This window comes from Lactuca saligna, chromosome 7 (assembly GCF_052625555.1).
Source record: "Lactuca saligna cultivar CGN05327 chromosome 7, ASM5262555v1, whole genome shotgun sequence".
NCBI classification, from domain to species: Eukaryota; Viridiplantae; Streptophyta; class Magnoliopsida; order Asterales; family Asteraceae; genus Lactuca; species Lactuca saligna.
In genome coordinates, this window is record NC_136423.1 from 16,497,662 (window position 1) to 16,569,750 (window position 72,089).

General features: G+C 33.6%; 1 protein-coding gene across 1 annotated transcript; it reads left to right on the forward strand.

Moving 5' to 3' along the window:
- The first annotated feature begins 19,601 nt into the window (after nucleotides 1–19,601).
- On the forward strand, nucleotides 19,602–56,763 carry LOC145005767 (gibberellin 2-beta-dioxygenase 8-like). The gene is made up of 4 exons (XM_078964875.1): nucleotides 19,602–19,732; nucleotides 48,794–49,275; nucleotides 50,692–51,013; nucleotides 56,433–56,763. The coding sequence occupies exons 2-4, from the start codon at nucleotides 48,797–48,799 to the stop codon at nucleotides 56,661–56,663; spliced, it is 1,032 nt and encodes a 343-aa protein (XP_078821001.1). The 5' UTR covers nucleotides 19,602–19,732; nucleotides 48,794–48,796; the 3' UTR covers nucleotides 56,664–56,763.
- Nucleotides 56,764–72,089: the final 15,326 nt, after the last annotated feature.

The following is a 72,089-nucleotide window of genomic DNA, read 5'->3' on the forward strand; positions in this document are numbered from 1 at the left end:
GTCGATTTTCGAGAAGTAGCTCGCTCCTTGTAGTTGGTCAAAAAGATCATCTATACGTGGAAGGGGATATCGGTTCTTGATAGTCAGTTTGTTCAGTTCTCGATAATCGATGCACATGCGAAAAGATCCGTCCTTCTTTTTCACGAATAGGACTGGTGCACCCCATGGTGAGAAACTTGGCCTGATGAATCCCTTGCTTAACAGCTCGTTCAATTGACTGGACAGTTCCTGCATCTCGGCTGGAGCTAAACGGTAAGGTGACTTTGCTACTGGGGTGGCTCCGGGAATCAAGTCGATTCTGAATTCGACTTGACGTTCCGGTGGGATTCCTGGGAGATCTTCGGGGGAAATGTCTGGGAAGTTGCAGACTTCTGGAATATCTTTAATGTTCTTTGGTTCTTTCTTCTGGTCTACTACGTGGGCTAGAAAGGCATGGTATTCCTTGCGAAGATATTTTCGTGCTTTAATACAGGAGATGATTTGTAATTTTGCACTAGGTTTGTCTCCATATATGATGAGATTTTCACCGTTGGGAAGATTGAGACGAACGGCCTTTTCATGGCAAAGAATGTCGGCATGGTGAAGACTCAGCCAGTCCATACCGATGATTATATCAAAACTTCTTATCGAAATGGGCATAAGGTCGATTTGAAATCAGTGTTCGTTTAAATTTAATGTGCACCCGACGTACATATCACTTGTGCTTTCTGTTTTTCCATTAGCCATTTCTACAGTGAATATTTTATTAAGTGGTTGGGGTCTCTGGTTAAGTAGACGTTTGAATTTATGGCTCACAAAACTTCTCTCCGCACCACAATCAAAGAGTATGCATGCATAAATGTTGTCGAAGAGAAACGTACCCGTAACTACTGTTGGATCAGTTATTGCTTCATTTTGACCTATCGCCAGCACTCTCCCAATACCACCAACATTCCTTGTCTTGGGGAAGTCCCTCTTGAAATGCCCAGTTTCTCCACATCCATAACATGCTTGGCTTACTCCAGTACCAGGAACTTGAGTGAATGGCCGCGCTGGTGCCTTACAGAAACGGGCTGTGTGCCCTTTCCTGTCGCAGTTCTTACAGTACATCTCGCGGCAATTACCGTGGTGATGGTAGTTGCATTTGCTGCACTTTGGCAAGTTCCCTGCATATTGTTTTGTTGGCATCGAAGTTGTAGGAGTTGTGCCGGGAGTAGTAGCAGCATGAACCGCCACCATTTGTCTCTTTGAAGGTTCTTGCGAGGTTAGTCCCTTCCTCTTGTTCTAGAATTTCTTCTTGCTGTTGTTATTGTTGTCGTTGTTCCCTTTGGTTGGTTCAGTTACGATAGTCGTGACTCCTTGGCAGACGCCATGATCCACAAGAGATTGCGCCAGTTCTTTGGCACTGTCGAAGGTCATGGGCTTGGAAGCTAGCACACTTCCTCGCAGTTGGGGTGATAATCCCCAGATGTACCTCTCCACTTTTTGGCTATCTAGAATCAACATCCCAGGACAAAGTGTTACCAAATCGCTGAACCTATTGGTGTAGCCTGCGATGTCCGATCCTTTCATCGAAAGGTTCCACAATTCTTGTTCCAGCTTCTGAATCTCGCCCCTTGGGCAGTATTCCCGTAGGAGCATTCGCTTCAAATTCTCCCAACCCATGGAGTTTGCCACCACCAGGGTTAGTGTCTTGACGTGGCCGTTCCACCATGTCAAGGCGCGTTCAGAGAATGTACAGGCAGCAAATTTTACTTTGCTTTCTTCCGGGCATGCGTAAATTTCAAATATGGTTTCCGTTTTCTCTATCCATTGGGACAGAGCCAATACTCCTCCAATTCCATAAAAGGGAATAGGTTTTCCATTAGTGAAGTCTTTGTAAGTGCAGACTCCAGTACGGCCTTGGCTTGGGCCGTTGGTAAAGCTATTTATTCCACCTCCCGACCCATTGTTGCTCATTTGAGCCATCGCCGCGGTTACAGCGGCCGTTACAGCAGTTTGGAACATAGCTGCATCCATAGTTGGAGGAGGTGGTGGAGGTGGTGCTGGAGTTGAGTTTCTGCGTGTTGTTCTACGAGGAGGCATGTTCTGGTAGAGAAAATAAGAATGAATACTATAAGTTTCTAATGTTTTGACAATCGTGTAGTTGAGGGTTAGTCATATCTTGTAATTTGTTTTGGCTTTAGTTTTTGGTTTCAAATTAGATATAACAATTTAATTAATTTCAAGAGGTATATAAAGAGGTACTGCATATATATATATATATATATATATATATATATATATATATATATATATATATATATATATATGTCACACCTAAGGTGTGTTTCATTATGCTTCTAGGAAAATTTGACCTATCTAAGAGGTCTCCGTTTAGAGATACAAAAGAAAATAAGAGAAAAACTTTATCCGCGGTCCTAGTCTATATCAAGATTTGTTGGAGCTTGAACAAACTCTACTTGTGGCGTTTGGAGCTGGATTCGGCATCTGACCGTTTGACTCCCATCAGTCGCCTCTCGAATTCCGCTTGTTGTTCTTTCATCTCTCTTATATCATCTAGAGTTGTTATCATTTGGTTCTGAAGTGTCCCTGTGTAGATTTGGATATTCTCATGTAGTCCTTCCAAACGGCTTATGTCGGAGGCGTTACCTTGGGTAGCAGCATTGATCTCTCGAATTCTGGTTGCTTGTTGGTCTGCCTGGTAGTTCTGGTTAGCTATAGCGTTCACGACAACGGGAAGTGCTCGATCAGCTGAGCCTCCTCCACTAACATTGTAAAAATCCCGACACATGCCAAATGGAGGGCGTACACCTTGCTGACGGCTCCAGTAGTAGAGGTGTCTTCCCCAGATGGGAATGGGTCCCGGTTGATGTGGCCTGATCACTGGAGGATGGGGGATGGGAGGGTCGATTACTTCTGGTTCGGAATCTGTTCCGCTAGAAATTTCCACGATCTATTCGTCGACTTCGTATTCCTCTCCGACTTCGATTTCGAATTCTTCTTCGACTTCTTCTTCGATTTCCTCTGGGTCTTCCTCCGGGTCTTCTTCTATCCAGCCGCCGTTACCTTGATTTAGGTAGTAGGGGTCTCCCGGTAAAGGAAATCCGGCCATTTGTCTGTACTGGGATAGAGGTATGAGATTTTTATAAGAAAAGAAATTTCTAATTAACGACTTCCTAAGCCTATTTATATCTTTACTGAGCGCAATGTTTTATCGTTTAATAATAGACTTATATTATTTCAGTTTAGCGAATTTAGATTTTATAAGTTTTTTTTTTTGGCTTGTTGACTACTATGACCATTCCTCGACGTATATTGGTCAAATCCAGGATAAATATAGTTGATCAGGCTATATTTATTCTTGATTTGATTACATACCCCAAGGCTCGATCGTGGTATTGCAACTTGCCATACTACTTTTTAGAAAAACTTGTCATGACGCGAGACTGATACGTGCGGTAAAAACGTATATATTTAAAAGAAAATATATTTGTATGAAAATGTTGTTATCAGAGGGTTTTTGGTTCCCGTTGTATTTATAGTTTGTATATCTTATGTGGTTTGATATACTTAGTTCACTATAAACAATTCTCTGATACCAATCTGTCAGACCCCCAAACCAGATTGGCGGAAACATTCGGGGGTGGATGACTTCACGTAGTATCACAACGATTGAATATTGTAAAGAAAGTAACACAGCCATCATATATATAAATTGAAAACGTATATTGTTGCGTTATACATGTTATCAAAAGAATATTACAATATGATGATAAATGTTTAATGATAAAAACATCCTTTGTGTTCCTTCTCCCAAAAGCTGGTAGTTTACCTGTATCACTGATTCCCTGAGAAATACAAGTGGTTTTGAAAAGTATCAACAATTAAGTTGGTGAGTTCATGAGTGTTCCGAGTTGAAAAGTATATCCCTTTTGGTAGTAAATTGGTAAACGAGGTTTTTAGAAAATCCAATATTTTCTTGTAAAATGAAAAAGGTTCCAAAGTTGGAATGTGTTAGTAACTTTTATAAACAAATGATGACAATAATTTAGTATGGAAATATAATGTAGGAAAACTGCGATGCACATATGAATCTCGTAAATCAATCTTGTTTTATACTTTTTATGTGAGTTTTATAACCATACTATTGACACTCACGGCCTGTAACAACATTCTTCAAGTGTTGCAGTGTTATGACATTTGTCACCCCAGACCTGCCGGTCTAACTATAGCTAGTAGTTTAGGTGCGGGATTGTCAATCCCGTATAGATCTATACACAAGTATCACGCTCTCCCTCCAAGAGATTATGGTATATAATACAGGACTTGAAATTCATACAAAAATGTACGTTGAAGTTTAAATATCTCACATTGACTAGTATAAATAGATTTACAATGAAATAACCTTACTTCTTTTGGAAGTGTTTCGTTTTTCAAATTGTATAAAATGTAGGATTGACTTGCTAACTATACCCATTATAGTTTTTCAGATAGTATGTTCCATTTCGTAGAAATAACTTAGTGATATAATCGCCCTTGTATACATAAGATGTTTGTATCGATATTCGAAGTTAGAAATTACATTTATGTTTATAAAACGATACTTTTAACGTGTAATGTACTTGTATTTCCCCCCCTTAAAACATGAAAAAGGATTGAAAAGTAGGGGTATGAACTCACTCGTTAAGTTTGAAGAGAGGGGCTAGAGTTGAGCAGAGTTTCGATCGCGGATAGTTGCGTCGTCGGGCTCTTCGGGGATCTCTGCAACGTAAATCTTTCGTCGGGGGCTCGAGTGCGGAAACCGAGGTGAGGGGAGGGTCTCTGGAGCTTAGAAGTATGAGAGAATGGCTGGGGAATTGTGATTTGTGTGCAAAAACTCGAGCTTAAGCCTTCTATTTATAGGCTGGAATTGCCTCGTACGCGGGGCGTAATTTTGGAGTACGCGGGGCGTACTCACGTACGCAGCGCGTACGTCGTTACGCTGGGCGTAGAGATACGTCATGGCTTACGGCTCCTGGCTAGCTAGGCGTAGCTTGGGCGGGCCGATGGGACTCGACTCTGGGTCTAGTACGCGGGGCGTACTCCTAGAGTACGCGGGGCGTAATCCCTGCTTCCAACTTCTAAATTCCGTAACTTTCGCGTACGAGCTCCGTTTTTCGCGTTCTTTATATCCACGCGTAGGTGAGATTATGCTCTACAACTTTCGTTTAGACTCCGTCGGCTAGTTTTGACTTTATTTTTAATGATATAATTTTAATAGGCCGGGCCTCCTAAAGTTCGTTAAAATTTCATAGGTTCTTTATTCGACGTCGGTTTTCGTTTGTCTCTTGATTGTTTTATTACCACCGAGGAGATCTTCATCTTCCGTTTAGGTGGCGATAGCTAAATAACACTCGATCTTTAATCCGAGTTTTTAGCCCTCTACTACTGTTACGAAACTTTGAAAATTCGTAACTTCTTCATACGAGGTCCAATTTGGGCGATCTTTTTATGCACGCTCATTTTTCAACGAGATCTACGACTTTTGTTTAGATACTTTAAGGCTAAAATGTATTTTATTGAGATTCCACTTTTTACGTCAAATTATGTTTTAACGTCGTGTCGTAATTATACGAGTGGTTATAATTTCTTCAATATAACTCGGTTTTGAGTGTTCTTTATGTTTTTGGAAACCTGGGCATGATATCTAATATTCGATGCATCCCAACTTAGATACCTGAACACTTTATTTTCGAGGTTAATTTCGTTGTTTTTAGCTTTCGAATGTTTATAATGCTTTTGGGAAAAATAGGGTTGTCACACTTTGGCTGATTGATTGAGCACCTACCGACTTTGGTTCACAGGCCTCCACATCTTGCTTACATGTAAGTCCACACAAGGCGTTCTCTTGATCATGTTTGTTCGTTGTTACAGTACTTTAGGGAATTAGGGTATTGAGTTTTATCCTTTATTGCCATACTTTTACAAAAAGGGTACAATACACAGTGGAGTTTTGCACGTATATGATTAGACTTTTCTAAAGATACAGACTATGAAAATTAACTTATTACCTAATGCATGTTTTCATGGCCTTTCATTATTCTATATATTTTTGTATTTATAGTTGCTTGTTGCTTTATTGTTTAGTATCTAATTATAGATTTCAAGAGACATGAATAAATAATTAATAATAACATATTTTTGGGAGGGTGAAATCACAAAATAAAGATGATTTCAAAAAATAAAATGTGTTAAAGGCATTTTTATCAAACCAAAATTTTCATAAACCTACTTAATAATAGTTAGGAAAACGATTTATAGCTATATAAATATGGTTATATAATTTTGTTTTGAACTTTAGGTTTCACCCCCTAATACTAGTAGTCGTGTTCTGCCCCTATTCATATCCAAGGTAAACATGTCTCCTTTTCTCTTCAACTTTAACAACAATAATTTTAAATTTTTGTTGGAAATGACACTTCTACTTCATCAAACATCATTTGATTTCTTGTACCTACAACTAATTGTGAGACACCGATTAAATTGTGTTTTAATCCTTCAACATAAACAACATGTTTAATTGTAAAATTTCCATTTTTTATTTTTCCATATCCTTTTATCATGAACTTATTATTATTTCCAAACTTTACAACTCCAGCATTAGCAAGCTTTCTGAAATCTCGTAGACGCTCCTTCTTCCCAGTCAAGTGACGTGAGCAACCATTATCAATATACCGATTCTCATCACATAATACCTAGAATCATTTAGAGATATTTAGGTAATGAAGTCTTTTTGGGTTCATTGACATTAGTGTGAACAGTAGTGTGAAATGTGGAATTATATGTCCAATTTCAAAAGTTGTTTTTAATTCGCTAAACCAAATCAGATTCATTACTTCGAGATGGACAAATATAATCACTTGACATCGATGAATCAATTGTTAACTTTTCATTCTCAACATTACTTTTAGGAATCATGGGATGGACAATTGGTTTCGACAGACTCCATTTTTGTGGTTTCAATAATGTTTCCTGTGATGAAGTACTTCCTTGTGATGATTCACACGAATAAGTTTCATATGCATCTTTAATTTGTTTCTCATAAAATAATCTTGATTGATATACATTTCCCTTATTGTCTAACCAATTATTGAAATTTTTAGTATTATTTATTCTTTTACCTTTAGAAAAGAAAACCTTCGACTTTCGATGTGGAACAGGAACAATCACTTATTGTGTAAAATTAGATTTCTTTGGTTGAAAATTCACTTTTGATTTAGCAACATTTTAACAACATTTTCTTGCTAAAAATGATTATTTTGTGAGGATTATGCCTATTCTTCCAATAAGAATTATATTGAAAATCTCCATTGGATTGAACCTTTTTTCGAAAATGGTTTTTGATATTTTGGTTTCACGTTTCAAATTTTTGGAACCACTGTTATAGATACATCAAGTGACTTCGATATGTCTGTAACAGGTTCTTCAGTTCCTTTCACAATCCAAACACTCATCTTCTTTTTTTTTGTTGAGTTTGTAACTGGAATTAGGAAGTTTCTTCCTATTATTTATAAGAGTGTCAGGTTTTTAATGTAAGGAATTTTCTTTGAGATTTTCATGTGAATAAAGTCCTTCATTAGTCACTTTCTAATTATCCTTCTTCAACAAAGTCATTAACCTTTGATCAATCTCTTCACCATTTCCTTTTGTTACGAAAACTTGATTTGGGTGATCCTTAAATTTGGGGTACAAAACAACATTTTGTTCAAGATGTTGATTTCCTTTGTCTTTCAAAACCTTTGTGTGTTCATGTGAATATTCATAAACACGAGTTTCAACAACATGAGGAATTTCACATTCTTCATCAGAATCATTATCAAAATCATTTTCATTTCCAGTTATATCTTGAAGTTTAATTGAGTTACTTGTGAAAACTTTACGAGTTGTAGAAAAAGAATTATCATCAACCTTCAATGTCAAATATACATTTTCATCATTTCATGTTAATGAATTATTTTTATGAACGACAAATCAGAACAATCAGCACTCAATTCTTCTTCTATTTCACTAAGAATATCATAATTAAGTTCTATTTTAGCAAAATCTACTTGATTATTTTGTGTCAAAGATTCAGCCTTATTCAAGAGATGTATTTGTTGCTTTGAACTAAATGTGTCATTCACAATTTAAAACATATCATTAGAATCAAGATATTCATCGACATTGACAATTCCATATGCATAATAATCATTTGGCACCTGATCATACGAAGACACATTGCTTTCATATTTATATGACAACACATCGACAAGTTCTTTTTTTTAAATTATGAAGGGAAAAAGTTTTATATTTTCTCTTTAAAAATATCAGACAGATGATATAATGTTGTCAATTTTCCATAGAGCCTCTTTGTTGTATTACAGTATATGTTTCTTTGTTTATCAAGCAAAATATTATCTATTCGAACAACATCTCTATCAATACTGACATTTGATAGCTTAGTAGACAAGTTTTCTATTCTATTGTTCTTTTCTTCCACTTTATTTTTAAAATCATATAATTATTTATGACCCTTTTCTGCATCACTACTTAAGGAAATCAAAAGATTATTCAAGTAACCATAGCCATCATCAATACATGTAACGTACGAAATCTGGAAGATCAATTGTGGTATAAATATGTTTTTAAAAGACCAACCCGTGGAGTTGATCGTGGGCAACTCGATGTGTTGGAGGCTTTTAGACAAGCATTTTAAGGACCAACTCATCGAGTTGGTGAAGGGAACTCGACAAGTTGGACGTTGTTTGAGAAAACCTAAATTTTAGGGTTCAAGCCATAAAAATATGTCATTATGTCCCATACCCCAGCCTCCTTATCAGCCTCCTTAGCTCATAAACCCTAAAACCTAACCCTTATCATCTTTGTGTGTTCTTGACCTTGTGAAGATCATTTTTGGAGGATTGGAGCATTGGATAGAAAAAGAGGAAGTTGGTAAAGGAGAGTTAGTGAAGCTTAAGCTTGAAGATCCAAAACATCATTATCAATTAGCAATCATTTGAGGTATAAAGTCTTGAACTTGGTGATTATTAGTTTAGTTCTCTCTTTGTTTATATTCTTGGACCTTTTTGGTCCCATTGACAAAGTATGATGAATTCTCATGGTTGTCAAGCTTAGAATTGTCATTCTCAGTGTTATTAGGTCCCTTGAGTCAGAAAGCGGTCATATTTTTGGATTGAAATTCTTCCATGTTTGAGAAAAGGCCCTTTCCATGGAAGTCGGTTGCTATATCTCGAGTTTAGATCCATTTGGGACTTGCAAAGCCATCAAGATGTTGACTTTATGAATTTTTATGTTGGAAACAATTTAGATCTATGTTATGGAGCCTCAAATATGATAAAAAAGGGATTAATGTAATAAGATGGTGATTTTCTGGCAAACTCGACGAGTTTCTAGATAAACTCGACTAGTTGGCTCGGCTTTTCTAGACGTCGTGGATTGTTAGATGAACTCGGTGAGTTGAAGGATAAAACTTGACGAGTTGGGTTAACTCAGGCTGTTGACATTGACTTTTTGACCTTATCATTTGAACAAGATATTCAAAGGGGTAATTAAGGTATTTAGTTTTGTAATCAAGAAATTACGGGCTTAAGATTAGGCCCGTAAGGGATTAAGCCCAATTTGGAAATTTGGGCCATTAGTGGGCTTTTATGGATTTTATGGTTTTTGATCTTGTTGGATTTGGGATTCGGTCTTAGTTATGAATCTTGTTGGGCCAGGGGTAAAATGGTCATTTTACTCCAAGTATGAATTATGGATCATACTTTGGAACCCAATTGCTAATTGGGTGATATTGTGTTATAGTTAGCTCGAGAAGTTGTCAGGGTAGCAGCTAAGGATTTCTTGCACTGATCTTCAGCATTCGAGGTGAGTCTCCTCATTGTTGTATGGGTCGAAGGCACCAATATCGGTCCACTTGGTTTATGTAAGAAGACCCAGGGGTTAGCCCTTGGAGTTATGTATGAAAGACCAGGAGTTGGCTCTTGGCACACTGTATGCAAAAACCAGAGTCTCTGGCAAGTAATTAGTTAAGTAGTATAATTTGTATGCTAGTTGTATTTGTGATGCTTGCATGGAAGACCAATAGGTGGATCTTGGCACTTGTTGTAAGACCCAATGTTGTCGCCCCTGGCTTGGCAAGAAAGTCCACGAGGTGGCTCGTGGCACAATGGAAAGAATATGGTTTACACATAGCACTCTTATTCATTATGGTATATGAATGATATGTATAGCTCATGGTTATGTATGATATGTATGGTTGGTTCGATATGTATGGTATGTGGTATTTGGGGAACTCACTAAGCTTTGTGCTTACAATTTTCAAATGAAAGAGCTCAGGATGATCGCAGCACATACACCCATGTTTTCCGCAACATTTGATTTTTGGGATTTGACTCTGGTAATTGTGTTAATTGAAATGTTTTTTCAATGTTTAGAACAAAGTTGTAATAGTGTTTTGATTATAATAAAAATGAAATTTTTACCTTGGAATTTTGGGTTGTTACAAGTTGGTGTTGGACCCTTGGTTTGAGGGATTTAGGTATATCCTTGGGTGTGCCTAAACTCAAACTGAGGAATTGATGGAAATTTTTATAAAATAAATAGTTAACTAAAAAGGAATTTCTAATTATAAAAGGGTGTGTAATGTGTGAAATCGGTCGGGCTCAAGTAAGTGGTTCCCAGAATACCAATACATGATTATTATGCTATGATTATGAGTATTGCATCCTAGATTAAGGCTAAGGATCTGCTTAGTATTATATGATAAGAGAGATGCCTTTATGTATTTGATTGTATGAGCTTTAGATTTGCATGCTAGTATTGATTTGAGATAAGTAAATAGAATGGCTTGTATAGAGTATGCTGGTTAGATTTTCCGTTGCTTGAATCTTGCTTGCTTTGTGCTTTGTGGGGGCTCATAGAAATGTGAGTTAGATACAAAGTCAATATGCTAAGTCACATGTGGAACAGGCTGGATAATCTCAGAGTGATGGGCTTGACCCTATTAAACAGCTCTTGTCTGAGTCCAACCATTCTAGGTTGGAGTATTTTACTCAAAGGATTATTTATCTCTATGACATGTGGCTATATTCATGAGGACGCTAATTGACATTGGTGGGAGTCCTTTAGTAGCTGAGGGTTGCTTGGGGTCGGTAACCTAGGAGAGCCTGGGATATGCTTCGGTGGGGTAGTGATGTAGTTTTAAGGAAGTAACTTAGAGGATTCATGAGGATTGTTGAGGAAGGTATAGATAGGAGTGGAAGGTAGTATTTAGCCCATACTATTGAAAACATAAGATCCATACTCGAATCGGTGAGAGTCTTGGAGAGTCTAAGAAGTTGATAGGAGTAGGATTCTTGGGTATGTTTTGATTGGTGTCGTCTCATATTTCAGTTTGGAGAAGAGCTCTTAGGGAGGTGGTTTAGTGTAGGTTCTGGTTCGGGTTCTGACTCAGCTGCGGGTGCTGAGCCAATTAGCAAGCAATTGTGGGAGTTCATTTCATTAAAGATTTCTCATTGTGTTTCAGAGATATTGGATAAGTGCTTAGGTGCGTTTTGAGTGGAGGTTATGGCTATCATTGGAGCTTGCACTATGTATTTCCGGAAGTTTCATCCTTGCGGAGCTCCTGCATTCCATGGGGAGAGAGACCCCATTGTCAGTAGGAGGTGGTTAGCATATATGGCTAATGCGTTCAAGACACGTTTCTACCCCGAATAGGTGAAGGTAATATTTGATTCCTGCCTATTGAAGGACAGGGCACAAGATTGGTGGTAAGAGGTTGGTAATGAATTGGGTGATGATGCAGTTGACGATATGTCATGGGATGACTTCTCAACTAGGTTCCAAGATAAGTTTGCACCAACGATTGAGGTAAAGAAGTTGGCATGAGAGTTTCTAGATCTCTGCCAAACTATTGAGATTGTGGCAGAGATCAATGCCAAGTTCCTAAAGAGGGATTTATTGGTACTGCAGTATGTAGCTGATGAGGAAATGAAGAAAATGAGGTATCATGATATGCTGCGGGATGATATCAAAGAGTTCGTGAGTATTTCGGGGTGCGAGACTCTAAATAACATGATCTTTAGGGCCCGAGAGCGAGAGATTACTTTGGAGCACATTCAGAAGAGGGGTTCGGATAAGGTGCAGACTTTGGAAGGTCCCGGGAAGAGACCCAAGACTTCTGACCAACATTTGAGAGGCCAACAGGGGCGAAGTCAATGCAGCTTGTGCAGGAAACTGCACGATGGAGTTTGTCATTCCAGGGGTTTGGGCTGCTACAAGTGTGGCAAGGTTGGTCACGTCAACAGGGTTTATCCTCAGGAGGCAAGCCCGTTATGTTTTCATTGAGATCAGGTGGGCCATAAAAAGGCCGACTGTTAGATATTTATTTGGGGGGGGGGGGTAGTGAGTGTGCTCGCTCCGGCTACTTTGAGGATCATTGATGGATAAGAGGGTAGGACAGGAGCTCCAGTGGAGAGGATTCGGGCTTTACAGTGTCGGTTAGGAGAGGTCAGGACTCAAGCATGCAATGTCGCGGGTATGTATCTTTTGCTTTCTTTCAGTTTATTACGCATTTGTTGATTAGAATTTGGCATCGGTTTGAGTAAGCGTATCCCTGGTTTATTTCTCTGCTTATGTTTGAGTTATATCTTAAAGTAATTTTATATTCCATTTGCACATCGTGAATTATTAGTGGTTAGTGAAGGGTTTTCTCTTTTATAGTGAGTATGGAGTGTTATGTGTTATCTTGGTTGTAGTCAGGATCAGTTCGGGGGCATTGTGTGGAAGGTTTATGGTCAGGATTTAGTGGGTTAGTTGTCCAGTGTCTCCAGGATCTAGTGGTTTAGCCATTGTGCTTGGACTGGTTTTTGGAGGTGCCGAGGGAAGTGGTTTGTTGTTAAGGCTTTGGTTGGAGAATCCTTCTTTTGAGTTTCAAGATTTTAGTGTGATATCATTTTAAGTGTTTGGAATTATCAGCAATCTGGAGATTCGGGAAGTGATTAGTTGGTCTTCAGGGGTTGTACAGTCTTTTGAGTTGGATAGTAGGGATCATTAGCAAGGATAAGTGTTGGATGTCAGAAAATTGATCGTTGGAAAGTAAGAATGATTGGGAGTTCTTCAATTCTTATGTGTTGTGATAATTTAGTCAAATCAAAGTGGGGGAGAATCATCCAGGGATTCAGGAGAAGAAGAGGTTTCAAAACTAGGATGAGTTTTGCATCCTTGTCGGGGAGGAAAGCGATCCAAGTGGCTGTTTGGATTGAGGATTGTTTTAGTTGGAAGTTTGGGAAACTTACCAACATTGAGATCGCATTCTTTTGTTCCTTGATAGCAGACTTTGGGGAACCAAGTTGGGGTTCTAGGCATGGCTCGAGTTCAGCTTGGGCGTTCGTTCGAGTATGTGCTCGACTATGGGTGTGTTCGATTTGATAGATTAGGAGTAAGGTGGTGGGTCGCGATTATGGTTTGTGTGGAAGTGTTGTAAGATTGCGGGGTGGCCCGTAGTATTTACTAGTTAGCAGTTAGTGTTGGATTGTTGTAAGACTACGGGGTGACCCGCATCATTCACTAGTGGTTAGTTGGTGTGGGAGTGTTGTAAGACTACGGGGTGGCTTGTAGCATTCACCAGTCCTTGTTCAGTGGTAAGATTATGGAAAACATGTGTTTTGCTCGTGGTTTTTTTTTTGGATGGTTTAGGCCAGGGTGGGTCAGTTGGCAAGACTGTATGAGGGCCATAATATGTTTGGAATCAGGTTATGGTAGGTCGTGGGAGATCGGGTATGAGGAAAGACTACAGTTGGTCCTATAGCGATCAGTTTAGCTATGGATTAGTGTCGAGATGGTTTGGGTAGTTATTGACTGTGAGGCTTTCTGTCGAAAGTCCCGAGGGGAGACTGTATGGGAGTCCTTTAGCTTAGCAACCGGGCTGGAACCCGATATTTCAGTTGATTGGCTAACGAATTGGGACCAGGGAGGTCTTAGTGGATTTTGGAAAGTAGATAGGAGGCAGCATGCTAATTCGGGCAGTTTTAGTGTTTCAGGAAGTTTCAACGTTTCAGGTAGTCTTAGTGTTTCCGGAAGCATTAGTGATTGGGTCTCCTGTGTGTATGTGTAGTAACTGATTGGTTGGGAAATGCTAAGTCACTCACATTTGGATTAAATAATCTCACAGTAATGGATGTGAACCTGTTGCGTAGCTCTTGTCTGAGTCTAACGGTTGCAGGAAGGAATCTTCTACTCGAAGGATTATCTAAGCCTTCTGTCGAGTATAAGTGTTTTGTAGCTGTTTATGGTCAGTGACTTTGTTTCCCTTTGAAACAGCAATGTGATCGTGAGTGGGAATCATTTTGTTTGGTTTGAAACCTATGAGGTTGACACGGTGGCGGTTCGGCATGGGAGGTCTGACAGGGAGTCAGACCATTGAGACTTAGGTCTCAGATTTCAGGTGAGATAGGATTGGTTTTATTTTAGAGATTGAGGATTCATTCTTCATTGGGCTTGAAGAACTATTCTAGGGATGGTTTCAGTAGTTTCAGATAGACCGTTGTTAATCAGGGCTGTGTTATGTTTGGTTTGTTTTTCGTCGAAAGTATGGCATAGAGTTGTTTCAGCGTGGACGGTCTGTTGGAGAGTCAGAACATAATAGATTTCAGGTATTATAAAGGTAGAAGTGGTTTGCAAGGAATGAAGGACTGATTGTGATTTTTGGATGGAAGTTTTAGTTGGGTTTCGGGTGTCTTGTGAATATTGTCTTATGTGCAGAATTTTCGATGGTATTCCTTAGGTTGTTATTTTGATAAGAGTGTTAATAAGGAGCGATTTCGAGGATGAAATATAATTTAAGTGGGGGACAGTTGTAACGCCCAGAACCTAGAAGATCAATTGTGGAATAAATCTGTTTTTAAAAAAGCAACTCGTCGAGTTGATGGTGGGCAACTTAACGTGTTGGAGGCTTTTGGACACACATTTTTAAGGATAAAATAGTCGAGTTGGTGAAGGGAACTCAACGAGTTGGACGCCGTTTGAGAAAACCCTAATTTTTAGAGTTCAAGCCATATAAATATATCATTATGTCCCATACCTCAGCCTCCTTATCAGCCTCCTTAGCTCGATAACCCTAAAATCTAACCCCTATCATCTTTGTGTGTTCTTGACCTTGTGAAGATTATTTTTGGAGGATCGGAGCATTGGAAAGAAAAAAAGGAAGTTGGTGAAGGAGAGTTAGTGAAGCTTAAGCTTGAAGATCTGAAACATCACCATCAATTAGCAATCATTTGAGGTATAAAGTCTTGAACTTGGTGATTATTAGTTTAGATCTCTCTTGGTTTAGATTCTTGGACCTTTTTGGTCCCATTGACAAAGTATGATGAATTCTCATGGCCGTGAAGCTTGGAATTGCCATTCTCAGCTTTATTTGGTCCCTTGAGTCATAAAGTGATCAAGTTTTGGATTGAAATTCTTCCATGTTTGAGAAAATGCCATTTCCATGGAAGTAGGTTGTTATATCTCAAGTTTAGATCCATTTAGGGATTGAAAAGCTATCAAGTTGTCAGCTTTATGAATTTGTATGTTGGAAACAGTTCAAATCTATGTTTTGGAGCCTTAGATATGACAAAAAAAAAAGGGCTTAATGTATTAAGATGGTGATTTTCTAGCGAACTCAGTGAGTTTCTGGATAAACTCGGTGAGTTGGCTCTACTTTTCCCGACTTTGTGGATTGTTAAGTGAACTCAGCGAGTTAAGGATAAAACTCAATGAGTTTGGTCAACTCATGCTGTTGACATTGACTTTTTGACCTTACCCTTTGACCAAGATATTCTAAGGGGTAATTAAGGTAATCAGTTTTGTAATCAAGAAATTATGGGCTTAAGATAAGGCTCGTATGGGATTAGGCCCAATTTGGAAAACTAGGCCATTAGTAGGCTTTTATGGATTTTATGGTTTTAGATCTTGTTCGATTTGGGTTTAGGCCTTAGTTATGAATCTTGTTGGGCCAGGGGTAAAACGGTCACTTTACCCCAAGTATGGATTATGGATCATGCTTTGGAACCCAATTGCTAATTAGGTGATATTTTGGTATTGTTAGCTCGAGAAGCTGTCAGGACAGTAGCTAAGGATTTCTTATAGTGAACTTCAGCATTCGAGGTGAGTCTCCTCATTGTTGTATGGGTCGAAGGCACCAATGTCGGCCTATTTGGTTTATGTAGGAAGACCCAGGGGTTAGCCCTTGGCATTATGTATGAAAGACCAGGAGGTAACTCCTAGCACACTGTATGCAAAAACCAGAGTCTAAACTCTGGCAAGTAATTAGTTAAGTAGTATAGTTGGTATGCTAGTTGTCTTTGTGATGCTTGCATGGAGGACTAGGAGGTGGCTCTTGGCACTTGTCTGTAAGACCCAGGGTTGTGGTCCCCGACCTAGCAAGAAAGACCACGACGTGGCTCGTCGCTTAATGGCAAGACTATGGTTGGCACATAACACTCTTATTGGTTATGGTATATCAATGATATGTATGGCTCATGGTTATGTATGATATGTATGGGTCACTGGATATGTATGGTATGTGGCATTTGGGAAACGCACTTAGCTTTGTGCTTACGATTTTCAGTTTATGTTTCAGGTACTCCAGTTTCAAATGAAAGCACTCGGGACGATCGCAGTGCATACACCCGTGTTTTCCGCAATATTTGATCTTTGGGATTTGACACTGATAATTGTGTTAATTGAAATGCTTTTCAATGTTTAGAAAAAAAGGTGCAATAGTATTATGATTATAATAAAAATGAAATTTTTACCTTGGATTTTTGGGTTGTTACAATACAGACAAAACATAATCATAAGAATTCTAAGGAATATCAAAAGAGATTAGAAGAGTAGGTATATTATCTGTTATTGAAGATTTTGATGTTGTTTCCATGAAACACTTCCCTTCGTACTCAACATCACCTTCGACAATCTCCTTGCCTCCAACATTGTCTTTTATATCACTAACACTTTCATGTTTTGCAAACATGGAAACATGAGTGGGATAGTGAATCTCTTCATCATCAGAACCAAAAGATCGTATCTGGTAAGTTCCTATATTAACAACTTCACAACAATATAACCATTCTAACATTGACCACCAAAATTCATTGTTGAAGCATTTTTCTAATACGTGTTACTCTTGAAATTTCTTTTCATTGGCTTTTTATAAAACTTCTTTGCATTGTTGTTCGAGTAATAAGCCACATCTTCTCCATCATAGTTTACTAACACACATTCACTATTACCTTCCTCTTTATTAGAAGCACCATCTTTGATTTCGACTTCGATAAAAGAGCCAAATGACCTCCAAATGCATATTTATCCTTCTCTTTTTCATCAACAGTCTCTTTGACATCATCTTCACAAGCTTTTAGAATGTTATACAACTCAAGTAAATTAATTTCAAATCGTTATCTATAATTCCTAGTGTTTTGGCGTATTTGTCTTTTCAGATTAATTATCCAATTTAAACAATTTAAAATAATAACTAAAACTAAAGATAAACCTAAATTCGAAATTATAGCAAAAAAATCCCAAAAGCTGCAAATCGCCAGAGAGTGTGATGCATCCATGTTTGGGCGCATCGCGCCCTACGACTAGCATGTTTCTTCACGTATACTCAGTTTTTAACAATAGTGTCTATAATCAAAACCCTAAGTGTACATGAACTCTAAGATCCAGGTTTTACTATTTTGACAACATACTTTGCAAACAAGTATTATAAGCCTTTTGTAAAACTCTAAGATTAAATTCCTTGATGAATTCAATCTCCTTGTTGATCTTGGATGGTCTAGCGCCCAAAGTAGAATGTCTCTAATGACTCACATCCAAAAGATTAAAAATCCTAGATCTTTAAGAGATGGAGGAGAGAGATTAGAAAATCAGTTTTCTCAACCTTATGGAGAGTATGGATGTTTCTCTAAGGCTTAGATGTTTTTTTTATATAGTTATGGTATTTATTAGATAACCATAATTTGAATCAATTAAATAATCAGACTTAATTATGATTCTAATCTTTTCCTTATCTATTACGTGGATAGCTTATGGAAGGTTTCTAGAACTTCCATAAAACCTCCCACTCTATGGACCATGCAAAATATTCTTGTTACGAACAATTACCATTCAACCAATTTACCTTTAGATTAAATCTAATTAATTTTAATTAATTTTAACTAGTTTATAGTTAATTTATTAACCTTTAATAAATTAAAAAACTATTAATCTCAATCACTCTAATTAATTCTAACCATTATAGCTCTTGAGAGCAACCTAAATATGACTTTGTTATAATTCTCAAAGTTATACCAGTTAGTTATGACATTAGATATCTATTTCCAGCAAAAAAATAAATAAGATGTTACTAACTTAGTTAAATGACTTAACTAAAAGTCAAAAGTCTACTTTTTAATACATGTTAAATTGGATTTACCAGCAAAAAAATAAGGAATATGTTGTATCCAAATAAAAAAAATAAAGAGAAATACAAATATAACCCATTTTTTAATTATTTGGCAAAATATAGTAAAACATTTAGATTTTAAAAAAAGTAACCACTAAAACTGTAAATGAGGCTACCTCATCTGCGGTGTCGTCTAATCCGCTTCAGATTCACGTTTTTAGGGGAGAACATATTTTAGACTATCTTAGGTTTCGTGGCCCATAAGTCAAGTATATATAAACCTTACAAATTTTGTAACTCATTTTTTTACATTCAAACTTTCGGGTTCTCTCTGATGGCTGAAGAACGAAATAATGTTTTAGGTAATGTTTTATTTAGCTTTTTATCATGTATACTCTTATTTACTAGTAATATGTTAGTTTTTGGTCATTTTTTTTAGACATCAGAAAAACCAGATAATATGATGAATGAAACCAATGATGACATTGTCATCTATAGTGGTACAAGGTCAATAATACACATATTATATATTACACACTTCTACCACCACATATTAATTTCATATTCGGTTTTTTTCTTTATATTATTTGATTTTTCTAATTTTCTTGTTGTTACGGTTATCCCTAAAGATGTATTAGCACCTTGTATGCTTTTACGTTATAATACCATAGTAAGTTAGATTTGATTAAAAAAAAACAGGCCATGAAACCGAAGTTGGGATGAGAGGAAACTATAGATGACCAAATTTCATATGTGATTTTGTCATATTAGGAAAAAAAAATTGAGCTGGCCGAGGCCACGAAACCACAAACCTACAGACGAAACTTAAGGCATGCTTGTCCGGATTTTTATGAAATCAAAGTTAAATACACGAATTCGCAGATAAGTCTCCCACATCTACTACGGTTTTTATGACTAATTTGTGATAACTTTTTTTATTGTTTTAGTAAAAAAAATCAATAAAAAATTAAGTTAAATTTATAATTTTTTCTAAATATATAAATGTGCAACTAAAACAATAAAAAAAACACTTTATCATGATATAACTAAAAGAAACGTGGTCTCCTTTTGAACCTAGACCTTACTCTTGCCATTCTTTCTTGTTTTAGAGTACAATAACTTCCAATCATTTATTGACTTTTAATTTTGACTTGGGAAAGCTTTCCCTATAAAATCTAACAAAACCTTCCAAGCATTTTTATATCTCATTCCTCTTTTTTTTTCTCTCGCAATGTTTTGTACTGCGGTTCTTGCATAATTATTATATATCCTCAAGATTTTGAAAAGGTATGTCAGTTTTAAAACTATTTCCTTGTTCATAATTGTTTTTTTATTATGTTAATGGCATCAATTATGGAATTTGTTATCATTTTTTTTTTTAAATCGGTAAATCTTTTCCACTGTAAGCTATTTTTAATTTTATCTAGGAAATTTGAACCTTCAAAAAAAAATACCATTAGAATACAAACCATTTGATGAACTTGTTGCAAGATAATAACCATTGCTTGTCATTTCTTTTAACATCAATTTTGCTTTTACGTTTATTATATTTATTTTGCATTTGTGCCGTAATCATTATTCACTTGCTTCGGTAATTAAACTACATTACATTATAAATTATGAGTAGTTTTATTCCTTGTTTGAAGTCAAGATATGGCAAATGGGTGGGTTGATAACGTTTAGAAATGGATTGGCCATAGCATCAATAATTTTACGAGTGTATTACATGGTGCATTGATACGACACTTAAGTCACTTTCTTGTTTGTTTTATAAAATTTGCTAACAATTAATGTTGTCTTATAAAATTTGCTAATAATTAATGTAAAATGAATTCACAAAATGCAAAAATGCTATAATCGTATTTACAAAAGTATTTTTATCTTTTAAGAAGTTAAGAGATCAAGTCTCATAGTGTACAAACATATAGTTTATAAGTATGATTTAGAGAATATATGTATTACCTTTCCTAAAATTATTATCATTATTATTATTATTGTTATATATATATATATATATATATATATATATATATATATATATATATATATATATATATATATATCCAAATCCACCATATTAAATCGTTTTGTATCATATACATACATTACTACGTTCCTAAACTTTAATCCCTAGCTTGATTACTTCTAAGATTTCTGAAATTGCATTATTAATTTCATTTTACATCACATCTTTCTATCGAATACCTACCAAACTATAAATATTATAGTTGCAAAAATAATTATGTAAGAAGAAGATAATGAAGAAATTTATAAAAATCTTTGAAGTAAATCAAATTAGAAGTTGAATTTAAGAACTTTTGACGATTACAATGAATATATGATAAAACGATAGAAGATAATGAGTTTCTATATCTAAGTTTATATACTTTGTAGGGTATATATATATATATATATATATATATATATATATATATATATATATATATATATAGAGAGAGAGAGAGAGAGAGAGAGAATGGTTATACGGAAAACCAAAAAATCCTAAAAAAACCTAAAAATCATAAAAATGCAGAAAAAATACTTAGACATCACAAATCTTTTTTTTTTATATATTCTTAAAAATCGTAGCTTTTTTTTTTTTAAATTCATTGGAAAAAAATTTAAAAATTTGATTTTATTTGTTTATTATTATTATTTTTATATTTTTTGGTTTTTTCAAAAAAAAAACAATTCGGTAAAATTGTATAAAAGGTTTCGATTTTTTATGAATATAAAGTTTAAAAAAAAAAAAAAGTGTGATCTCTAAGTAGTTTTTTTATGCATTTTTATGATTTTTAGGGTTTTGTTTAGGATTTTTTGTTTTCCATAGAACCTATATATATATATATATATATATATATATATATATATATATATATATATATATATATATATATATATATATATATCACCAAATTTTGAGGGTTTAAAATTAGTTAACTCCTCGGTTTACACATAACTTATTGAGTATTTGACAAAAAGTTATACATATATATATATATATATATATATATATATATATATATATATATATAAGGTTATGTTATTTTGTTTCTAGTAACTATTGTGTGTCAGAATGCACATATCTAAACCATTGGATGATGATCTGAGGATCTATAATATTATAATATGATAACATATACCATATAATCATATAAATTTTAGCATAAGAGCATTTTAGTCAATTAACCTATATTAAAAAAAAGGAAATTCTCATAATTTTAGGGATAATTAATTCCTTTATTTTTAAAAATCTAAATATTTTAAATTAATTCAAAATTAAAAATCTAATTTTATTCTGTCAGAATGATAGAATGTTAGCCATAAACTAGTAAATATATTTTTTGATTTTATTTTGTCAGAATGACAGAATGTTAACCATAAACTAGTAAATACATTCTGAAAGAATACACAAAATCGATTCTTGAACTAATAATATACCAAATAATTACATTGTATGATTGTGATTCATTGAATAATAACAAACATTCTGAAAGAATAACAATTATAATTCTTATAGAATAACAACATTCTTAAACAATGAGTGTGATCATTCTTTAATTCATTCTTCAAGCCTTTCTCATCAGGTCTTCAAGCCATTATTCAAGCCATTTCTATCAGAAATTCATTGCCAAGTAATTTGTAGTGATACACTTGTAACAACTGCGCATTAAACATACAAATAATTAACTATAATTCCATCAGAATACAACAATAATATTCTTACAAAATAAACTATTCTTTCAGAATGGTTTTGAATATTCTTAAAGAATTTGCATCATCAAGAATATACAACTGTAGTTAAAATGCCTCATGCTTCATCTTCAGAATTTTAGCTTCAGCCTCAATCTCCAACTCATAACCACTGTAGTTAAAATGAAAAAGTAACCAACATTCTATTTCTAATTCATCTATTTTATTAATTCCATAAAAGGGAAGACATGGATGACTTACCCATCAGTAAGATCCATTCACAGTGTAATCAGGTGCAATTTCCTATAATATAATAAAATATCAACTTATTTTATGTTATTTGAAATAAAATAACAACTTAATCAAGTTGAATGACTATTCTCAACTTCATAATTAATATGATAGTTAGACAATTATATGGATGGAATCATGTTTGTGTTGAATGTGCAAAAAAATCCATTATCAACTTGGAATTTGAAAATCAATGCCTTTGTGATGGTGTGCTTCTTCTGTTTCTTTAAAAAATTAGTGAGAGTCTTATCAATTCAATCATCATCTCCATCCATCAAGTATTCTTTATGATGGTAATACATAAAGGAAAAACCAAAAAAATATCAAAACAATATATCATACAGAAGGAATAAGGAATAATCGTTTGTAGAAAATGAAATAGGTCGAATCTATATGGAGGGTGTGCATACAGAAACTGATATTGGAAATTGGAAGAAGGAAATTTAGGTTAAACAAACATCTAATTACCTGGATGTCATCTAATTACCCCGATTGTGCATTAAACCTGATGAACAGTGGTACCTTCGATTTCGATTGTGTTGCAGGCAGCCTCCAATCTGAATCCAAAATAAAATTGAATAGAGAAAGAAGAAACTTGCAGAAGCTTCTCACCTAAATGCCCTATTCGTATGCAACTATTTGCAAAAAGACCCAAAACAAATTAGAAACAATGGGAAAGCAAAATGTGGCTAGAGTTGAGGTTAACTAAGAGATACACGAATGGATTGAGACACACATATAAGATGGAAAGAATTACGAGAAGATGAATTCCAGAGAAAGAGAAAAAGAATTGACTAGGGTTTTTTCAACAGTTTTGACTTTAACATCCCATATTTAAAGGAATAATTAACAACATATTAATTATCTGCCATAATTAAATATGCAAAGATTACTATAATACCCTTAAATAATTTATTTAATTATTTGTATTTTCCTAAAATCCTATTGGTGCATTAATGGACACAATAGTTGCTAAAAATATTTGAACATATATATGTGTGTGTGTATATATATATATATATATATATATATATATATATATATATATATATATATATATATATATATATATATATATATGTATATATATGTTCAGGTTCATTTGATACTATGCTAATTTTGTGAGACCGTGAAACCAAATCTAAAAATAATTTTAAAATGCAAAATAAAAGAAAAAAATCCAAAAATTCTTTTTTAATTATTATTTTTGGAACTTTATTTAACTAAAAAAAATAAAAAAAATTAATGTTTTTTTAAAATACGTGAAATATTCTAATAGAATATTATATTGTACATATTCTAATATGATTTTTAGAATGTTTAGAATATTCTACCAGATTTACCAGATATGTAGAATATTCTAAATATTCTACTAAAATATGTAAAAATGTATTTTTATGTATTAATTTTTTTTTAACTTTTTTGGTATTTTTTTATTTTTATTTTTGGAAAATATATATTCCGAAAATAATATTGGAAAAAAAATTTCGAAAAATTTCAATTATTTTGCATTTTAAAAATGTTTTTTGTTTTATCTAATAAATGAGTAGCTATTCTTATATCTCATGGTCTCACAAAATTAGGTCGTTTCACATGAACTTAACTCTTTCTCTGTCTCTCTCTCTGTCTATCTCTCTCTCTCTCTCTCTCTCTCTCTCTCTCTCTATATATATATATATATATATATATATATATATATATATATATATATATATATATATATATATATATATATATATATATATATATATATATATAACAAAAACATTTTTAAAATGCAAAATAATTGAACCAAATTTTGAGGGTTTCAAATTAGTAAACTCCACGGTTTACACATAACTTATTGAGTAATTGACAAAAAGTTAAAAATTAATTTAAACTAATGTTGTCACTAACAAATCTCAATGAGAACCTTTAAATTAGTTCAACATTAAATATGACATCTAAAACTTATCATTTTTTCAATAACCCTAAACTCCACGGTTTACACATAACTTATTGAGTAATTGACAAAAAATTAAAAATTAATTTAAACTAATGTTGTCATTAACAAATCTCAATGAGAACCTTTAAATTAGTTCAACATTAAATATGACATCTAAAACTTATCATTTTTTCAATAAGTTTTCATAATATATATATATATATATATATATATATATATATATATATATATATATATATATATATATATATATATATATATATAGTAATAGTATATAGTTTCATATTGTAACTGATATATTATTCATAAAATAGTAAGAAAAAGGCTATTTTAATATTAGAATATTAGAAACTGTTTTTTTTCTTTTAAATATCATATCTTCAACAAATATTATTAAATGAACGCTCATTTCATAAAATTGATTTTCCTATAAGAAGTCAGTTTTTCCAATTATAAATTCTCACAAATTGAGGTCATGTAATATGATAATGACGATTAGCAAAAAAAAAAAAAATAAATAAATAAATCATGATTTCAAAAAAGGAATTGGATACTATACGTAAAACTATTTTATCAAAAAAAAATATTTGATATACATTTTGCAAAGCTAATTAATTATGTTTTATGATAATATTGTTATTCAGAATATATAATATATTGTCCATTTTGTTTATTTTACTTATTAACTTGGTATTAAAAATAAATACCAAGTTCAAGTAATTCTTTTCACTTTTCAGGTCATAGATTGGTTAAAATAGGAGAATAGGCCATGGTTATTAGTTTTGCGAAGTTTATTTTCTTTTTCATGTTGATAAAGTTTTCAAAAAAGTAATGATATTTATATGTATAGAGTTTTATTAATGTTTTATTTATACTGAACTGACTGAATTAAAATAAATAACTAATTTCGTTAATAATTACCATTAGATAACAAATAAAATGAACATTTATTTAATAATTCTTATAAATGGAATTTGTATATTTATAATTAAATATTTATATAAATATAAATAATTTGAAAATAACATGATTCTTAACTTACATCGATGCTTACAAATATTACATTATAATAATCGACAGCTGCATGTCGATGAGAATTGATATTTATTCCTTTCTGTCTCTGCTTGCCCAGATTAAGAATATTAAATTGCAGAAATCAATAGAGAAATGTGGCTTGAAATCATATATATATATATATATATATATATATATATATATATATATATATATATATATATATATATATATATATATATATATATATATATAGGATTAGGATCAAATGAGACCACCAAAAAAGTTGAGAACGCAAGATCAAAGTATATTCATTTGTGATTCCATGTATTTATTTGTGGAGAAATGATAAATTTTTACCTCTTTAATTTCAATTGAAGATGAAAAATATTCAATTTTATTGTGTGTAAAAATTTATAATATCTCTACAAATGAATACATGGAATCACAAATGAATATACTTGTTCCCGCGTTTTCAACATTTTAGGCGTTCTCATTAGATCATATATATATATATATATATATATATATATATATATATATATATATATATATATATATATATATATATATATATATATATATATATATATATATATATATATAACTTCAATTGTAAAAATAAAAAATGTTAAGAATTGGAGAATAATTCTCAGACACCAAATTATTTTGCCCCAAAAGCCTCCATGTTACAAGCGGAAATGAGAAATGAATACACATGTGTTTTCCAACAAAACATGTTTCCTTAAACGATGCTCATCATTACTTTAAGATATACAAAAACGTAGCTTTTTTCATTTTTTTTTTAAAAGCTATTTTTATCAAAAAAAAAAAAAAAAGATTTTAAATATATACCTAAATTTATGATTTTTATTATCTACAAATAGACATCCATATTGATATAGTTTTAATATAAAATAAAAAATTTATTTTTTATATTTTTTTTCAGCTATTGTTATTCATAAGTGAATAAAAATGTATTAAATTTTTAGTTTAGTACATTTGTTTTTCATTTATAAATAAAAAATATGATTAATTTTTTTTACAGATTAAATATCATTGATATATAAATACAATATATAATAAACTCTTTACTGCTTACATCAACTCTCGTCACATGTTATATTCACATATGAATAAAACACGTATTGACCTTCCTCACAAGTTATATTAATATACAAAGAACACATTTATTATAATTTTGTTACAGTTTATTTGAGTAAATTACTAAAATCATCCCAGTGGTTTGGTCAAAATTGTTTGGTCCCTAACTTTTCTTTTGCACTCGGATCGTCCCTATGGTTTGATTTTGTTGCGTTTTTCGTCCTTTGCATACATAATGTTAGGGACCAAATGTGCAATTTTGACCAAACCATAGTGACGAAAATCGCAACCAAATCTAACCATAGAGACGACGCTCCTAGTGCAAAATAAAAGTTAGGAACCAAATGTGCAATTTTAATTAAATCATAGGGACGATTTCAGTAATTTGCTCTTGTTATTCTTGTATGATAAGTAGTTCAAAATTTCAAAATACTTCATCTTTTTTAACACACTACTTATTTATATATGAATAACAAATTAACTGTAATAAAAATCTTATAAATGTCTTATTAATATATAAATATAATATATAACGATAACTATTACATGTTTTATTCATATATAAATATAACATTTGACAAAAGATGATGTAAAAAAATTATATTTTAGGTGAGATTACTTTAGAACATGTTATATATTTATATATAAACAATACTTAAATTGTAAAAAAGTTAACCATATGTTGTATTTATAAGTGAATAACGAATGTACTGTAATAAAAATCTGATACATTTTTATTTACTTATGAATAACGATAGTTGAAACTGTAAAAAAATTATTTTTTTTATTTTATCTAAAAACTATATTAACGTGGATGTCTATTTATAGAGAATAAATAATTATGAATTTTGATTTAATTAAAATAAATTTTCGATAAAAATAATATTCTATAAAAAAAACATGTTTTGAGTATATTAAAGTAATGATTAGCATACTTTAAGGAAATATAGTTAGTTGGAAAACAAATGTATATCTGTTACCCATTCCACCGGTACGTTTAAGTTTTTTACGGTAAAATAAATGTGTGGCTGAGAATGATTTTCTCATTCTCAATATTTTTTCTCAATTGAACCTATATATATATATATATATATATATATATATATATATATATATATATATATATATATATATATATATATATATATATATTATACTTTTCTAAATTATGATTCATTATATTTTCAAGATATTTCAAATTATAATACACCATATAAATTATTTATTTTGTTAACAATTATTACATCTTAAATTGTATTAACACCAAACTCAATTACAAAATAAATAATTTATTTTATACCCTTGTTAATACAATCACAAAAGCATATACAAATATATTATACTACCCGCACGCATAAAGAGATGACAATAAACAGCTTTTTGGCGAATATTTTTGAAGGAGAAATAATTATTAGATATTATTATTAATTATTATCTAATAAAAAATTACCACTTTAAATAAAATGTTTATGTTTATACTTTATATTTATATTGCATGTTTATACTATTAATGTAAATTAATTGATATTAGTGTCTAGTTTAAAAAAAATAAATAAATTTATATACATGGATTTAATATTTTAGAATTATTTTTTTACTCCAAATTGAATTTCTTAATTATTGTCCTTAATTCAAGTTTCAAACTTTTGACAAATATTAATGAATTATTTGTGCATAATTAATTTATATAAAAACTGTATAAATTATACCTCAAAATATGATTAATATGGTTTATAATATAATATTTAAGATAGTATAAGATATAAGATAATAATTGATAATTATATTAAAAGTTATAGCCGACTGTTATTTCTTTTTTGAGTTGCTCAAGGAGATCCAAAAAAAAAGGAGCCACATACTATGGTGACCGAAGAAACACATTGGTATCGATACCAATAAGGGATTATAAATATAAGTTTTTGATATTTGAATCTTAATTTTATAAGTAATTAGGTGTTAGATCCATGTATTATATGAGTTTAATTAAAAAGAATATGAAATTTTAAAATTTTGAAAAGTTTGAATTTATAAGAAAAATGAAAAAAAAAATTGAATTATTAAAATTATTGAAACTTTAATTTATTGAATACATTACATATATAAACTCTTTCTAATAAATACTTTACATATATATTACATTACACATTAAATGCGCAATATTAATTTAATAAAATGAAAATTACAATAAAATGACAAGTGGAAAATAGAAAATTTCAAAATTTTAGAAAATGCTAAGTGTTCAAATGAAAGAGAAGATGATATGTAGCAAAAAAAAATTCATTTATTATAGTAGATGTAAAGCAAGTATTATTATATAGGAATATGTTTTAACGTAAAATTATGGTTTAAATGTAAATAAATATATGAAAATACATTTTAAATATAACAAAAATAAATATTAACTGAAACATCATTTGTAATTAAATCATTGGTAATTAATGGTTGATAAAGAACCTATTAATGGCTAATTGGACGATTGGTAATTAAATCAATCATATACATTTTAGTTATATTTTTATCGATACAACTTAAGTTTTCTATGTTGTTTTTTACTTTTCGTTACTATTTGATTAATCTGATTATGGCATGTAGTTGGAAATTGTTCAAATTCAATGACAAATAATAATATTTAACCTAAAAAATTATATTTCATTTAGCATCTATCGTGTGACTTTGTCTTTTATTATTATTATTATTATTATTGTTATTATTATTATTATTATTATTATTATTGTTATTGTTATGAAAATTGTTAGATTTCTATTTTTTATTTGTATTTTATGTAAAAAAAAAGAGGTTAGCGATTATCAATTATAACTTGGATATTTCAAGGATCGCCAATGAAAACATTTTCCAAAATTTTTTATTTCGACTATAATTCATGGATTCATTCAGTAACATGAAATCATATTTAGGGTGGTTCAAGAAAACTTAATTCAGATTTCATGCAAAATTTAAAAACACATAATACTTTTGTTTGATGTTCTTTGAGAGAAGATTTTTTCATAGTAATGATAAGTGAAGAATAAGTATATTTGTAAGAATCAAAATTCATGAATATATACAATGACGGTCTCTTGGTAATTAAAACAACCCCCGGACCCTCATGTTTCCGCGATCAAATTAGTTTATTTGATTGTGCACTTCGCACCTTCAATATCATATTTATATATAACATGATGGTTTAAATATAAAAAACCTTCTATTTATAAAAAAAAAAAATAGTGATTTTTTTATGTAAAACATGTATTTATACCATTTCAATTTTAACATGTCATTATATCACTTGTCACCTCATTATCAAATGGTGTCATATCATTGATATCATGTCACCAAAAATTGGTACGTCTGTATCTCATATCAGCCGGTAACTAGGTTGACCAATTAAATGTCATAATTTCAAAAAATTAGAAACTTAGTGATTAAATTGAAATAAAACTTATGTAGTGTCAAATTTTGGTTTTTGTGGAAACATAGCGACTTTTGTACGGTTTATCTTTTTATATAATTAAATCCAATAAGTATTTTATATATTAAGTATATTACATTAAAAAAAATTAAATTTACTATTGAAATTACTAGTTACTAACCAAAAGTAGGATCTTACATATTGTTAGATGATCTCTAATTTGCTTAAACAATTACAACGGATATTTTTAAATTTACTTATATTAATAAACTTATGATAAATGAAAAACCCGTTGTAAATACATTTATTTAATTAAAGTTACTAGTTTAATAGTTTTAAAGCTATAAATGAACCCGCACATTCAACAAACTGTTGATTAATAATTCGACGGGAAGTTTATTTATTAAACAAATGATTGGAATAAAAATTGTTAATTTTAGTTAAACGAATGAACACAAAAAAATGATCTCCTTTATTAATTCATGTTTATAAACATTAGTTTATTTATGTTCAATATTTATATATTATATTAATAATCATAATCATTAGGAATAATATATTTTGTACCTTTCAAGGTTTTGTCATAATATTTTTGATAATTTTAATCTATTTATATACTATATTGATAGTCATGGTCATTAGGAATTGTATATATTGTATATTTTAGGATTTTGCCATAATACTTTGTATGGTTTGACAATTTTTAATCCATATTTTATATATTTCAAGATTTGGCACAATACTTTTTATAATTTGACAATTTTAATGTCTGCTATATTGTAATTAGAGATTGATTAATGTCTTTTAATATTTATCACTTTAAGTCCTATTATTTTGTATGTTTCAAGATTTTGCCACAATTTCTATAGATTGACAATTTTGAATCCCTAGCATGTTGTAATTAGAAATTAGTTACATGTCTTTTAATATTTGTCCCTTTAAGTCCTTTTGACCATTTTGACATTCGTTTTGTCCAATTTTTTTCAGCTTATTACGTATTTTTCATTACAAATTGACCACATGTGTTTTAATATTTCTCACTTTCAATCCCTTTGACTATTTTCACATTCCTTTTGTCTGATTTCTGCCTATCGATTTGTGCTTCAATTTTTGGCTTCGTTTTGTCATCGCCATCTTTTGTAAATAATACAAAATGCATTTCAGTAATATCATATTCAATAAACATACAAAAAAATCATAAGGGTGACATATGATTCACCACGGGTTCACCACTAGTTTATAGTATTACATTATACATATAATATTATAAACTCTAGGAGAGCTAAAATAAATTCTAAAAGTTTAAGTTTTAAAATTTTTGGATTTGATGAAAATACGAAAACGTCACAATAAATTACAATCAAATTTCAAAATTAATTTTGAATGTTTATTTATATTTTTATGTTCTTTCGATTATAATTGTTTATGTTCACTGACATAAATAACATAATTTTTTAAAGTTACAAACATTAGCAATAAAAACTCATTTATGTTTATATTTGTATTCGATTTATGTGGTTGGGTTGTGATTTTCTTAGAGTTTTTATTTATTTATTTATTTATTAAACAGCATATAAATAGATCAAATAGTCTGCTTAGACAGACTTCGATTTAAAAGCATTAAATGATCAAAACCACTTTTTGAATTAATTATAACTTTATGATATCTTATTTGATTAGCAAAGCAAATCATCAATAAAAAGGAATTTCGCTTTTTGAATATGCTTATGTACACATTCAAATATGTTGAATTTGTATATGTGTACATTCAATTGTAATTGTAGGGTCCCAAGATCACATCATTCAAAAATGTGCTGGATCGTAATATGATTATTCTCGATATGAGATCGAATATGGGATCATAGGATTAAGATCTGACCCTACAACATTAGAAATTTTAAATTCCATGGTCTCTAATATTTACCTAATAAGTCAAATGGGTTTAGTATTCAAGTTAGAATTTACCAAAAAAAACTAAAGAACCCTCATATTTTTTATAACATCCCAAAAATCATAAAAATTTAAAATTTTCAAAAACAATCCATTTTAACCATAAAGAGTTTACAAAACCACTATTTCAAAAATATAATTATAATCAGAGTTTTCCCAAGATCCAATATCATAAAAACAGAAATATATGCACGATCACGCATTCTCTTTCCCACGAACCTCTGAAGTACTTGAAACAATAAATTGAAACCGTAAGCCAACACTTAGTGAGTTTCCCCAAGATACAACCACAAAGCATAACAAACAACAGCATGCCTACATGGCATGCCTACATGAGCCTTTAGTATGACTGGACTGTCTAGCATGCCTACATACTATCTGGAACGCACTTCGGGTCTTCAGCCTGACTGGACCGCCTCACAGACATTCAGTCTATCCGGACCGCCCTGGGTGTCTTGTCCTTTTAGCACCAACCGATCCGCCTCAACCCATCAAACCATAACATGTCGACATATACAATAACAAACAATAATCAACAAACATGTAGTCCTACATATCTACCAGTCTAATCACATAACCAGTAAACACATATCTCAGCATAACAATATGCAACAAAACAAGATATCTAATCCAATGTAATGTCTTTGGTGCCTTCAACCCATAAGTATAGTGAGGCAAAACTCACTTCTCTGTCTGAACAAATTTTGAATAGGTCTCTGCTCTGAATATCAGCTCAACTCATCCCTTATTCATCAAATAGTGACCAATCACAAACAATACTCAAAATACTCAAAATACCCTTAGGTCAAAGTTGGTTAAACCTTGGTCACACTCAAAAGTCAAAAAATCAACTGAGTAAACTCAGCTGAGTACGATGGGCGTACCTAGACTGTACGTGGGGCGTACATAGGTATTGACAAAAAAATAGGGACTTGACTGCGTACACACAGTGTACCACTTGGTACACCCAGCATACGCGTCTGACTCCTTTTCCATCTCATTAAGAGCTTAATGCTTAAGCCCTTATGTCCAAATTACAGATCTAGACCCAAATGTTATCCTTGACCATAAAGGTTCTAACTTTATGGGCTTCATGGTCATTAAGTGCTAAATACCAAAAACTCTATCCTCTTGAACCATTAAGACATTAAAACTCATGCATGGAAGGGAAATAAATGACCAAGATCACATTTTTATGCTTCTAAACATTCTAAAGCGCCTCAAAGTACAACTTAAGTGTATTGGAGTAGTTCATACTCAAAATACCAAACTAATGGGGACCAAAAGAACACAGACTTTATAGCCAAACTAGATCTAAGCATAACTTCATCAAGTTTAGAGCTTTTTACCTTCAAATGATGCCAAATGATGCTGTTATTCTGGATCCAAAGATTCCCACTCCACCAAGATCTTCTTCTTTTCTTCCTCTCTCCTTTAAGGTTACCAAAACACATATAAAATGCTCAAGAATGCTCTAAAATAGATTAGGGTTTGCTTGGGAATGAAAGTGGGTTAGAGGCTGATGAAAGGAAGGAGACTTGGGACATAATGATGTTTGAATAGGGTCCAAACACTAAAATATAGGGTTTGGGATTCTACCACGTATGCTATGTATGCCCAACGTACGTGCCCCACGCCCAAATATTACAAGAATGCCACTATGGGCCATTTTGCAACAATCTTCACACATAAAGGATAAAATGCAATAAACTTTCATACTTAGGATTAAAATGGAATACCTTAATATCAATATGTTACAATTCTCCCCCACTTAAATCAGAATTCATCCTTGAAGTACGCCGTTGTGAACAACTGAAGGTAATGCTCTCGCTTCTCTACCTTGGGTTCCCAAGTTTGCTCCGAACCTTTCCGATGTTGCCACTGAACCTTAACTAAAGGTACCGCCTTGTGGCGCAAGGCCTTTGTATTTTGATATATAATCACCATTGGTTTCTCAATGTGATTAATGTGATCATCAACTTGAATTCATCCAAAGGAACAACCTGTGAATCATCAGCCACACACTTATGAAGCTGCGAATAATGTAAGGTGTTGTAGATATGACTAAGCCCCTCCAGCAAATCCAACATATAAGCTACATTTCCAACCTTGGAAAGCACCCGAAATGGCCCGATATACCAAGGCCCTAATGTAACGACCCAAATTTTCAAATAAATTGTTCATTTTTAATTAACCATAATATTGCCAATAAATATGAAATAATAATGACAATTGTTTTCAAAATCCATCACATCAACATTTTATTTCAAATATCAGAGTGTCCCATCAAATCAAATGTTGAAGAGTGCATGACGCGCCATCAAGCCTTACCCTTACCATTAGGCTCAGATGTACCTGATACAAATCAACAAACTGTAAGCTAATGCTTAGTGAGTTCCCCAAAGCATACCTCACACAATCCACATAATCACATGATCCATATTAGCTATAAAAGCTACATAAACCACATAAGCTATGCATACAAACATATAAGGATGTCGTGGGCTCCTCCTAGGGTCTTACACCAGGATGCCATGGGCTCCCCCGCATGGTCTTACACCTAAGTGACAGGGGCTCCCCCATGGTCTTTAGCTGGAAAGTCATGGGCTCCCCCACATGGTATGACATCCAAGTGTCATGGGCTTCCCCATGGTCTTTACCTGAAAAGCCTTGGGCTCCCCTGCATGGTCTTACATTCAAACGTCATGGGCTCCACCATGGTCTTTACATGAAAAGCCATGGACTTCCCGACATGGTCTTACATCTAAGCGTCATGCGATTATCCCATGGTCTTTCATGCAAGTATACCACATATACAACTAGCATACCACCTAGCATATAACTAACTAACATGCCACATATCATTGCATCAACTAATGTACCACATATCATAAAATGGTATGGCCTTGGTGCCTTCGACCCATTGGTATGGTGAGGAGACTCATCTCACAAGAATGCTGAACTAATAAGATCGGATAAGTCCCAATACACAGCTCGAACTCAATTGCCTACAATCATCATGTGATTAGTTTTGTCAAAATTCTAAAATACCAAAAATACGCTCAAAATCAAACTTCGTCAACCATGGTTAAAGTCAATGTTAACAGTCCATGTTGACCCAAATCGTCGAGTGCATCTAGTAACTTGTCGAGTCCTTTCAGTGTTCAGAAAACTGGGGAAAACCCTAACCAACTCGTCGAGTTATCTCATCAGCTTGACGAGTTACTCGTCAGACCGAAAACAAGAAGAACCAAATCCAACTCTTCAAGTAATCTTATCAACTCACCGAGTTTACTCCGCAAACCGAAAACGGGAAAACTCAATCCAACTCGCCGAGTTGCCAGTGCAACTCGTCGAGTTTTCCCTTGTCTTAACATAATCGGTTCTTTAAGTCGAATCTAAAGCCCCAAACAATAGATCATTAACCATAAAGACATCAATAAGGGTAAAGATTCCTACTTTACCCCCAAAGACCATTTAATATGCAATAGACTCAAACCCTAGCTCATTTAAGGAAGGTCTTGACTCATTAAGCCTTTAAACTCTCATCCCATCGACCCAAAACACATATCTAATGTCCAAGGGTGGAAAAACCACATAAAGTTTCTAACTTTACGTTCATACATGCGTGAAATACTCTCCAAGATCCATTTTAGCCTTCATTGTGGACATAATGCATGATTGGGACATGGAGGCTATTAAAGTTTGCAACTTTAATCCTCTAGAGGTCTTATAGAGGCATGATCTACACTCATAACCTCTGGAAGCCTCTTATCTTGGGACAGTCAACCCAAAGTTCCAAAACAAGTCCTAAACTACCAAAAGATGAGATCTAAAAAAATACATGTCAAGGTTATAGCTTTATACCTTTAAAATGCAACCCTTGATGTAGAGTTTCTGGACCCAAGATTACTCCTCCTAGATTTCTACTTTTCTCTTCAAGACTTCCTTCAAAAATCACACCACAACACTCAAAACTTCAATGAACAAGATGAGGAGGCGGTTCTAGGGTTTCTCTGAGTAAGGAGGTTGGTAAGGAGGCCAACCTTAATGGTTAAGTTCTTTAAATAGGGTACTAAACCCGAAATTTGGGTTTTTCTTTACAGTGCCTACTCGTCGAGTAGACCCTAAGTATCGTGTCCAATATCAATTTCTACTCGTCGATTTGGGCTCCCTAACTTGTCGGGTCCTAACGGAAAACCCTAAAAAAACTTAAAAATAAATGATACCTAAAACAATCGTTACACCCAACTTTCCCCTCTTCCTGAAGCCTAATACACCCTTCCAGGGTGATACCTTCAACATAACCATGTTGCCAACCTAGGACCGTAACATAGATCAACACTTCTCGGTGTAACTCTTTTACTGACTCTAAGTTGTCTGCAGCCTCTGCCTAAGCTGATGAATAAGATTTGTCATCTGAAGGACTACCTCAGTCCTTCCCATGACCCTATGACCCACCTCTCCTCAACATATTGGGGTACAACACTTTATCCCATATAGGAGCTCTCGAATGGAGGAGCACCAATGCTGGAGTGATAATTTTTGTTATAAGAAAACTTAGCTCGGGGAAGGTAGGAGTCCGAACTCCTACCGAAGTCTATGAAGCATGCTCTCAACATTTCCTCGAGTGTCTGAATGGTCCACTCACTCTGACCGTCAGTGTGTGGATGATAAGTAGTGCTAAGTTGCAACCTCGTACTCAGTTCCTCATGGAACTTTTGCCAAAAATGAGATGTGATCCGAACATCTCGATCAGATCCAATGGAGACTTGAATACCATGTCGACAAAGAATCTTGCGTACATACAATTCGGCAAATTTCTCAGTCAAAGAACTCTCTTGAATGTCTAGAAAGTGAGCATTCTTGGTCAGACGGTCCACGATAACCCATATCGTGTCGAATCCCTTAGCCGTCCAATGTCACTTTGTGATGAAATCCATAGTAATATGTTAATGTTTCCAAATGGGAGCTGCAAATCCTGATACATCTTGGTGGCTATGGGGTGCATCAGAAATCTGGACTTGTGTGCCTCTTCCAGCACAGCCTGCCTGATCCCACCAAAATCCGGTGCCCATACCCGACCATACAAGGTCAATAATCCACGACTATCGGTAGAAAACCAATCAATCTCGCCTTTAAGTTGCTCTTGCTTCTAGTTATCTTTCTTGACCCCTTTTGCCTAAGCCTCCCTAATCATGCCTAACAATGGTGAATCAATCAAAATTCTCATGCAAAGCCCCCAATAGAAGAACTAGATGTATTGCGTCTTAAAGCATCATCAACCACATTTGCTTACCCCGGCTGGTACAGAATCTCACAATCATAATCCTTGACGACTTCAAGCCACCTGTGATACCTCATGTTAAGATTTGGCTGATCCATGAGATATGTCGAACTCTTGTGATCAGTGTAGATGACACAACAGACCATAAAGATAATGTCACCAGATCTTGAGGGCAAACACTACCGCCCCCAACTCTAAATCATGTGCTGGATACCTAACTTCATATGGCTTCAACTTCCTAGAAGCATACATAATGACTCTCCCACGTTGCATAAGCACCGCTCCCAAACTAGTGATGGACACATCACAATAAACGAGAAAAATCCTCAACAACCTCAGGGAGGGTCACCAATGGGACCTCACAAAACTTCTACCTCAGTATCTCGAACACAACCTGATGCTCAGGCCCTTAACAGAAATCCACACCCTTCCTTGTTAGACGAGTGTGGGGTACCAAAATCTTAGAGAAGTCCTGAATAAATCTCCGATAATACCCTGCGAATCCCAAAAAACTACTGATCTCTAAGGGAGACTTCGGAACCTCCCGCTGCATTACGATCTCAATCTTGGCCGGATCGACCAAAATCCAGTTCTGGTTGACTAGATGCCCCAAAAACTAGGCCTCTTGTAACAAAAACTCGAAGTTTGAGAACTTGCCATACAAACATTCTTGGCTCAAAACTCTCAGAAGCTCTCAAAGGTGCTCCTCATGCTGTTATCGGTTCTTGGAATATACCAAGATATCATCAACGAAAACAAGGATCGATCGATCGATCATCGACCTGCATACCTGATTCATTAAATCCATAAATGTCGCAGGCACATTAGTGAGCTCAAATGGAATCACCACGGACTTATAAAGACCATAACGAGTCTGAAACACGGTCTTCTCCATGTCCTCCTCTCTAACCCTCATCTGATGATACCCCCGAACTCAAATAGATCTAAAAAACCAAGATGCACCTTGCAACTGATCGAAGAGGTCATAAATCTATGGAAGTGGGTAACGGTTCTTCACCATGAACTTGTTTAAATCCTGGTAATCAATTCACATCCGGTGTGAACCTTCCTTCTTCTTGAAAAACAAGATCGGTACTCCACACAGCGAACTGCTCGGCCTAATAAACTGCTTTCCCAACAACTCCTGAAGCTGAGAGGACAATTCCTGCATCTCAGGCGGTGATCATCAGTACGGTGCCTTGGCAATCAGAGCCGCACCTGAAACCAAATCGATCATGAACTCAAACTGCCTCTCAGGAGGCACATCGGGTAACTCCTCCGAGAATATATCAGCAAACTCTCTAACAACAGGCACATCTGAAACTGAAGCCTGCTTCCCAGTTCGAGTATCCACCACATATGCGAGATAACCCATACCACCATGCTAAATATATTTTTGAGTCCTGGCAGCAGGACAAAAGGCTGACCTAATCCCGGTACCCTCAATATATATAACAATTCTCCCCCACTTGGGGTTCAAACTACTACCTGCTGACCCTCATAATCAATCATAACCCCAAATCTGCTCAACCATTCCATCCCTAATGTCACACATACATCCCTTATGGGTATAAGAATCATATCAATCAAATATGGTACCCCAAAAATCTCTAAGCCACAACCCTGATAAACGCTTGATAGGGAAACCTCGTATTCGTTGGTGATAACCCGCAAAGGACACTCCAAATCTCCAAGAGTCACCTCAAATACCCTAGTAAAAGACGGAGATATAAAGGACCGACTCGTACCCGAGTCAAAAGCACAAGAGCAAGCAAGGATTTCACTAAGAAGATACCTAGCAAAATCATAAACATACGCATACCATAAAATAACTAAGAAAATAATAAATGGAAACATACCAATAACAACGTCCGGCGCCGCCCTGGCCTCCTCTGCAGTGATCTGGAAAGCATGACCTCGAGCCCTCGGGGGCTCCGCCCTACCCTGGAATCCATCAGTGACCCTCATAGTAGCCGGTACTACAGCTTATGTTGAATTGGTTGTGAGCAACGTACAATTGAACTTCATATGGCTAACCTGATCATAGTGGTAACAAATCTTGGTACTCGGTACCGGGGCCGACTGATGACAATCCCTCACGAAGTTTCCCTCTTTTCCATATTTGTGGCATCCAATAGATGATCGAAAAGTACCCTAATGAACCTTTCCATACTTTCCACAAATGCAACCATTATGTCCCTTAGATCTCGAACCAACGGGTTTGAACTGCTTCGCTGTAGGTTGTGGCTGAATAGGAGTCTGCCTCAACTCCCTTGTCTGAATCTCTATATCAATCTCCGGCCTCCTCATAGCATTTTGAAGCTCAGCGAGGGTAGCATAAGGATAAACACTGTTGGATATCCTTTTTTATCATGCTCAAGTACCGAGTTATCTAATTCTGCTCAAAAGCAGCACTCCCATGGCAGAAAAGAGCTCTCTCAGTGAACATCTTGGTGATCTCTGTCTCCGTCTCAATAGTCTACCTCATATCAAATACTCCTAAGCAAACCTCTCCCTCTCCACCAAGGGAACGTACCTCATACGGAACATCTTCAAGAACTGCTCCTAGGTAACAACAACTCTATACTCAGGAGTGTAAGACTAGCCACCAATCTCTACTAATCATTCGCCCCACCCTAAGAAGGTTCAGAGCGCACTTGACCTTCTGGTAAGCAGGGAAAGAGCATGTGAAGAAACAACCCTCTATATCAAATAGCCACCTCATCACTACAATTGGTTCTCTGACCACATCAAACTCCGGGGTTTTGTATTGTCAAAGTCCCGCAACTAGAATGATCTCTCCCCTCAAACCCTTACACCAAAAATGGTCACGGTAGTTGCAGCAACGACGACATCAAAAAGAGCAGCATACTGATCATCAAAGAGTTAAATCATAATAGTATTTATAGACCCAAACATCTCTTGCATAGACCTCCGAATAGCAGCAACCACCTTAGTGGCGATGATCTCCCGAATATGATCATCAATCAACCCTGACCTATCGTGTACACTCGGTCCAGACCCGGAACCGGATCCTCTTGTAAACACCATACTGAAAATAAACTAGAATTTTTCAAAAATGCCACAATACACATTGCTACAATCATGAGACGAGGCTAAACCCTTGGGGTTTCTAACTTCCTTGCTACGCGTACGGGTCCAGTGCTTTCAGTTGTACAAGCCCATACTACCTTCCACACCTACCCATATTTGTCTCAAGGATCATCACAACCGCCCAACATAGATACAACAACTAGTATACACATACATCCTATATGTACTCTCTCTCGAGAATGGCTAAACATTCCTCATCTAGCCAAATGCTTATACATATACTCATCCATGAAACTTTCACCAACCCTGTAGCACTCATGTATACTAATCATACATAACACTAGATCATATATACATTCGAATACTTGATTCTACCCTAAGCCCACAACTAAACAAGGACCATGAAATAAGGCTAATCCAAAGATTTCCAGGCTATAAAATCTTAGTTATGTACAACTATGATGCATACACTAAGCAACTATAGTAATGATGTTAATTTCGTACAAGAAATAACCCTAGGCTATCTGGCATCATACATCAGACAAATCCATCATGCAATTCTTGAAGATCCATAGCCTATCACTAGCATTATGTTATATCATAAACATCATACAAATAATGGTGGGGTAACTTGAGGTATACTTTCTTGTTTCGGATGATCGTACACATTTCATCTTTCCTTGGTTACTTTTGAAAACCATTTTTTATAACTTTTACAGTTCCCTAGTTTGAGTCTGGATTCAAATGAATGTTCATCCAGCTATCTGAATTCAAGGTTCTGTTACCAACTTGTAACATCCTAAAAATCATAGAAATTTAAAGCTTTCAAAAACAATCCATTTTAACAATGAAGTGTTTACAAAACCATTGTTTTAAAAGTATAATCATAATTAGAGTTTTCCTAAGATCTAATATCATAAAAATAGGAAGATGTGCATGATCACGCCTTCGCTTTCCCGCGATCCTCTGAAGAACCTAAAAAAATAAATTGAAATCGTAAGCCAACGCTTAGTGAGTTCCCCCAAGGTACCACTACACAACATAACAAACAACAACATGCATACACGAGCCTTCAGTATGAGCTGTCCGCCTAGCAAGCTTACAGACTATCTGGACCGCTTTCCGGGCCTTTAGCCTAACAGGACCGCCTTACATGCCTTCAGTCTATCCGGTCCCCCTAGGTGTCTTGACCTTATGCACCAGCTAATCTGCCTCAACCCCATGAAACCATAACATATCCACATATACAATAACAAACAATAAACAACAAACACAAGAACTCTTACAGATCTTCCGGTCTAATTGTATAACTAGTTAACACTTATCTCAACATAACAGTATGCAACAAAACAGGATATCTAATCCAATGGGTCGGCCTCGGTGCCTTCAACCCATAACTACACTGAGAAAAACTCATCTCTCAATCCAAAAAAATAGTTGAATAGGTCTATGCTACGAATATGATCTCTACCCGTCACCTATTCATCAAATAGAGACCAATCTTAAACATAACTCAAAATACCCAAAATACCCTTAGGTTAAACTTAGTCAAACCCTTGTCACATTCAAAAGTCAAAAAGTCAACTGAGTCAACTCAACTGAGTACGTTGGGTGTACTCAGACCGTACGCACGCGGGGCGTACACGAGCATTGTCCAAAAATTAGGGCTTGAACGCATATGCGCAACGTACCACTTGGTATGCTCAGCGTATGCGCCTGACTCCTTTTCCATCTCATTAAGATCTTAATGCTTAAGCCCTTACGTCCAAATTATAGATCAAGACCGCAAATGTTGTCCTTGACCATAAAGTTTCCAACTTTATGGTCTTGCATGGTCATTAAGTGGTAAATACCAAAAAACTTTATGCTCTTAACCCATTATGGCATTTAAACTCATGCATGGAAGGGAAATAATGACCAAGATCACATTTTTATGCTTCTAAACACTCCAAAACATCCGAAAGGACAACTTAAATGGATTAGAGAAGCTCATACTCAAAATACCAAACTAATGGGACCAAAAGAACACAAAGTTCATGGCTAAACTAGATCTAAGCGTAACTTCATCAAGTTCAGAGCTTTTTACCTCCAAATAATGCCAAATGATGTTGCTATTCTGGATCCAAAGAGTCCCACTCCTTCATGATGATCTTCCCTTCTTCCTCTCTCCTTCAAGGTTACCAAAACACATAAAATGCTCAAGAATGCTCTAAAATGGATTAGGGTTTGTTTGGGGATGAAATTGGGTTGGAGGAAGATGAAAAGAAGGAGACTTGGGACATAAGGATGTTTAAATATGGTCCAAACTCTAAAAATTAGTGTTTGGGATACTGCCACGTACGTCATGTGTACGCTATGTACACCTAACCTAAGTGCCCCACACCCAAATATTACAAAAGTGCCACTATGGGACATTTTGCAACAATCTTCACACATAAAGGCTAACATGCAATAAACTTTTATACTTAGGGTTAAAAATGAATACCTCAATATCAAGATGTTATAATTTCTTTTCTCGGTCACTATGTGTGATAAATTAAAGTATCGCACCTTCAAACATTGTTGATAGAGTTTGCGAAATTACCTCACAATTTTCTTGATTTCTCCGTTCAGTGGTTCAAAATCAACAATAGGTAAGTCCCTTTTCCTTTCACTTAAATTTTTGGTTTATCATCGATAATCGAATTGAGCTTAAGAGTTTACCATCATCTATAATTTGATCAACAAGTATTTTTTATGTACTCTCTAATTTTCGTGTACTTGTTTTTGTAACTTAGTATTATTTTTGTTGTTCTTGTAACTAATATTGTCTATTTGATATCATCATCTAATACATAGAACTCTGAATGATTATATTTTGGCAGAAAATTAAGACATCGACTCAAAATGACATACATGTAGGCATAAATTTCCATTTGTTAAACAAAAAAAATCAAGAAAATCAAATTTAGTTCCTAAATATATGTAGTCTTCAAAGTACACAAAAAATCCCATATAGGAATAGAAAATAAGATGGTACCAACAAAATACACTTTTACTGCCAATGTTTATGACTTTTAGTGGTACGCTTTTACCGTCTAAATATGTGCTGTCAAAGTAAGTATAATAAGTATGTTGTCAAGGCATAGCCAAACTTATTACCGACTTGCTTTTACTATAAATGTTTATGAATTTATTTGACCTCCTATGATTGTGTTGAGCGTATGATGTTGTCAATATGTGTTATAACTAATGTTTTAAAAATTTTAAATTTTTTGAATGGTAACTTATTAACGAAAATGTATTTATTCTAAACTTAAAATTATGTTATTTTGGTACAATCTTAAGATCCTAATCTTGAGAATATATATATATATATATATATATATATATATATATATATATATATATATATATATATATATATATATATATATATATATATATATATATATATATATATATATATATATAAACGATCGAGTGAGGTATTGAGGACTTGAAAAAAGATGAAGATCGTTAAAAAATCTTAGACATTTAATTTGGAAAACTGAGTGTTTAGGATTAATATAATCTTTTTTTTTAATAACTAAAATTGACATCTTTTGTAATCATCTTCAAAAGTTTTGAAATTTCCGTTAAAGACCAAAAGACAAACAAAAAATATGGGGATAATAACTTAAAAATGTAACGAAGTTTTAAAAATGTATAAAAAAGATCATTATCTTTTTTATTTTTCATACACAAAATACAGTTTAAGTGTATTTTTTATACATAAAATAACAACGAAGTACACATGTGTTCAAATAAAACATTATGGTAAGAGAGGTGTGTGTGGGCAACGCCCACACGAGTTACTAGGAGAAAAAACAAGAAAACGGGAAGCAACAGCGTTACCAAATGTTATAGTAGTAATGGGAAGCAACGACGTTGCCTTTAACACGCAATAACGGGAGGGAGAGACGGTGTTCATTGGTGTTATCACGTGTTATTAGGCACAAGGAGTGGGCAACTCCGAGTAGCCTAACATGTTACCTCAGGTAAACAGAAAAATGATTTTAAAATGTAACAAAGTTTTCAAAATGCTCAAAAAATACAATTATTTTTTTAGTATAAAAAATACATTTGAAGTATATCGTTTGTAAACAAAATACTAATGAAGTACCTATTTGAATACAAAAAATACCATTGAAATTTCCGAAAAACTCAAAAAAAAAAAAAACATTGTTTTTTAAGAGCACCTTTTGTTAACTTCATTGTTTCCTGATTATACAGAACACGGTCATCGGAGATTAATCACTGTCATACCAGTTGTCTACTCTCTTTCATTCGATCACTCGATCAGTTTGTATCTAAATCCATATTTAGGAATTCTCATGTCATAACGTCACACTCGTTTTTCCTTTGTGTCTCTCTTGTGTCGCAACACAAATGAACGGCTAAACTTGATGTATAATATGTGCATCTATATAACGTATATAGGTTTTACGTTTGAGACATAAATGTGATCGGGAAGCAAGAATGTTTACCTAAGGTTATTAACCACTTACTTCTCTTGTTACCACAAGAATGATCGAGTCAAGGAATGAAAGAGATTTGCACAATTGTTTTGAACTTATATGACAGTTCATGATCTCTGGTGATTGTGTTCTACATAATTCGACAACAACGCAGTTAACAAAAGTGTGATATTTTTTGAACATTTTGAAAACTTGATTACACTTTTAAGTTATTTTTCCATATAATAACATTAATGATGTTTTTTGTACTAAAAAAACAAACATGATATTTTTTGAACATATGAAAACCGGGTAAAATATAATAACCGATAAAATAGTATTTTGTGTACTAAAACAAATATAATGATCTATTTTGTATATTTTTTTTAAACTGTGTTACCTTTTTAAGTCGTTATCCCAAAAATGTTTGGGTCCTCATAGATACATGGTGCATCATCATTGGTTAAACTTTATTTCTCCATCATTCATTTTCCAGACATAACGTTTTATCTTATTTGTTTTATTTGTTAAAAAAATTTGTATCGAATAATATTTTTAAAATTTAATTCTTTATAAAATGAATATTTTAATGAAAATTTCAAAATTTTAATTTTTAGAAAATGCCAAAAAATAATTATCTCTAAATTAAAAAAAGTAAAGGGTTTTTTATGCATCTTGTATTATGAGCTTTTCATAAAAGTTTTAAAATAAAATTACTTAGATATCATACTTTATTTTACAAAATTACAATTTTAAAAAAATGTTGAAAATTATATAATACAAAATTATATTAATTAAAATAATTATGATCCAAAAATATAATGTTTCAACATATTTATGATACTTATGTGAACCTTAACAGTATATTTTATGATTCAAAATGATATATTTTAAATAATGGAATGATACAAAACTTATTGTAAGATAAAAACTTGATTTAGTTGAACTTGTTATCATACAACATGTTTATAATCTTTAACTAGTCGTGTTCCAAAATTATTATGATTAAAAAATAATATGATTCGAAATTTGAATGAGATAAAGATAAACGCAATTTCTTCATGTATTTACTCCCGGTCGCAGATTCAAGCATCTCTATTAGATCCTGACGATTATTCGGTAACCTTGTAAATAAGGAAGACCAATCCATCAACCATCTCCACAAAATCAGCGTAACAGAGGGACAAGAGAAAAAAATGATCAACACCCTCCTCATCGATTCGACAAAAAGGGCACAGAGAAGAAGATATAGTCATTCCCTCTTTATAATATTCAAGAAGGTAAGAATTCTGATTTGAAACAAACGCTGCGCAAAGCAGTTTAATTTTAAAGGAATCCAATTGATCCATTTGAAAGGTAGAGAGTTCCCCATGTTGGATTGATTTAGCATCATATCCCTGAAAATTTTCACTAAAAATTCAGTATCACCATCTCCTTCCCACTTCCATATGTCATGCCCATCAACAAAAGTAAATGCAGCCATCTGTTCAACCACTGCAACAAATTGATCTGTTTCATGACCCCTTCTAAGTTGTCTTGCCCAATCCCAATTGTAGTTCATAACATGCCCGTTTTCAATACATACCTTCTCCTTTAAAGGCAATCCTTCTTTTTCTCCACGACATAAAGGTTCGGATAAACATCTTTTAAAACATTGTCACCACACCAATGATCTTTCCAATAGAGGGTATTATCACCATTTCCCACAACCCTCTTAAAAAGACTCTCGAAATTTATACCTCTATTCTCAAACTCACTTCCAATTTCAGATATACTAGACCACACACCCTTTATAGACTTTGTAGCAATAGACTTTCCATCAATAAGTCGAACATTGTGAATTGCTTTAATATTCTCCGAATACCCTATTGAGAGAGATTCATTAGATGTAACTGATTTCATTGGAACCTAAATATTTAATATTCCCATAATCCCCTTATTCCTATGTAAAAATTTACAATTTCATCACATAATTTGTAGAATTTACAGAAATGGCACATTCTAAACTAGAGAGGGACCTCCCTACCCCGCGACAGATTAACTAAAGGAATGCCAGGTGATTTTTAAAGCAGGTGGTTGAAAGACCGGCCTTGAGAGGACATTCTCTTTCTTGAGCTTTCGTGGGTTACAAGATCGACTAGCACATCTAGCTTACTCTATCGACAGCCCAGCCAGATATTTATAATAGCCTTTGATCTTGATTTTTGAAAGGTCTAGATATATTCTCACGTTCTCAACCTTTTGAGTGTTCTCAATTTAACTTACCTATATATATATATATATATATATATATATATATATATATATATATATATATATATATATATATAGAGAGAGAGAGAGAGAGAGAGAGAGAGAGAGCAATTATGTAGTTGAGAACGTAAGAATAAATATGAATTATTTAATTTTTTAATTAAAGTAAAATACTAATAATATGAATAAAAAACAATTAAAAACAATTAAAAAAACCCACCACCTACCACCCACCATCCGCCAACCTCACCAACCATCTCCACCACATACCACACACACAATGACCACCCAAAATTTGTTTACACGTTTTCGATTCAATAGTTTTTTCTCATGTGTTTAACCACATTTGATTTTATATATTTAATTACATATGGTTATGCGGACTAAATTTATTTTTGCATTCTTAATTTAATAATTATTCTCATATATTTAATCACATATTATTTATATTAACAAGATTTGTCATTACATTCTCGATTCAATAGTTTTTCTCATATGTTTAATCACATGTGATTATATATATTTAATCGCATATGATTTATGTGGACAATATTTGTTCTTACGTCTTTGATTAGATTATTATTCTCGTGTATTTAATCACATATAATTTATTTGAACAATATTTGTTTATGCGTTTTAAATATAATAGTTGTTCCCATGTATTTAATCACATGTGATTATATATATCTAATCACACATGATCTATATGAACAAGATTCGTTTCCATGTTATAGATTCAATAGTTGTTCTAATTTATTTAGTCGCATATGATATATGTATTTAATAATAATTTATATAGACACAATTTGTTTCCGTGTTCTCGAGTCAATTGTTGTTCTTGTGTATTTAATCACACATAATTATATGTATGTAATCACATGTGATTAAACTTTATTTTCATGTTCTCACCTGGAAAACCACCCTAAAACACAATAGGTAAAACATTTACAAACATTTAATAAATCGATGGAGTGAAACAAATAACACAAAGATGTCTAAATATTTCTTCGAAGTATTCATAAAAAAAAACCAAAATATATCACTATAGGAAAACTTTCATAAACATTTAACTGAACAAACCGCGAAGAGAACTCATATATCGTGACTTTTTTTATCTGACTCAGTGGTTTAGAGTAGCGGTTTTGGAGGCTTTTTTCTTTCGATATGGTGACTTATTGCTTCAAATAACTTTTTGCTTCAGATCTAGCGAGAGAGGCGGTTTAGGAAGAGAAAAGACATGGTAAGGTCATTTAGGAATAGGATAGGTTGAGAGAGGTGGTTTCAAACGAGGGGATGGGTAGAGATAACATATCTAAAAAGAGAAAAGAGGTCGTGATTTGATGGTTCGACGGTGGTGAGGTGGTTCCAATGATAGTCTAATGATCAAGATGGTAGGTCTCTTATATGATGATAACATAAGAGAAGTGGTAGAGAGAAAAAAAAAAGATATTTATAACATAGATAGGTGGGTGGGTAGAGGATAAGCAAAGTGAAGTTTTTTAATTGTTTTTTTATTTATATAAATATTATTTTATGATTTTAATTAAAAAATTAAGTGGCCTAGATTTGTTCTCATGTTCTCAAATCTGATAATCATTCTCATTTGATATATATATATATATATATATATATATATATATATATATATATATATATATATATATTAAAAAACTAAGAAATTAAATAAGAATTTTGTTGTACAAATTCTGCATTGTCTGGATAAAAAGTCAAAAATCAATTCAATAAAATCTTACTAAAAAAGTAAATACATTCACCATTGTTTAATATAACTTGATGTGAATGTCCTTCAATTTCTATGCAACCAAGGGTTTAATTAACAACTCAAAATAATTTTGAATTTTTTTTTCAGACCATGCAAATGGAACCTTTTGATCCACCATTTCAAGAATTTTACAAGAAACTATTCGATGATCATTTCTTCAATGGACCATGTCATGGAGGCCATGAAATAAAATTTCCCCACAATGCCAAAGAGTGCAAGTTTGAGTTGCCATTAATCGATCTAAGCCACTTGAACATAGGTGGCTTCAAGCGTGAAGACTGCAAACGAGAAATTGTTAAAGCTGCGCAAGAATGGGGTTTTTTCCAAGTAGTTAATCATGGAGTTTCGCAAGAAGTTCTAGAAAAGTTGATGAGTGAACAGGTGAAAGCATTCAAGAAACCGTTTCAGGTGAAGGTTAATGGCCTCCCTGAGCTAAATTTTCCTGCAGGAAGTTACCAATGGGGGACACCCTCGGCAAATTGTCTCCGGCAGTTGGCTTGGTCGGAATCATTTCATGTTCCATTGACTGAGTTCTCAACAATAGGAGTATGTGCTGCCACTGACTCTAGGTAAAATTTACCAATTTATTTAGTTCAAAAAGTATTGATTTGTTTGCATGCTTCTAAAATTTTGAACTCTTATCATAACTCTTATAACATTTTTAGCAATTGTTCCTAAGGTCCCTTATATGTCCCCAAACCATAAAAGCATAATTGAAAAGTATTTGTTTCACATTCTCAACCAATTAAGACAATATACTTATCCTTTTTGCCATTTCCTTCTGAACACCCTCAAGATTCAAAAGTATATAACTTCTAAATATAAGTACATCATAGGAAATTTTTTATGACACTTACTTAAATCGAAATATGATAAATAATACTATAAGCATACCATTAACATTAGCAAAATTATAGCCTTCGTTCTTTTCTACTAAGCTTGAACCTCATGTTAGGAATGTTTTCATGAAGTGTCCCAAGGTGATTCACAATGAAAACATATATATCCAAAGTGACTAGTTTTGTGACTATTACAAGTAGTTACTTTGGATAAATGGGTGTTACACAGTCACAATGTGAATTTATATATCCAATTTTTACAAAAAAACGTGAATTAGTTAGTTGATCATTTAATGTGAATGATGAAGTCATTCTAATGTGAAAGACTAGAATACCAATCTTTACATATACTAGTTGGTTATTGAAGTATGAATGACCAATGTAGTAATTAATTGGTCTTTCCAATAAAATCACCAAGTAAGCTTAATATAAAATTTTGCATATATATAAAAAAATATTGATATTGATCTTTATCTATAGAAGATAACCAAATACATAAATTTAAAGAGCAAGCTTGTGTGTGTCAATATATATATATATATATATATATATATATATATATATATATATATATATATATATATATATATATATATATATATATATATATATATATATATAAAGGTTGAGTTATTGTAACAACTAAAAAAACATAAGAACTTGCAAACTAGACATCATAAGTTGAAAACTACGCGTCAGCGACTGCAGACGTATATGAATCAACAGTCATATGAACTACGGATGCATGCATCAGCAGTCATATGTAATGCAGACGTATATATGAATGCATGCATCAACAATCATATTGATTGTGGACACATATATACATTTATGCATCAGCAGTGCATATATATAAACATTTGAAAAAAGATCATTAAATCTTTTTTTTTTTTTTTTTAGCCTAGATATGGCTTAGACGCTGCATCTCGTTAATATTTGTGGTTTTGATTTTGAAATTTGATGTTTGGATCGGTAGTTCTAAAGTTCTAACATTTTTTTTGGTTCTCAAAAGAACTTGCATATATATATATATATATATATATATATATATATATATATATATATATATATATATATATATATATATATATATATATATTAGTTTTACATGTTTCAGACTTTTTTTCTTTTTTTGCTTTGATCTAGCAAGATAGTGAAACAATGTGCAATGGTAATTTCCAAGCTAGCAAATGAACTAGCAGAGATTTTGGCCGAAATATTAGGCCAAAAGTCCGACTTCTTCAAAGAAAATTGCGTGCCTAGCATGTGTTATATTCGCATGAGCCGATATCCAGCGTGCCCTTTTTCTCCAGAAGTGTTTGGATTGATGCCTCACACAGATAGTGATTTCCTCACGATATTACACCAAGATCATATAGGAGGCTTACAAGTACTTAAAGATGGAAAATGGATTAGTGTGAATCCTAAACAAAAGACCCTAATCGTTATTGTTGGGGATCTTTTTCAGGTATGGAATAATATTATCATTTTACATCTTTTCTTATATCAATTAATTTTCAAATTCACTGCTAAGCTACTATGGTGGTGGTTATACTATATTAAAAATACTTCAGATCTCACATGTTTCAACATTGAGGTGATCAGCCGCTAATCAAAAATCAAATAAATAATCTTAGTTAGTTAGTTAGTAGCCTGCTAAAGCTATATATGTTCTTGGTTCTTCAAAAATGATCCTTTTATATTTGATATCATCGACATTTTTATGAAAAAACAAAGTATATGTTTGACGATTAAAATTTTGAAATACCTTACTTGAGTCCCACTATCACTTTAAGGGTATTTGTGCAGTGGATTATATATTGATCGAACATCCGGGTGGTGGATATTCATCATTCACATTTTTTTGCATCCCTTCGATCTTTGATGCCATGTCAATTTTTTTATTTCTTTCCATTACATCTCTCAAACCCCTAAACACTTCTTCTTCTACTACTATAATAAATAAATATAATTTTACAACATGTCAATCCTTAATAAGTTTTGATATTTATTATTTTGTGATGTTTTTTAAATAAATAATATCTACATATCAATTTATGTTTATTTTTTTCAAATTTTAAAATTAAAAAGCTACATAATCTTATACTTATATATGTAAAATATCAAATGTAAGAAATATTATAATAAATTAAAATTAATATGTTTTTCTATTTCTTATTTTAAAATTTTATTTTAAAAAATAATTATTATTTACATTTTAATATTTCATTTTTTTAATCAACCCGTATAATACACAGATTTTACGCCTAACAGAAATTATAAATTTTCTCATCCGTAAACCATTTTCAATAATATAATAAAAAAATCATAAACTATTATTAATTTAAAAATATTAAATAAAAAGTTAGGACTAACTAAAAACTAAGAAAAATACAATACCATTTAAAAAAAATATATAAAACTATTTCATTCCAACCATGTTTTCTTTGATATTTCATTCTTGCATGCTTGGACCGTAGTTAAAGTCTAAAGGAACAAATAATCATGTTGGCTTGGGTTTCATCGATATCTTCATCGGATTCTTGGGTTGGGGGTTGAGGGTAGTATATGTGAGGGTTGTGGGTTTGGAAGGGATTCAAGAATGTTTGATCTTGCTGGAGTGGAAAATTGTTGTATAAATGTTGTATTGGAAGTTGTGAAAATCATGAAAATTAGGTTTGATATTGCAGGAATTCGAGAATTAAGTTTCGGGAATTGAGTGATGAGAGTAGGTTACTCAAATGAACCTGTAGTGCCACTTTTATTTCATTCTTTATCCCCGGGCTTGAATTCTTTATGATTGTGAAAATTGATGTAATAAAATTAAAGTGAAAGGATATTATGATATTTATACAAGTTTTTTAAAACATTGTAAAAAAAGAAACTAGTCGCTGAGAGAGGGGTTCTAGCCATTTCATAACAATCAAAAGGAGGAGTGACGAAAATCATTGGCTCACTTGAGTATCGTGACACCCAATGTGGTGTTTCCAAGAGAATTTCTAGAGCCAAAAATTGTCGATATCATCCACCCTTATTAGATTTTTTTGGAAACGGAAAACATATTAAAGGAGGGAAAAACCTCAACTAGCAAGTAACTAGAAGAGGACCCAAAGCAGCGTACAAAAGAGTTAGACGATTACAAGCCAATAAAAGGGGACACTAACCAATCATCCCAATTACATATTACCTTTTTACCCCTATGTTTAAGCCAATAAAAAACCATTGTCTTAATACATTCAGTCCCTTGCATCAGTGAGATACCTTCCTTCTTAAATAATCGTTTGTTCCGGAACCGCCACAGATTCCATAAAATATGATAGCCAGTCGTTTCCTTCTCTTCGGGCAACATCCCCATGTTGATATAATGTGAAGAAGATCTCTTATGTTCCTTATTAAACTATGATCCAGCGTTACACCACACCAACTCATGATATTGCTTCTAATTCTGGATGCAAACGGGCAGTCGATGAGAACATGGTCTACACTTTCCTGTTGTCCAATACACACATTACACCACAGTGAATTCACCTTAATACCCCGCAACTCCAAAACAGCGGCTATGGGTATTCTACCTTGCATCAGTGAGATACCTTCCTTCTGAAATAATCGTTTGTTCTGGAACCGCCACAGATTCCATAACATATGATAGCCAGTCGTTTCCTTCTCTTCGGGCAACATCCCCATGCTGATATAATGTGAAGAAGATCTCCAATGTTCCTTATTAAACTATGATCCAGCATTACACCACACCAACTCATGATATTGCTTCTAATTCTAGACGCAAACAGGCAGTTGATGAGAACATGGTCTACACTTTCCTGTTGTCCAATACACACATTACACCACAGTGAATTCAGCTTAATACCCCGCAACTCCAAAACAGCGGCTACGGGTATTCTACCTTGTACAACTCTCCATATAAAACATGACACCTTTATTGGGACCACCTTATACCATTGTATTGTCGTTGTACCCGAGATAGAGATAGTAAGTTTGTCAATAACCTTCCTAACTGAACTTACTGTGTACGAACCATCACCCGTTAACTTAAATCTACAATGATTATCTCCTGGAGTTAAACTGGTACCAGAGATGTCATTGGTTAGTGGTTGCACATCTGGACCTAATCCAAAATCAGGGGGGTGATACTTCCAATTCCAAGAGATGGTTGCTTCTGGAATTCTGTTAGCAAGAGAACACTTTTTTCGAGTTTCAAGCTCAAACAGGTGAGGATATTTGGCTTTTAAGATCCCAGAACCTGCCCTTGAGTCATACCAGAATAGAGTTTCCTTTCCGTCCTTTACCACCTGTTTGAACAAATCGTGAACTCCCAATCCGTACTTTAACAGGTCCTCTTTAATACGCCCAATGTTGATCCATACCACACTGCCAGTCTGTCGAGATAAGTATTCGAAGGGCTTATTCGACAGATTGTGAATCCCATGGGTTATCCGGGCCCAGAGAGAGTTCTTCTCGATTTTTAACCGCCACCACCATTTCACGAGTAACCCGTAGTTTAAAGATTGTATCGATCCTACACCCAATCCACCATCACTTTTATCTGCCATGACTTTATCCCAAGCCACCCAATGTATCTTCTTCCGATCATCACAGCTACCCCATAAGAAAGTTCTTCTAATTTTCTCCATCTCGTCTATTACACCTTTCGGGGCCTTAAATAATGATAAGTAGTAGGTGGGCAAATTACCAAGAACTGACTTTATTAATGTTAATCTACCACCAAACGAGAGGGTTTTGGCCTTCTAAAGAGAAAGTTTGGAGTGGAATTTCTTAATTATAGGCTTCCAATTTCTTATGAGATTCATATTGGCTCCCACTGGAACCCCAAGGTAGTCGAAAGGAAGAACTCCAACTTCACACCCCAACAAGCTTGCCCAATTTTTAGATTCTTGCATAGTAGCGCCAATACCAAAAACTCTTGATTTATGAAAGTTTACCTTAAGGCCCGATGATATATGAAAACATCTTTGAATTCGCGCAAGGTTTTTGAGATTATCTCGAGCCCACTCACCGATAAACAACACATCATCCGCATAGAATAAGTGAGATATGGTTGGTCAATTTCTAGGGATTCATATCCCTTTGAAAATCCCTTTCTCACAAGCAGATTTAAGGGCTACATTTAAGCCCTCCATGGCGATAATAAATAGGTATGGAGAGAGAGAGGATCCCCTTGCCTAACTCCTTTGGATATAGAGAACTTTTTATTTGGCGAGCCGTTAATGATAACAGATGCTCTAGACGAGATCAAACAACCCCAAATCCACATCCTCCATTTGTTCCCGAACCCCATCTATGCAAGAATCGAATCTAAATATTCCCAATTCAATGAGTCGAATGCTTTGTCGAAATCCACCTTGAAGAGAAGGACTTTTTCCGGATCCGCTTAGCCCATGAACAAATCTCATTAACCACAAGGCGGCCGTCAAATATACACCGCCCTTCCACATATGCCGACTGGACATCATCAATTATCCCACCAATGACAGTCTTCATACAAGTGGAAAGTAACTTGCTTATGATCTTACTTAGACATCCAATAAGGCTTAACACGGAAATCATTCAATGACAGTGGGTCCTTGATTTTAGGAGCAAGTGTAATGAAGGAGGAGTTACACCCACGGGATAATGATCTAAACTCTTCAAAATATCTCACAAAATTCACCACGTCGTATTTAATGATGTCCCATTATTTTTTAAGAAACTTGAAAGTATAACCATCGGGACCTGGGGCTTTCTCGCTGCCACATTGCCAAATAGCAGCTTTAACCTCCTCCATACTGAATGGAGATTCAATTTTGATGGCGTCCATCATTGAAATAGTTTTGAACAGCGGGTTGAAGAGTTTAGGTCTAGAAACATGATCTTCAGTGAATATTTTCTCGTATAATTTATATACTTCCTCTTTGATGTAACCATGGAAAAATTTACTATTTTCATCCCCATCAACTATCCATTTAATTCTAGCTTTCTGTTTTAGATCCATAGCCTTCAACCGCTCCAACTCCGTTATCTTTTTGATCCCAATGTTCCAATTATTCACCTCCACAGCAGTGAAGTAGTCTAGATTCCGCAAGCTTCTCTAAATCATTGACCATATTCTTTGTTTCTGTAAGTTCCTTCACTTCTTTTTGGCTCACCTCCCTCCTCCATTTCTTAATCGAATCCTTTAAAAATCTTAACTTGGCAGCCAAATACATATCTGGAGTACCAAATCCCACAAACCGGTTCCAAGCATCAATTACGACCTGATCAAAATCCTCACTTAATAACCATGAACTGAATAGTTTAAACGGAATCGGACCAAAGTCAGATGCAACATTAAGTAGCGTGATGGGGTTGTGGTCTGATAGCTCCCGCGGGTGGGCCGTCACTGCACACAGGGGAAAAGAATTAAGATATCTCGAACAAACCAAGAATCTATCAAGCTAGCTTACTGAGTTTTGCACTTTTGCACCCTTATTAGATGAACAGTATTAGTCCAATCACATCAAATGCAGTATTAGTCCAATCACATCAAATGCATTTTTAAGTTCTTACAAAGTATGGTTTTATTAGCACAAATTGTTAGTTTCAAGATTTAGTAAACCTAACCCAAAATATTAGAACCGTTACTGTCTCCATTGACACTTTATTATAATATAACGCCATTACTTTGTGCATTACGGAAATCACATTTCATGCTTATCTACACCTTTTAAAAGAAAGATATGTTCATGGTTTCATTTTACGTTCGACTAAAGAAATCTGAACATTTCTTTTGGAAATGCATGTAAACTACATTTGAGGACACTCATTAAACATTTGCTACCTGTCATTTTGATGATTTCAGGTATATAATCTTTAATGATATTTGTATTTTGTAGGCATGGAGTAATGGTGTTTTCAAGAGTGTGGAGCACAGAGTGATAGCCAACAAGCAATTTGAAAGGTTTTCAACAGCATATTTTTTATGTCCGTCCTTTGAAACAATGATAGAAAGTTCTGAAAAAAGTTTGATTTATAAACGGTTTAGTTTTAGAGAATTTAGACAACAAGTTCAAGATGATGTCAAGAGATATGGTCGTAAAATAGGCCTTTCAAGGTTTATTCTATGAACCCATAACTTTTTTTTACATTATTAGTTTCATCTATGTGGGAAAAAAATAAAGATATTGTTTTTTATAGAAACAATGATAATTACTTTATAAAATAAAAATGATAGTATATAAACAAACTCTTAATAGTGGTTTTCTTTATTTCCGATGCTTCATGTATCTTTTGTTGTTTGCTTTCAAAGTTAATATATATTTTTAAAAGTTTTCATTAGGTCGTTGACTTATTTATTTGGTTAATTACTTATATCATATGTTGGACATGATCTAGGGTGTCCACGCTTCTTTAAAGCTTATGGTTTATGGGTGTGGGCAATATGTTATTACATGTTATCACACACAAAATGTGTCAAATCATCATCCTAGTCATACATGTGTGTTATAACCTAAGCAATTATTGCGGTCGAAATTTCAATAGCGGTCACATGCCGCTATTTGAAATCGTGGTTATCGCGGTGGTATAACAGTGGTGTAACAGTTTTTTAATATTATGTATAATTTATATTATATATTTATACAAAATTTATATATTAGATTATTAATACTATATAGAATTAATATCATAAAAAATTATATAAAAACATAACTTAATCTATATATAATATTCTAATATAGTAATATAAAAACTAAAATATGTCAAAATGTCATCGCATCTCAAATCGTTCGTGATTTCTAAGTACTGAAATAGAAAAGAAATGAAAGTTGTCTTTTGTTGCTTTGTAGTTTGTAATTAATTATATTTATTATTTGGACTTATTAAGATAAATGTGTATTAGACTAGTTAAAAAAATAAAGATTTAATATTGAAATAACTTACAATCGTTTTTTCTTTGTTAAAATAGTTCAATATGTATGAAATTGTAAAAGCGGGTATAGCGTCACTATAGCGCTGATGAGGTTCGCGGTAAATAGCGGTCAATAGCACCGCTAATAGCGTCACCGCTATTCGTAAACGCTATTTTAAAATAGCGGTTCAGTAACACTACAAAACCCTATAGCGCCGCTATAGCATGTTATTGGTAGCATAGGTTATAAGATCCAATGTGGAAATAGACAACACCAAATAACATGTAATAACATCCCTTATTATCTATTTTTTTTTTAATTTTTTAATTTTTTATGTTTTTAGTTTCTATATTTCCAATTTCTTTTTTTTAGTTATCATATAAATTAAATTATAAAATAAAAATAACATTCAAAAAGTAAAATTTTAAATTTAAATCCTAAACTAAAAACAACATAAAAAAAAAATTACAACTAAGGATAAAAACACATTTAAAACCCTAAAAAAACGAAACAAATAACATATTCGATTTAAATTATTCAACTTCAGTGTCATCATAGATATGATAAACCAAGTCTTCTCAAAGTTGTTTGTGTTTTCGTTGGTCTTGAATATCAACGACGCTATGTAATTATTTTATTATTCCTGGTTGAAATTGAATGTGTCCAGGTTTCGTAGATGAATACTCTACAATGTTTTGTCCTTTATCTTCAATCACCACATTGTGCATAATGATACATACATACATAATATCTTGTAGAGTGTCCAACTCATATGCTCGTGTCGTATGTTCAACTATGTGTCATTTTGCTTTCAAAACTCCGAAAGCACGTTCCACGTCATTATGTGCTCCTTCTTGTCTTCTTTAGAAAAATTTGTCTCTTGGTTCTACCGGGTGTCGAAACGCCTTCACAAACGTGGAATATGGTGGATATATTCCATCCGTGAGGTAATACCCAAACTTATACTTATGACCATTTACTAAGAAAGGAGCATCCGATGCCTTTCATGTCAAAAGGTCCTGAAATATTGGTGACTGATCAACGTTTATGTCGTTGTTAGAACTCACAACTCTGAAAAAAATATGCCAAATTCATAAGTCTTGTGACGCAACAGCCTCTAATACTAACGAAGGCGATCCAAGATGACCACTTATGTATTGACATTTCCACGCCATATGGCAATTTCTCTATATCTACTTTGTGCACTCAATGCTTCCAAGCATTCTCGGAAAACCTTGTCATTCTTCATGCGTCGCATATAGTTGATGCATGTCATTCAATGAAGGTTTGTGCAAGTATTTGTCACTCTATACAAACTTTCTCGTGCAGTTCGCTCTCACATTCCCATATCGTTATCAATAGAATCGGGCGATTCCCCCAAAGTCATAAGCTTGATTGCAACAATACACTTTTACAACCCTGTAAAACCTTGTTTACCTCTCGCATCATACCTTATTTGGGAATATTTATACCTAAACATATATTTAATTTTTAAAACAATTATATAATAATCTAAAGAAAATATATTTAATTTTTAAAACAATTATTTAATAATCTAAAGAACATATATTTAATTTTTAAAACAATTATATAATAATCTAAAGAATATATATTTAGTTTTTAAAACAATTATTTAATAATCTAAAGAACATACATTTAGTTTTTAAAACAATTATATAATAATCTAAAGAACATGTATTTAATTTTTAAAACAATAATTTAATAATCTAAGAACATATATTTAACTTTTGAAACAACTAAAATTACGGTACCTGTTTTCCATTGCATTGACTATCTGTTGAAACACATTTTTCCGCAAACGAAACCTTCTTTTAAAATCGCTCGGTTGGTAGACACAATTATCCGCAAAATAATCGTGTACTAGATGTCTATGCCCTTCTTCACGATCTATGTTCAACGCCGTACGTATGGTCAGTAGTGGAGCTGGCTCTAGCGGTATAATGTCGGTAACATATCGATACATTATACCCACGAACATATCATCCTTGTCGATATCATGAATGTGTGGATGGAACGGATCAAAAGGTTCCATTTTTTAATTTGTAACATCCGTCACTTGAGGTATTATTTATTCTAAAATGTTCATTATTTATTGTTGGACTATGAATTGGATAAGTGGACTATTGAGTGGACCATTAGTAAGTGAGTTGGGTTATTGGGCTGCCTAGAAGACGTATGTTGGGCGTAAGCATGACATACGCGGGGCGTAAAGGGACATTAGATTCGGGGGTGCATGCACGTACGCGCAGCGTACGTTAGCAGAATCCAAACCCTAATTTTTAAGGATTAAGTCATATAAATACAACATTATGATTCAAACCCTATCCTCCTTACCAACCTCTCAACCTCAAAAACTCTAGAGAGCCCCTTACTCTTCATCCTTTTGCGTTTTTGGCCTTGTGAAGTCCTTGGTGGTGATTAGAAGCTTGGAAGGAGAAATAAGGAGTTAGAGAAGAGGAACTTGAGTATCTTGAGCTCAAGGATCCGAGATTACACCACCTTTTGGCACTCATTTGAGGTAAAAAGCTTCCATCTTTCCTCATGAATGCTTAGATCTTTGTTTATGGAGTTTTGGACCTCTTTAGGTCCCAAGAATGGATTTTATGGTTCAAATTCATTTCTAGGCCTAGGGTTGCCACCTTTACAGCTAAATGTGTCCCAGTATCAGAAAAGTTTTGATCTTTGAGACCCTTTTGTGACTATGCATGAGATCTAGCCATTTCCACGGAAGTTAGTTGCTATATTCCATATTTGGGTCCATTTGGTGGGGTGCAAGCCACCAAGTAATCGACTTTATGAGTTAAAACATGCTAAGGGACTCAGATTCGTAATATGGGATTAAGGTCTTAATGGAATAAGCACTTTTGAAGTTTATGGCTTAACAGGGTAGTACAATGGGCGTACAAGCCAATATGCGCAGTGTACAAGCCATGTAGTAGTACGCTTAGCGTACAGAGGAGTACGCCCAGCGTACTCTCAGGTTTTGGGCTTTGCGACATTTGAGCCTCAGTTTGGGCCAATCTTTGGACTTAGCAATCATTGGGCCTTAATGGGACATCATAAGTCAGATTATGGACCAAGGACATGTTTGGGCTTAAGAGAAGGCCCATTTGAGGAGTTGGGCCCAATTTAGAAAATTGGGCCATTAGTGGGCTTGGAAAGATTAGATGGAATTGGGCCTAGGTTATGGTCCAAATTAGATCAGGGGGTAAAATTGTCATTTCACCCTAAGAAGGATTATTGGATTTTGACTAAGTGTTATTGTGATAATGATAGTCGATGAGTCGCGGGAGCAGCCGATAGCGATTCCTTACCGAGATATTCACCAGTCAGCTTTATGTGGTGAGTTTTCCTCCAGTAGAAACAGATCGAAGGCACCAATGTCGGCCAGTTTATGTATGTTAGTAGATGCTAGAGTAAGGTTCGATGCCGGGTTGTTCCCGATGTAGGTTTATATGTTTCCAAACTTCGGTCTGATGCTGTGGCAAGCCCAAGGAATGTTTGTATGCTTGATGTCTTCATGATTCTTGCATGTGTCTGTGTCTAGACTTCGGTCCGATGTCAGGGCAAGCCCGAGGAATGTTTATATGCTTTTGGATTTTGGATCGATGTCGGGTAGGGCCCGAGGATTGTTTATATGTGTATGTGATGTGCTTATGATTATATGTATTTTTTTATATGCTTATGTATACCGAGCTTTGCTCAATGCTCGGTGGGGCACGATGCCGAACTTTGTTCCGATGCCGGGCAGGGCCCGATGTCGGATTGCGGTCTGATGCCGTGTGGGGCCCGATGTGGTGGGCTAGGCACAAGTTATGTGTTTATGTGATTACATGTATGGTATGTGGTAGTTTAGGGAGACTATAAACTTTGTGCTTACAGTTTTCAGTTTTATTTTCAGGTACTTCCGCTAGCAAGGGGAATAGCTCGTGATGACTGTATTGTACACACCATTTATTTCAGCCTGAGATGTTTATATTCTGATATATTGACAGATGTTTACGATATTTTTGAGATACACGGCTTATGATTTTTATATTATGAATGATGTTTTATGGTTTTATTAATGAATAAAAACTAAATTTTTAGACTGTATTTTTTGGATGTTTCATAATTAAATAGAATATTAGAAAACAAAATGAAAGTGAAAGAAATAGAGATTGTTGAAAGAGTTTGTTGAGTTTTATAGGTAAAATGAAGATAAATTTTTGTGTATTTATAATATTAGGAATTTTTTTTGATAATTTGCAAACAGTCGAAAATATGATCGTTCCAGTAAAAAAAGCCCCATTTCCTTCCATTACCATCGTAACGTGCCTTGCCATAACACCCAAAAACATAATAGGAGGAGGTTTAAAGGGCGTAATAATACCGTTTTGTTTGTTCCACATCAGAAAAACGCCATTAGGTGTTGCACGATCTGTGTAGTCTAAAGCTGTTATGGCCTTAGTTACACTATAAATCCACGCTTCTTTAAATGGCCCTTTTAGGGTTACACTATAAATCACAAAAATCAATCCAAATCAAATCCAACCTTATATTAATGCTTGGTTGGAATTTTCAATACATTTAAAAAAATGACAATTTTATCTACCAGTCTAATTAAATAAGATGTGTTATGATCAAATGATCTAACAACCAGATTTTTAAAACAAGTTACATCCAAAAATTTCATTTATTATTTATAAAACACATTGGTGTACACTTATATTAACGATCCAACACAAATAGTTATCAATAGGATCAGTTCAAAAAAAATATATATAGTGATATGAGTCGGGTATCACTATCTCTCTTCTACAATGCTTACTTCTTAAATAAAGTTACCTACAAAATGCATTTCAGCAAAAAGACAAGCTACAAAGAGCTTAGTGAGTAACCATTAACAATAGTACACATTATAATTATGACATAAAAATACACCATTCATCGATGTATAGTTTCTGGAAACTTGTTTACCTATTAAAATTTACATTTACTCATTACTCAACTCATCATATTATTTTGACAAAACTTCATAAATGGTCCATGTGGTTTCATAAAATCTGAAGTTTAGTCCCTAAGTTTAAAAAACCTTACAGATGGTCCATGTGGTTTTATAACTTTTAACAAATGGTCCTTTTAGCTAATGTTGTTATCTTTTGGCCATTAATAGAAGGACATTTATGTCATTTCACAAAACAGGTAACATTTATGAAGTTTTGCTTTATTTAAATAAAGGAAAAATAAAATATAATTATTTAATATAAAAAAGGCCCTACCCACCTTCTCTCACACTCTCTCTCTTTTTCTCTATCTTGCACATACATACACACACACACACACACTCTCTCTCTCTCTCTCTCTCTCTCTCTCCTAGTTAGAGATCCACCAACCACCATAGTTACTATTGACCTTCACTTCTATCAACCACCATCAACACTTCTCTTCACTTCCGACTACCACTACCACCACCATTGATTATCACTTGCACCAAATAAAAATCATACCAAAAATCATTGGCCAGAACCGTATAAGAAATCAAGCTATCAAACCTAAAATCAAAGCTCAAAACCATACCAAAACAATACATGGAATCAAAGCTCAGAACTGAACCTTATAATCAAAATCGTACCTGAAAACAATACACATCCAAACCACAAAAGATGAATCTCGCTTGATAATAAACTTGGAAAATACATTCTCAGATGAATATCCTCTCTCATATCTTAATCTCATGAGCTTTTCAGCAAAAAAAAAAAAAACGGAAGAAAACAACTTCTATGATGAATTTGAAGAATCACACATGTCTTACACTTCATTCAAGAATTTTATGAGAAGCAAACCATTAACTAAAACAAAACACCAAATATACACCATCAATAATCCAGAGACCAATTTATATACTAAATCCGAGCTATGATTCTCAACTTGTTGATTTTAGGGAGAACATATTTGGGCATGTGACGTCGGTGGATTTTTTCCCCTTAATCCAAGAATACTCATGTCCTGGTTTGTGGAATCACACATTGTTGATTTTTCCCCAATTGAGAATTCCTTGTTCATTTAACTCGAATAGAGAAGTGAAAGAGGGATGAGGGTACAATGGGATATAGTGGAAGTCATCGATTTCCACTCTCTTCTTCATCGGTCTATTTTAGTTGGTGGCTTTCCATGCGTCATTTGCTTCTTCCTATGGCTGATTCCATCGATCCGTAATCACCAAAGGAGAAATCAGAGTAAGGTAATCGTCGGAGGGGGAGGAGTAATCGTCGGCATCTGATAGCAATTTGAAGAGGTCGAGATGGGAGATTGTTGTTAGTAGGAGTGTTACAAGATGAGATGCACCTTTGTGATTGCTTGTGGAATCTTGATTGCTTAGATAGAAAAGCCCCGTGGAAATTTGTTTAGGATCAGATGAAAAAATTGGCACTTGAAACGAGAGAGAGAGTGGAGCTCTTATATACTAAACATATATATATATATATATATATATATATATATATATATATATATATATATATATATATATATATATATATATAAAGCAAAACTTCATAAATGGGCCTATTTTGTGAAATGATGGAAATGCTCTTCTATAAACAGTTAAAAGATGACGACATCAGCTAAAAGGACCATTTATTAAAATTTTTGAAACTACAGGGATCATCTATGAGGTTTTTTGAACTTATAAATTAAACTTTAGATTTTGTGAAGCCACAGTGACCATTTATGAAAGTTGGTTTATTATTTTCTTACATTCACTCTATTTCTCTCTCTCTTTCTATACTCTTTCTCTATACTCATTATCTTTCTTTCTCTCTACTCTCTTTATACTAATTCATTTTCTCATTTTCTCTTTTTATTCTTACATATATTTTTCCATTCTTTCTCTATGCTCTTTCTATTTCTCTCTCTCTCTCTCTCTCTCTCACACACACACACACACACACACACACTCTCTCTCTCTCTCTCTATATATATATATATATATATATATATATATATATATACACATACATATATTTCTCTATATATCTCCATTTTCTTATTCTCCATCAATATCTTCTCACTATATATATATATATATATATATATATATATCTTCATTTTCTTCTCATTATTCTCTATCAATATCTCTGTCATTATATATATATATATATATATATATATATATATATATATATATATATATATATATATATATAGTTGTCCCTCTATCCATATATCTATTAATATCTCAACTATACTAACTCATTAACTCGTATAACAATACTTTATTATTTATTTCAGCAGTACTTGCTGCTTAACTCCTATAGTAATATACAACAACATGTCTCAATCATAGTTGTTTATTAGCATCTCTAATAATACTCTATTTTATATTTCAAATGTACTCATTATAAATATTAAACTTCGGTATGTATCTCAATTGTACTCGTCTATTTCCTCAAATAGTAATAAAGTACTATAATTCTTAATTATTCTATTTAATAATTCATATAGCATTAGGCAACTATAATTCTCAATTATCACAAATACTCAACTTATATAATATTAATAAATAACAACTCATATATTATACTCAACTCTAAATTTGCATAATAATTATCACATATCTAGATATTATTAATCTAGAAAGAGGTAATGTTACTCATTGGGTTAGTAGTGAAGACTAAATATTATCGTGGCCTCCACCTCAATGCTACTTTCCAATTCATCACTTGTTCAACCCTAATTAGACAATATATCAAGTTCATTAGAACTTGTCTAATTTCATCACTAAAGCCACTATAATGATCAATTATCTAGTCATTAACTAGACTAGGTAAACAATTATCACGAGTTATTAAAGTTTTCAATTGTAATCACCTAACGACTCAACCCTGTAAGCCGTTAACCCATGTGAAAAATTGGTCAACGGTCCTCTATCGCAAAAGTAACAAATATTGAATAAACAACCTAATGTATGATGTTTGATCATTTTATATGAAAATACAATATTATACATTTAAATATATGGGGAAAATAAGCCGAATCTCCTGAAAACTACAAAAATAGCTAGGCACACAAAAAGTTATATTATTTTATAAAAATAATAACATATTATGAAAGCATGCGTCACGTGATTCCAAAAATATAAAGAACGCAAAAAATTGACTTCGTATGAGGGAGAGAAAGAGTCGAGTTTAAGAAGAAGCGTGGGGAGTCAAAATGAACCCAAACCTGATTTTTAATTTACGTCTATAAAGATTTCCTCTCTGAGAAAAGTATCGTAAGACTCAAAAATCAAGAAAAACTTAATTTTGGAAATAAAGGTCATTCAAAGAGAATTTTAGAAGAATGTCCAATGACACTCTTGGTTTCCTCTTAGTGTAAAATGTGGTAAATATTAAACTTCAGGAAATCAACCCAACCAATATAGACTAAGTTTGTTGGAAAGGTGTCATAAGATTCATGATATGAGGCAAGCTAAATCCTAGGTATATTAAACCACTTGGAATTCTCGTTAGAATTGGTGCAATAGTCTGCGAACTCAAGTTGCCTCAAGAATTAAACAATGTAAATAACACTTTCCATCTACCAATCTCAAGAGGTGTTGTCCGATAACACCCTTTCCATCCCTCTCGATGAAATTCTAATCAAATCTAAATTGGGAAAACAACTGATTCGATGTAAACCGAGAAATCAAGTCTTAGAATGTTTGATTTCGCTTTATTTTCCGCTTCCTTATTGCATTGTAAGCTTATAAGAAGGAGCATTAATCCAACCATCTACCTAAGCATAGAATACATACAACTTACATATCAGGATCATAAAAAGGACCCTAGGGAATCAATTCATTCAACTATAATCGAGGAAACCAGATTAGTATTTCAAAATTTTCCAAAGCAAATGCTTAAGAGTTATATATAACCTTGATTTTGTAACCTTAAAATTACAACTCAACACTACTCCGTGTCCTTTGTTTTGTTATGAGAGTAAGGAATAATCTTTATTTGATTTCATATTTAGTCCCGGATTATATACAACATGCATACACAAGGAGACTAGATTAGAACCCCAAAAAGATCAAGTATAACAAGATTACCCCCAACTACTCAATAGTGCCTCTATAGTAGTACTACAAGTTGAATTTCAGGATGAAATTCTATCAACAGTGGGAGAATGTGACAAAAATAAAAAATTGGTCAACGGTCATTAATCGCAAACGTAACTAACATTAACTAAACGACTTGATGTATAATTTTTGGTCATTTTTAAATGAAAATACAACATTATATATATATATATATATATATATATATATATATATATATATATATATATATATATGTTGGGAAAATCAGTTGAATCACCCGAAAGCTACAAAAATAGGCACACAAAAAGTTATAGTATTTTATAAAAATGATAACATATTCAAAAAGTACACGTTGATGCGATTCCATAAACATAAAGTGTAACGTCCCAAAACTAAGACCAAAAAATTTCATTTTTAATTTAATAAAAACAATATTCCAAAAAATGATCAATACAATCCAGGTAAAACAAGTATAGCATACATCATATCATATCAGAATAATCACAAAACGCGGTACGAGGGGGTGTAGGTGCTTTGTAATCATCCTGATCCCTTCCCCTTTTGGAACTGGAAGTACCTGAAACATAAACTGAAACCGTAAGCACAAAGCTTAGTAAGTTCCCCAAAATACCACATACCATACATAATAAACACATAATGGGTCTCAATGAAGACTTAAGGTTAATTTTAGGGTTTAGAAGAGATGGAGGCTGGTAAAGAGGCCAGCCCTAGGGACTTAAGGTCTTTATATAGGGTACGACACCCTAAAATTAAGGTTCCCATATCCTTCGAGTACGCTAAGCGTAACCGTTGTACGCCCAACGTACAAGGCCTGACACACACGATCATTTCTCTCCTTAGTACGCTAAGCGTACCATGTGGGATGCCCCGCGTACTAGCTTCTTAGCTAGTACGCTAAGCATACCAAGTGGTACGCCTCGTGTACTACTCCAAGGTCCAAATGCAACCATTATAATATAAAGGGTAATTAAGGAACATACCAAAGATCAAAGTGTTACAATTCTCCCGCACTTAAATCAAACTTCGTCCTCAACGTCCGCTGCCCTAAATAACTACGGATAGTGCTCCATCATCTCATCTTCCGCCTCCCAAGTCCACTCTGAACCATTGTGGTGCTGCCATTGCACCTTCACCAACTCAACAACCTTGTTCCTCTAAGTTTTCGTCTTCCGATCCAGAATTGCCACCAGTCTCTCAATATAATTCAGGCGGTCACCCACCTGAATATCCTCCAATGGTACCACTACGGAATCGTCCATTAAGCACTTCCACAACTGAGAGACATTGAAGGTGCTATGAATATGGCTGAACTCATTTGGAAGATCAAAACGATAAGCAACCCGATCCAAAACCTTGTAAGGACCAATATACCTGGGGCCCAACTTGCCCTACTTCCTGAACCGGATGACACCTTGCCAAGGTGTCGTCTTCAGGAGAACCATATATCCCATGTGGAACTCTAAATCTAACGGTCGTTTGTTGGCATAAATCTTTTGCCAAATCTGTGTTGTCTGAAGCCTACTCCGAACCTACTGAATCAGCTTAGTGGTCTTCTGTACCACTTCGGTACTCCCTATAACCCGCTGACCAACCTTGCCCCAACAAATCGGGGTCCTACACTTCGTCCCGTAGAGTATCTCGAAAGGAGGTTGATCAATGCTAGCATGATAACTTTTTTTACACGAATATTATGCTAACAAAGGATACATATCCTATCTCCCACCAAAATCCAGAACATACGCCTTAACATATCCTCTAGGGTCTGAATAGTCCACTCATTATGACCATCGATTTGCAAATGAATGTTTTGTTGAAATGGAGACGAGTACCTAACTCCTCATGAAAGCTCTTCCAAAACCTTGAAGTAAACCGAACATCTTTGTCAGAAACCACTAATATTGGCACCCCATGACTTGCCACAACCTCTCTAATATAAACCTCAGCCAAATTCTCAGCAGAAATACTCTCATGAATCAGGATGAAATGTGCGCTCTTGGTCAAGCGATCCATGATGACTCAAATCAAATCCACTCCGCGTGCAGTCCGGGGTAGCTTCGTGATAAAATACATGGTAATATATTCCCATTTCCATATGGGAATCTCCAATGACTGCAGCTTGTCGTGAGGTTGCTGATACTCGACCTTGACTTTCCTGCAAGTCAAGCACCGCTCCACGAACCAAGCCAAATCTCGTTTCATGCATGACTACTAATAATTTAGACGAAGATCCCTATACATCTTCGTCGCTCCATAATGAATGGAGAACCTAGACTTGTGGGATCCCTCCATCAGAATCTGATGCACACCACTCCAATACGGAACCCATACTCGCCGAGGCAAAGTCAACAATCCATGGCTATGATAATCGAAGAAAGCCACCTGACCCATAATACACTCTCTCTTTCGGTGCTTTTGCTTCACAGCCTTAGCCTGTGCCTCACAAATCGGCTCCAACAATGGAGTAATCATGATCATCCTCAAACATATGTCTCTGATCAGAGTCGCGACTGTCTTGCGGCTAAGAGCATCGGCTACTATATTGGCCTTCCACGAGGGATAAAGGATCTCATAATCATAATCCTTCACCACATCAAACCACCATTGTTACCTCATATTCAGATTCTGCTGATCCATCAAGTACCTCAGGCTCTTGTGATCCGTGTAAATAGTACAACGGACCCCATAGAGGTAATGCTGCCAAATCTTGAGGGTAAAAACCACAACCCCCAACTCCAAATCATGCATTGGATAATTTGACTCATAAGGATTTAACTGCCTTGCAGCGTAGGGGATCACGCAACCCCTCTACATCAACATTGTCCCTAATCTTGTGACCAAATCATCATAATAAACCACAAAATCATCAATACCCTCCGGTAGGGTCAGAATCAACACCTCACGAATCTCCCCCTCAATGTGTGCCAAAAATAAAACCGTGAAAATCTTTCACAAAAAAATCATGAAACGTTAAGAAAAGTTTCCAAATTTTGTGAATTTTTTTGACTTTTTGTTGAAAGTTGCAAGAATTTCAAAATCAGGGTGTAAAGTGTCAACTTTGCAAATTCTGCAAGGACCCGTTGCGCTAAATTAGCCTCAAATGCAAAACTTTACCCTAATTGTGCAACTAGGCATAAAATGTCAATTCACAAAAGCTTTAGGGACTGAAATCGAAAAATCTCCCATATCACAGAAAATTACACCAATGTTGAAACTGGGTAATATCCGTCAATTTGTTGAAACTTCATGGATGCGAAACAAAAATTATGCGTTCTTCACAAAATTTTATCCCGGTTTTGAAAGTGGGTCTTTTCTGCCACTACTTTGAATTTAAGGGATTCGAAATGAAATTTTTTGTTTTACTTCCCCAATTGTTACCAGATGCAAACGGTGATCAAAGAAACGTCACACGTCGGAACTACTCCATTGTTTTCATATCGAAATTGGATTCGACTTCAAATCGAACGACTCAGATTTCCTCATGTCGAAATAACCAGGTGACTGTTCGACTTCCAAACCCAATCAACAATTTTCTCATGCCAAACTCACTATCCAGAAATAGAACTTGCCATCCACAAAGTGAAATCGTGTTCGTCATCACACCCATTAATCGATAGTGAACTCTTCAAATTGGATAATAGCAAAGCCTTGGATCTCTAGCAAAACCAAACCAAAGTGAAAATCTGTTCAAAACTTGTTCGACATCCCAACCCAATCACCAATAGTGAAATCACTGTTCACGCATCGAAATAGTCTCAGCAACAATTGAATCTGATTTCGACTCTAATTGTAGCTTAGTGCTTCGACTCCAATGAGAATAGCACTCAACACCTTACATCGAACATCCATTTGCTCGACTTCCTTGCATTTGACTCTTCATCGACTTTCGATTTGGACACCAAAGACGTTCGATGTGAATAAGAATAACCAATACCATTTGATAGCAATCAAATTCAATTATGATATCAACCATTTTCAATTGAATTGAAAATATTCAATCTTTTGATATCACTTTGGATTCACAATACCATTCATTATCAAAATCTCAAAATTTCGATTCCAGTTCACATCTCAGTGTAGAACCTTCAATTTTGACTTTTCTTCCATTGACTGTTACTTCGACTAGATATGAACTATAGCTAAGCCATCGTGTATGACTCGGAAGCAATATTGATTGTAATCAACGATTTCAAATATACCCAATCTGTTCGTCACTTTTGAAATCAACTGTTAAACATCCATTCGATGTCTTGTCAACCATTCCCAAATACGAATGACCATATCAATACCAATTTCAACTCAAGGAAAATCTTTTGATGCGAAACCTGTTCATCCGTGACCATCAACTTTCGATTCCAAACAACATCAGTCAAACACCTTACATCGAACACGACTCCAAATCAAATTGAAAAACTGAAATCGATTTCAAAGCCAATAAACTCGAATCGAGCTTAGATTCGAATTAGCACTAGGTATTTGATGAATTTGACTCTAAGCATCGATTTTAAGTTTTGATTCACCCAATATGATGTTCGATTATGAACAGTCAACTCAAGTGATACTTTCGATTTAGAATTCTTATACAGTGTGTTATTCGATTTTAACTTTCTAAACACCAATATTCTCGATTTTGAACAGTGTTACACATGATTTGGGCTAAAAAACGAATAGAAATCGAATTGGGATCTGATGAACAATCAAACAAATGTAAATTGGTTTTGGCTTCGAAACATCAACAGATTAAAGAAATTATGAATTGGACATTAGGCTTTGAATTTTGGATTTAATGAATAGTACCAGATCAAAAATATTGGGGTTGATCTTTAAAAAAATTATTGCATCATCAATGGGGTTTGAAATGAAATAGATCCAACGAATCAAAGCAATCAATAATGAAAAATGAAATGCACGATTTAAAAAAATTGATTATATTAGAGTTTTGAGAAAACTTTTGATCGTTCATCGTTGATATCAACATGAATTTTTCGGTATCCATTTGAGAATGTGAGAAACCTTCTTGATGATTGTTTATCCGTTGGCAACATACGAATCAATCATTTTAGATCTTGGTTCTTTTATTGGGACAAGAAAATCTCAAATCTTCACATTGTACCACCCACTATGCGTGTTGTACAAACAGTTTTTTGTGTTCTTCAACAATCTAGAATCATCTTCATAAGAATCATCAACACTTTTGGGTTTCGAATTAAAATTCATTGCAACACTTGATAATTGTTTCTTTGGAACCCAAATTTACTTCATAGATTTTGGATTCATAACAACAGAAACTCATTTGTTCTTGCTTTTGGTCTTCTTCTTTTTTTCTTCCTTTTCAGCTTCTTAAATCTTGAAGATTTTAACTCAAGAACAACTTCGACTTTGCAAGTTTGAATCAAATCTTTTAGGGTTTGATTCATTTGAACTTCTTGGATTAAAGAACTTTCACATCAAACGAATCGCAAGAACTCGAGAAATCATCGGTTTGAACTCCAATTTAATGAAGAAGTTTCACATCTTTATCAAAATCACATTAAATTCCCATT

What these genes read in the sequence shown, in the direction of transcription:
- LOC145005767 (XM_078964875.1), top strand. Translation starts at nt 48,797, where the DNA reads ATGCAAATGGAACCTTTTGATCCACCATTTCAAGAATTTTACAAGAAA. An exon ending in TGTGCTGCCACTGACTCTAG is followed by an intron (nt 49,276 to 50,691) that starts GTAAAATTTACC and finishes GCTTTGATCTAG; the next exon opens with CAAGATAGTGAAACAATGTG. An exon ending in TTGTTGGGGATCTTTTTCAG is followed by an intron (nt 51,014 to 56,432) that starts GTATGGAATAAT and finishes TGTATTTTGTAG; the next exon opens with GCATGGAGTAATGGTGTTTT.